The following is a 72,089-nucleotide window of genomic DNA, read 5'->3' as shown; positions in this document are numbered from 1 at the left end:
ACCCGAATACTGTACAAAATACAGCCCCCAATCCTGCCACCTATTCTAGTTTCCAGTGTTCATTATTCCACTTTCTAGGCCCATGTGTACACATTATTTAGCTCCCACATATACATGAGAACATTCAGTATTCTATTTTCTGATTTTTAGTAATTTCGCTTAAGATAATAGGCTCCAGTTCCATCTATGTTGCTGCAAAAGACATGATTTCATTCTTTTTTTATGACTGAGTAGTATTTCATTGTGATATATAAATATATATTATGTGATATATATATAACATGTTATCTGGTCCAGGGGATATTTAGGTTGATTCTATATCTTCACTACTGTGAATAATACTTCAATAAATATGAGAGTGCATGTATCTTTTTGATGCAATTATTTATTTTCCTTTGAGTGGATACCCAGTAGTGGGATTGCTGGCTGGAATGTTGGTTTTATTTTAGAAATCTCTTATGTTTTCCATAGGGGTTGAACTAGTTTACATTCTCACCAGCAGTGTATAAGCCTTCATTTTTTTCTGCATTCTTGCCAGCATCTGCTGTTTTTTGACTTTTTAATCATAGCCATTCTGACTGTTGTAAGATGGTGTCTCACTGTGTTTTTAATTTGCAAATATAATAATTTGTGTTAATCACAGATTCAAGCACACTCTCTTTTAGTTAGTTTTGTAAGTTTACACGTTAAACAAAAGCTGATATTCTGAACAGATCTTAAAGAAACAGGCTATCACAAAGAATCGTTTTAGTTCTGTTGAAGTCATGTCTATATTTGCCTTCCAAACATGCATAAACTTCAAGTGTCCTATGGGAGATCGATTTGAAAGCTTTTGATGACAGGAATGGTTTATATGATTTATTTCCTAAGTCACTATAATTTTATAATGCTGATAAAATCTGCCCAACAGAGAAAAAGAAAGTTCTGTGAATGTGCTTCTGCATGTTCAATCCAGAAATCAGTTTCCCTGTCCAAAGCAAAATAGGAATAATAGAAACAGAGAAATAAAATGCTCAGAAATTAAATTAGCTTACATATTTCTTGGTAAAATTGTGTCTAAAATATACACCAACAGGGAATCACTAGTTATTTCTCTGAGACATACTGCTCTGAAAGTTAGTGGCTAAAAAAACAACTACTCATTGTTTAGCACAAGAGTGTCTAGTTTTGTAATTTGGACTAGGCTCAGCTGGATGGCTCTTCTTGTCTTGCCTGGGCTCCCTCATGTATTTGTGGTCACTTCACAGGTTGGCTCATGGCTGGAGGGTCTAGGACAGATTCAAGCATGGTGACAACTCATTTCAGCTCCTAGTGGTTTGAATGAACTCTAGTAGTTTGGTTCAGATTTGTACATGTGGAACCTCCGTAGAGGAGGTCCAAGAGCAGAAACATGGTGACCTTGTGAAGCCCAGGTTTAAAATTGGCATGCTGTCCCTTCCACTGCATGCTGTTGGCAAAAGAAAGACAATGAAGATTCATGTAGAGGGCTAATGCACTTCTCTTATTAATGAGAAGAGGGACAAAGTTGTCTTGCAAAGGGTATGAATGGGGAGGGGCTATGGCAGGTGGCCAGTTTGCAATGAACCACAAATAGTAAAACGTACTATTGTTGAGTTCTCTATAAGTATATTATATTTCACCTCAAAATAATAAACTAAGACGAGTGTTGAAATCTCTCTAGAAAAACCATATAGCTAGATTTTTAGGCTTTATATTGATAATGATGATACAAAAAATTAAACTCTTACTGGAATAACTTGGAAATTAAACAAAGAACAGGACAGCTTTTTTAATGGCACTTTTTCATTTTATATATATACACACATTGTATGTATATATATTCAATATATATATTCTATATATATATATATAAAATAAAATTATTTAAATCCAGGAACAGATAGTAGGGATTGTCAAATGAAAGCATTTTTATTGAGAGCCATACAGATGTGTCACTAAAGTATCACTTAACTCTAGTCTTTTTAATAATGCACACTCACACTTTTAAGAGAAAAGAGTGAAATACAATGTAACACATAAATTTTTATTTTTAAATTACACTTTAAGTTCTGGGATACATGGGTAGATGTGCAGGTTTGTTACATAGGTATACACATTCCATGGTAGTTTTCTGCACTTATCAACCCGTCATCTACATTAGGTATTTCTCCTAATGCTATCCCTCCCCTAGCCCCTCCACCCACTAACCCAGGTATGGGATGTTCCACTCTCTTTGTCCATCTGCTCTAATTGTTCAACTCCAACTTATGAGTGAGAACATGTGGTGTTTAGTTTTCTGTTTCTGTGTTAGTTTACTAAGAATAATGGTTTCCAGTGTCATCCTTGTCCCTGCAAAAGACATGAACTCATCCCTCTTTATGGCTGCATACTATTCCATAGTGTATATGTGCCAAATTTTCTTTATTCAATCTATCATTAATTGACATTTGGGTTGGTTCCAAGTCTTTGCTATTGTGAACAGTGTCACAATAAACTTATGTGTGCATGTGCCTTTATAGTAGAATGATTTATAATCCTTTGGGTATATACCCAGTAATGGGATTGCTGGGTCACATGGTATTTCTGGTTCTAGATCCTTGAGGAATAGCCACATTTTCTTCCACAATGGAAAAACTAATTTACACTCCCAGCAACAGTGTAAAAGTGTCCCAATTTCTCCACATCCTCTCCAGCATTTGTTGTCTCCTGACTTTTTAATAATCACCATCCAACTGACATGAGATGATATCTCACTGTGGTTTTGATTTGTGTTGGGAACAGGCCCCCCAAAATCTGGCCATAAACTGGCCCCAAAACTGGCCATAAACAAAATCTCTGCAGCACTGTGACATGATCGCGATGGCCATGACACCCACGCTAGAAGGTTTTGCGTTTACCGGAATGAGGGCAAGGAACACCTGGCCCACTCAGAGTGGAAAACCACTTAAAGGTGTTCTTAAAGCACAGACAATAGCATGAGCAATCTGTGCCTTAAGGACATACTCCTGCTGCACATAACTAGACAAACCCAACCCTTTATTTTGGCCTTGCCTTTGTTTCCCATAAGGAATACTTTTAGTTAATCTATAATCTATAGAAACAATGCTTATCACTGGCTTGATGTCAGTAAATATGTGGGTAAATCTCTGTTCAAGGCTCTCAGCTCTGAGGGCTGTGAGACCCCTGATTTCCCACTCTACACCTCTATATTTCTGTGTGTGTGTCTTTAATTCCTCTAGTGACGCTGGGATAGGGTCTCCCCGACTGAGCTGGTCTTGGCAGATTTACATTTCTCTAATGACCAGTGATGATGAGTTTTTTTCATATGTTTGTTGGCTGCATAAATATCTTCTTTTGTGAAGTGTCTGTTTATATTCTTCCCCACTTTTTTATGGGGTTGTTTGTTTGTTTTATTGTAAATTGGTTTAAGTTGTTTGTAGATTCTGGGTATTAACCCTTTATCAGATGGATAGATTGAAAATATTTTCTCCCATGCTGTAGGTTGCCTGTTTACTCGGATGATAGCTTCTTTTGCTGTGCAGCTCTTTAGTTTAACTAGATCCTATTTGTCAATTTTGACTTCTGTTGCCATTGCTTTCAATGTTTTAGTCATGAAGTATTTGCCCATGCGTATGTTTGGTATGGTATTGCCTAGGTGTTTTTGTTTTTGTTTTCATTTTTGTTTTGAGACAGAATCTCATTCTGTCACCAGGACAGAGTGCAGTGGCACAATCTCGACTCACTGCAACCTCCACCTCCTGGGTTCAAGTGATTCTCCTGCCTTCAGGCACGCGCCACCATTCCCAGCTAATTTTTGTATTTTTAGTAGAGACGGGGTTTCACCATGTTGGCCAGATGGTCTTAATGTCTTGACCCTGTGATTAGCCAGCCTCAGCCTTCCAAAGTGCTGGGATTACAGGCATGAGCCACCACTCCCAGCCTGCCTAGATTTTCTTCTAGGACTTTCGTGGTTTTAGGTCTTATGTTTAAGTCTTTAAGTCACCTTGAGTTAATTATTGTATAAGGTATAAGGAAGGGGTCCAGTGTCAATTTGCTACATATGGCTAGCTATTTTCCCAACACCATTTATTATATTTGGAATCCTTTCCCCATTGCTTGTTTTTGTGAGGTTTGTCAAAGATCAGATGGTTGAGATGCGTGGTGTTATTTCTGAAGCCTTTATTCTGTTCCATTGGTCTACAAATCTGTTTTGGTACCAGTACCATGCTGTTTTAGTGACTGTAGCCTTGCAGTATAGTTTGAAGTCAGGTAATGTGATGCCTTTGTTCTTTTTGCTTAGGACTGTCTTGGGTATATGGCTCTTTTTTGGATCCATATGAAATTTAAAGTAGTTTTTTTTTTTTTTTTAATTCTATGAAAAAAGTCATTGTTAGCTTGATGAGGATAGCTTTGAATCTATAAATTACTTTGTGCAGAATGGCCATGTTTCATGATATTGATCCTTCCTATCCATGAGCATGAAATGTTTTTCCATTTGTTGATGTCTTCCCTTATTTCTTTGAGTGGTGGTTTGTAGTTCTCCTTGAAGAGGTTTTTCACATCTCTTGTAAGTTGTATTCTGAGCTGTTTTATTCTCTTTGTAGCAATTGTGAATGAGAGTTCACTCATGATTTGGCTCTCTGTTTGGCTACTATTGGTGTATAGGAATGCTTGTGAATTTTCCACATTGGTTTTGTATCCTGAGACTTTGCTGAAGTTGCTTATCAATTAAGGAGATTTGGGGCTCAGATGATGGGTTTTCCTTTTTTTGTCTTCTTCTGAGACAGAGGCTCACTGTGTCACCAGGCTGGAGTTCAGTGGCCCAATCTCGGCTCACTGCAGCCTCTGCCTCCTGGGTTCAAATAATTCTCCTGCCTCAGCATCCTGAGAAGCTGGGACTACAGGCATGCTCCACCACACCCAGCTATTTTTTTTTTTTTTTGTATTTTTAGTACAGACAGGCTTTCACCATGTTGGCCAGGATAGTCTTGATCCTTTGACCTTGTGATCAACTAGCCTTGGCCTCCCAAAGTGCTGGGATTACAGGCATGAGCCACTGATGGGGTTTTCTAAATACACATTCATGTTATCTGCAAACAGAGACAATTTTACTTCTTCTCTTCCTATTTGAACACTCTATTTCTTTATCTTGACTGATTGCCCTTGCCAGAACTTCCAATGCTATGTTGAACAGGAGTGGATCAAGAGGGCATCCTTGTCTCGTGCCAGTTTTCAAAGGGAATGCTTCCAGCTTTTGCCCATTCAGTATGATATTCACTGTGGGTTTAGCCTAAACAGCTCTTATTACTTTGTGATATGTTCCATCAGTACCTAGTTTTTTGAGTTTTTAGCATGAAGGGGTGTTGAATTTTATTGAAGGCCTTTTCTGCATCTATTGAGATAATCATGTGGGTTTTGTCATTGGTTCTGTTTATGTGATGGATTACGTTTATTGATTTGCCTGTGTTGAACCAGCCTTGCAGCTGACTTGATCCTGGTGGATGAGCTTTTGATGTGCTGCTGGATTCAGTTTGCCAGTATTTTATTGAGGATTTTTGCATTGATGTTCATCAGGGATATTTACCTGAAATTTTATTTTTTTCTTATGTCTCTGCCAGGTTTTGATATCAGGATGATGCTAGCCTCATAAAATGAGTTAAAGATGAGTCCCTCTTTTTTCACTGTTTGGAATAGTTTCAGAAGGAATGATACCAGCTCCTTTTTGTACGTCCAGTAGAATTCGGCTGTGAATGCCTCTGGTTTTGTGCTTTTATTGTTAGTAGGCTATTAATTCCTGCCTCAATTTCAGAACTTGTTGTTGGTCTATTCAGGCATTTGACTTCTGGTTTTGTCTTGGTAAGGTATATTTGTCCAGTAATTTATCTGCTTTTTTTCTAGATTTTCTAGTTTATTTGCATAGAGATGTTTATAGTATTCTCTGACGGTAGTTTGTATTTCTGTGGGATCAGTGGTGATATCCACTTTATCATTTTGTATTGTGTCTATTTGACTCTTCTCTTTTCTTCTTTATTAGTCTGGCTAGCAGTCTATCTATTTTGTGGATCTTTTCAAAACACCAGCTCCCGGATTCACTATTTTTTTTTTTTTTTTGAGGGGGTTTTTGTGTTTCTATCTCCTTCAGTTCTGCTCTTATCTTAGTTATTTCTTGGCTTCTGCTAGCTTTTGAATTTGTTTGCTCTTACCTCTCTAGTTCTTTTAATTGTCATGTTAGGGTGTTTATATCTTTCCTGCTTTATTTTGTGGGCATTTAGTGCTATTAATTTCCCCCTAAACACCGCTTTAGCTTTGTCCCAGAGATTCTGGTACATTGTGTCTTTGTTCTCATTGGTTTGAAAGAACGTATTTATTTCTGGCTTAATTTTACTATGTATCCATTATTCAGGAGCAGATTGTTCAGTTTCCATGTAGTTGTGTGATTTTGAATGAGTTTCTTATTTCTGAGTTGTAACTTGATTGCACTGTGGTCTGAGAGACTGTTCATTTTGATTTCCATTGTCTTGCATTGGTAAGGAGTGTTTTACTTCCAATTATGTGGTCAAACTTTACAGCTGGTTCTCCGGGGGTGACATCACATGTTGGCGGGTTCCGTGATGCCCCTGAGCCACAAAACCAGCACGTTTTTATTAGGGATTTGAAAAAGGGAGGGTTGCGTGAATAGGGAGAGGGTCACAGAGATCATAAGCTTCAAATGGCAATAAAAGATCACAAAGGCAGAAGGGCAGAGCAAGGTCACAAGGCCAGGGCAAAATTACAATTACTGATGAGGTTTCATGTCCCACTGTGCACACATTGTCATTGATAAACATCTTAACAGGAAACAGTGTTCAAGAGCAGACAACCTATTGGACTAAAATTCCCCAGGCTGGAATTTCCTAATCCTAGCAAGCCTGGGGGCACTGCAGGAGACTAGGGAGTATTTCATCCCTTATCTTCAACTGCATAAGGCAGACACCCACAGAGCGGCCATCCATAGGACCCCGTGGGAATGCATTCCCTTGCCAGGGTTATTCCTTGCTGGGAAAAGAATTCAGAGATATTTCTCCTACTCGTTTTCTGCAATAAGAAAAATATGAATTAGTCTTGCCGAGCCCCGCAGGCAGTCAGACATTATGGTTATCTCCTTTGTTCCCTGAATATTGCTGTTATCCTGTTCATTTTCAGGCTGCCCAGATTTCATATTGCTCAAACACACATGTTTTACAAACAATTTGTGCAGTTAATGCAGTCATCACAGGGATCTGAGGCAACATCCATCCTCAGCTTATGAAGATGATGGGGTTAAGAGATTAAAGACAGGCATAGGAAATTATAAGAGTATTGATTGGGGAAGTGATAAATGTCCATGGAATCTTTACCGTTTATGTTCCGAAAATGCAGTAAAGACAGGCATAAGAAATTATAAAAGTGGTAATTTGGGGAACTAACAAATGTCCATGAAATCTTCACAATTTATATTCTTCTGCCATGGCTTCAGCCGGTCCCTCCATTCAGGGTCCCTGACTTCTAGCAACAAAATACTCCTCCATCTTTTTTTTTTTTAAGCCCATGTGTGTCTTTGCACCTGAGATGGGGTTCCTGAATGCAGCACACTCATGGGTCTTGACTCCTTATCCAATTTGCCCATCTGTGTCTTTTAATTGGGGCATTTAGCCCATTTACATTTAAGGTTAATATTGTTATGTTTGAATTTCATCCTGTCATTTTGATGCTAACTGGTTATTTTGCCCATTATTTGATGCAGTTTCTTCATAGAAACTGCTTGTCTTGCTAATTTGGGGAAGTTCTCCTGGATAGTATCCTGAAGAGTGTTTTCCAACTTGGTTCCATTCTCCTTGTCACTTTCTTGTGTACCAGTCAAATGGAGGTTTGATGTTTTCACATAGTCTCATATTTCTTGAAGACGTTGTTCAGTCTTTTTCATTCTTTTTTCTCTAATCTTGATGATCTTTACAGTTTGGTATGTTTTTGCAGTGGCTGCTACCAGGTTTTCCTTTCCATATTTAGTACTTCCTTCAGGAGCTCTTGTTAAGACAGGGCTAGTGGTGGCAAAATCTCTCAGCATTTGCTTGTCTGTAAAGGATTTTATTTCTTCTCACTTATGAAGCTTAGTTTAGCTGGATGTGAAATTGTGGGTTGAAAATTTTTTTCATTAAGACTGATTAATATTGGCCCCCACTCTCTTCTGGCTTATAGTGTTTCTGCAGAGAGATCCATTGTTAGTCTGATGAGCTTCCCTTTGTGGGTAACTCATCCTTTCTCTGTGGCTGCCCTAAACATTTTTTTCTTCATTTCCACCTTGGTGAATCTGATGATTATGTTTCTTGGGGTTGTTTTTTCCAAGGAGTATCTTTGTGGGGTTCTCTGTATTTCCTGAATTTGAATGTTGGCTTGTCTTGCTAATTTGGGGAAGTTCTTCTGGATAATATCCTGAAGAGTGTTTTCCAACTTGGTTCCATTCTCCTTGTCACTTTCTGGTATACCAATCAAACGAAGGTTTGGTGTTTTCACATAGTCCCATATTACTTGGAGGCATTGTTATTCGGTCTTTTTCATTCTTTTTTCTCTATTCTTATCTTCACACTTTATTTCATTAAGCTGATCTTCAATCTCTGATATCCTTTCTTCTGCTTGATCAATTCAACTGTTGATATTTGTGTATGCGTCACAAACTTCTTGTGCTGTGTTTTTCAGGCACATCAAGTCATTCATGTTCTTCTTTAAACTGGTTATTCTAGTTAACAATTCCTCTAATATTTTTTCAAGGTTCTTAGCTTGCTTGCATTGGGTTTTAGCTCAGAGGAGTTTCTTATTGTCCACCTTCTGAAGCCTACTTCTGTTAATTCTGCATCCAGTTTTATTCCCTTGCTGGTGAGGAGTTGTGATCCTTTGGAGGAGAAGAGCAGTTCTGATTTTTGTTTTTTGGAATTTTTAGCCTTATTGTGCTAGCTTTTCCTCATCTTCATGGATTTATCTACTTTTGGTCTTTGATGTTGGTGTCCTTCAGATGGGATTCCTGTGTGGACTTTTTTTTTGTTGATGTTAATGCTACTTTTTTTTGTTAGTTTTCCTTCTAACCGTCAGGCCCCTCTGCTGCAGGTCTGCTGGAATTTGCTGGAGGTCCCCTCTAGACTATCTATATATTTTTTTGAGACAGGGTCTTGTTCTGTTGTCCATGCTGGAGTGCAGTGGTGCAATTATACCTGTCTGCAGCCTCTACTTCCCAGGTTCAAGTGATCCTCCTGCCCTAGCCTTCCAAGTAGCTGGAATTACAGATGCATCACCACGCCCAGGAATTTATTTATTTATTTATTTATTTTTATGGAGACAGTGTCTCACTATGTTGCCCAGCCTCACCTCCACCTCCTGGGCTCAAGTGATTCTCCTGCTTGGGGCTCCCAAAATGCTGGGATCAAAGGCATGTGCTGTCATGACTGGCCATATTAGCACTATAATTTATTTTTTTCCACAAATGTAAAACAGCATAATTAATGGTGACTGATTTGCCCACAATCACATATCTAGAAAGTGTGTAAGTCAGGACTAATTTGGATCTCCTGACATCTAAGTTGGTGTTATTTCCACTAGAAGTTTTCTCATTCTTAATATGAGGAGAAATTTAAGTATTTCTTAATCTGTCTAGGTCAGGGAAACCTTTCTCAAGGGATCATAGTTGAGCTAGAAAATAAAAAAACAGAGAGCAACAGCCACTGATGTTATCTCAGGTAGAAAGTATTCCCAGCAGTGTGGACAACAATAACAGTTTTATTTCTTTAATCCAAATACACAAGAGTCGTACATATTAATGAGATGTTTATGAAATTATGATACAAGCATACAATGTTTCATGATCAAGTCAAAATACTTGCCATACCCATCACGTCAAGTATTTATTATTTCTTTGTGTTGGAAACATCCTAATTCCACTCTTTTAGTTGTTTTGAAATAGACAATAATTTTTAGTTGTTTTGTTTTGTTTTGTTTTTTTCCAGGCTGGAGTGCAGTGGCTTGATCCCAGCTCACTGCACCCTCTGCCTCCCAGGTTCAAGCAATTCTCCTGTGTGAGCCTCCCAAATAGCTGTGATTACAGGCCTGCACCACCACTCCCAGCTAATTTTGTGTATTTAGTAGAGACAGGGTTTCACCATGTTAGCCAGACTGATCTCAGACTCCCTACCTCTGGTTATCTGACAGCCTTGGCCTCCCAAAGTGCTGGGAAATTATCATTAATCAGAGTTACCCTATTATACTGCCAGACGCTAGATCTTATTCCTTTTATCTAGCTGTAGTTTAGCAGGTGTGGTGTTCATGCTTGTAGTCCCAATGCTTTGCAAGACTGAGGTGGAAAGATTGCTTGAGGCCAAGAGTTTGAGACTAGCCTGGGCAGCAGAATAAGACCCAATCTAAATAAATTTAAAAATTAAAAAATTATCCAAGTGTGATGGTGTGCACTTGTAGTACCTCCTACCTCAAGAGATAAGGTGGGAGGATCACTTGAGCCCAGGAGTTTGAGGCTGCAGTGAGCTATCATCATGCCACTGCACTCCAGCCTGGGTGGCAGAGTGAGAACTTGTCACTAAAAAAAATAAAAATAAAAAACATTTAAAATAACTTTGTTGTATTTATTAACAGTAGCAGAGACAGGCTGCAAAACAGATGGAAAGGCGCAGAAGAGTGGCAAATGATCGCTGTATCTGGGGATCCATAGTCAGCAAAAGCCAGTGATGATAATAAAAAAGAATCACAAATTATAAGAATGATATTTCTTTTAATTTCACAAGAGAATATGAAAGGTTTGCACAACAGAGGTGGTGACATTGGGCAGGACAACTGTACAGGTGTCGGTGGGACTGGCTGCATCCATGAATCATATATATGTATGAGGAGATGCAGCTATAGGACCACTTGAAATATTTTTATTTTTTCTATTCTTTAGTAAAACTAGGTTCAGTTATCAACTAATAATAAAGAGCAAAAAAAAAACAATACTTGAAAAGAGAAGAAAGAGTGAGACTTCTCTCTAGAAGACTGTTAAAGGTCCTTGGGAAATATATTAGCTTTATTGGGTACTATTATATACATACTTGAGATTTGGGGTCATAGACTTAAAAAGAATGAATTGAAGTGGCTGTTTCTTCTTTTCCAGCCCCTCTAGCTGCCAGTGACAATCAGTTACTTACAACTGTGTACCAATAAAAATTAATTCATAAAAACCAAAGAGGACTAAACAATAGGCTGAAGTTTGCCAGCCCCTGGTATAGACCTTGAGGATAAGAAGCAGGTGTGGTGTGCACCATAAGATCCCAAGAGAGTTGAAGTCCACAACTGAGAAAAATGATGGTTATTCCCATGGCCAATTTCAATGAAGTAAGAAATGGGCTCACATATCCAGGTTCTATCTAAAGCAGAGATTATAGTAATGGACAGTTGTCTAGATTGTGTCCTGGTTAGCATGGAAATGCATGCTTGGAGTGAGGTTAAAGTTGTAAGAAAAGGTGGAATGAATATTGAAGGCAATGGTGGGGTTAAGCTATTATAGTCAAGGTAGAAATAGTAGCCAGAAAGACGGGAGTAGGGCCTTAGATGAGGAATGCCTGGGTGACAAAAGGAGATACTTTCTCTTAAAAAAAAAAAAAAGTCAATTAATTAAAAAGAAATAAAAATACCAATGAAAATGATTGGTGGTGTTAGTGGCACCACATTATAAATATATTTAACACCACTGAACTGTACACTCAAAAATGATTAAGATGATAAATTTTATGTTGTATGTATTTTACCATAATAATAGAGATTTCTTCTTTAAAGTAAGTTCAAGGCTGGGTGTGGTGGCTCAGGCCTGTAATCCTAGCACCTTGGGAGGCTGAGGAACAGGAGCTTGAGATCAGCCTGGGAAACATAGCAAGAACCCATCTCTGAAAGAAAAAAAAAATTAAAAAATTAGCCAGGCATTGTGCCATGCCCTTGCAGTCCAGCTACTTGGGAGGCGGAGGCTGAAGTGAGCTAGGATGGCACCACTGCACTGCAGCCTGGGTGACAGAGCAAGACCCTGTCTCTAAGAAAGGAGGAGCGGGAGAAACAAAGAAAGAAAGAAGGAAGAAAATGGTTCAGAGTACAAAGCAATTTATCCACTAAAATTGAAAAAGACCAAATCATTTGGTTTTCAATGGGTAGCAAATTTCTAGGTCTTAAAGTTCTACCAGGAATAGAAAATAAGAACTTGTGATGAAAATACATGCCTAATTTAACAGCAAATTTGTTGGGGGAAGGCGAAAGCACAAAAATTTTCAGTGTAAAAAATGAAATGGGTTTTTTTTTCTGCACTTTTTTTTTTATTATACTTTAAGTTCTGGGGTATGTGTGCAGAATGTGGAGGTTTGTTATATAGGTATACACCGGCCATGGTGGTTTGCTGCACCCATCAACCCTATCTACATTTGGTATTTGTCCTAATGCTATCCCTCCCATAGTCCCCTATCCCAAGACAGACCCTGGTGTGTGATATTCCCCTCCTTATGTCTATTAGTTCTCACTGTTCACCTCCCACTTGGGAATGAAAAAATGCAGTGTTTGGTTTTCTGTTCTTGGGTTTGCTGAGAATGATGGTTTCCAGCTTCATCCATGTCCCTGCAAATGACATAAACTCATCCTTTTTTATGGCTGCATATTATTCCATGGTATATATGTGCCACATTTTCTTTATCCAGTGTATCATTGATGGGCATTTGGGTTGGTTCCAAGTCTTTGTCATTGTGAATAGTGCTGAAATAAACACATGTGTGGATGATCCATATAGTGAAATGATTTATAATCCCTTAGGTATATACCCAGTAATGGGATTTCTGGGTCAAATAGTATTTCTAGTTCTAGGTCCTTGAGGAATTGTCACACTGTCTTCTGCAATGGCTGAACTAATTTACACTTCCAGTAACAGTGTAAAAGCGTTATTTCTCTACATCCGTTCCAGCATCTGTTGATACCTGACTTTTTTACACTTAACCATTCTAACTAGCATGAGATGGCATCTCATTGTGGTTTTGATCTGCATTTCTCTAATGACAAGGGATGATGAGCTTTTTCTCATATTTGATAGCAACACAAATGTCTTCTTTTAAGAAGTGTCTGTTCATAGCTTTTGCCCACTTTTTGATGGGGTTGTATGTTTGTTTCTTGTAAATTTGTTTTAACTTGTTTGTAGATTCTGGATATTGCCCTTTTTCACATGAATAGATTGCAAAAATTTTCTCCCATTTTGTAGGTTGCCTGTTCACACTGATGATAGTTTCTTTTGCTGTGCAGAATTTCTTTACTTTAATTAAATCCCATTTGTCAAATTGGCTTTTGTTGCCATTGCTTTTGGTGTTTTAGTCATGAGTCTTTGTCCATGCCTATGTCCTGAATGGTGTTGCCTAGGTTTTCTTCTTGGGTTTTTATGGACTTAGGTGATAGGTGTAAGTGTTTAATCTATCTTGAGTTAACTTTTGTATAAGGTATAAGGTAGGGGTCCAGTTTTAGTTTTCTGCCTATGGCTAGCCAGTATTCCCAACCCCATTTATTAAATAAGGAATGCTTTTCCCATTGTTTGTTTTTGTCAGCTTTGTCAAAGATCAGATAGTTTTAGATGTGTGGCATTATTTCTGAGGACTCTGCTCTGTTCCGTTGGTTTATATATCTGTTTTGGTACCAGAACAATGCTTTGCTTACTGTAGCCTTGTAGTATACTTTGAAGTCAGGTAGAGTGCTACCTCCAGCTTTGTTCTTTTTGATTAGAATTGTCTTAGCTAAACAGGATCTTTTTTGATTCCATATGAAATTTAAAGCAGTTTCTTTTTTTTTTTCTAATTCTGTGAAGAAGTCAGTGGCAGCTTGATGGGGATAGCATTGAATCTATAAATTACTTTAGGCATTATGGCCATTTTCTCAATATTGATTCTTCCTATCCAAGAGCATGAAATGTTTTTCCATTTGTTTGTGTCCTCCCTTATTTCTTTGAGCAGTGGTGTGTAGTTATCCTTGAAGAGGTTCTTTGTATCCCTTCTAAGTTGTAGTCATGGGTATCTTATTCTCTTTGTAGCAATTTTGAATGGGAGTTCACTTATGATTTGGCTCTCTGTTTGTGTATTATTGGTATATAGTAATGCTTGTGAATTGTGCACATTGATTTTCTGTCGTGAGATTTTGCTGAAGTTGCTTATCAACTTAAGGAGAATTTGGGCTGAGATGATGGGGTTTTCTAAATATGTAATCATGTCATCTGCAAACAGAGGCAATTTGTCTTCCTCTTTTCCTAACTAAACACCTTCTATTTCTTTCTCTTGCCTGATTGCCCTGGCCAGAACTTCCAATACTATGTTGAATAGGAGTGGTGATACAGGGCATCCTTGTCTTGTGCTGGTTTTCAGAGGAAATGCTTCTAGCTTTTGCCCATTCAGTATGATACTGTGTATAGGATTGTCATAAATAGCTTTTATTATTTTGAGGTACATTCTATCAATACCTACTTTGATGAGAATTTGTAGCATGAAGGGGTGTTGAATTTTATCAAAGGCCTTTTTTGCATCTATTAAGATAATCATGTAGTTGTTACCATTGATTCTGTTTATGTGACTCATTTAGTTTATTGATTTGTATATATTGAATGAGGCTTGCATCCCAGGGATGAAGACAACATGTTCATGGTAGATAAGATTTTGGTTTTGCTGCTGCACTCAGTTTGCCAGTATTTTACTGAGGATTTTCCCATCACTGTTCATCAGGGATATTGGCCTGAAATTTTCCTTTCTTCTTGTGTCTCTGCCAGGTTTTGGTATCAGGATGATACTGGCCTCATAAAATGAGTTAGGGAGGAGTCCCTCTTTGTACCTCTAGCAGAATTCATCTGTCAATCCATCTGGTGCTGGGCTTTTATGGTTGGTAGGCTAATAATTACTGCCTCAATTTTAGAACTTGTTATTGGTCTATTCTGGGATTCAACTTCTTCCTGTGTCAGTCTTGGGAGGGTGTATGTATCCAGGAATTTATCTATTTTTTCTAGATTCTCTAGTTTATTTGTGTAGAGGTGTTTATACTATTCTCTGATGGTAGTTCGTATTTTTGTGGGACCAGTGGTGATATGCCCTTTATCATTTTTTATTGTGCCTATTTGATTCTTTGCTCTTTTTTTTTTTTATTATTAGTATGCCTAGTGGTCTATTTTGTTGATCTTTAAAAAAAAAAAAAAAAAAAAAAAACAGCTCCTGGATTCATTATTACTGTTTTTTTTTTTTTTTTTTTTTTTTTTAATGGAGTCTCACTCTGCTACCCAGACTGGAGTGCAGTGGCATGATCTCGGCTCAGTGCAAACTCCACCTCCCAGGTTCATGACATTCTCCTGCCTCAGCCTCCAGAGTAGCCACAACTACAGGCAACCACCACCATGCCCGGCTAATTTTTTGTATTTCTATTAGAGACAAGGTTTCACCATGTTAGCTAGGATGGTTTTGATCTTCTGACCCCATGATCCACCTGCCTTGGCCTCCCAAAGTGCTGGGATTACAGGCATTAGCCACTGTGTCCAGCTGGATTCATTAATTTTTTGATGGCTTTTTCTTGTCTCTATTTCCTTCAGTTCTGTTCTGATCTTAGTTATTTCTTGTCTTCTGCTAGCATTTGCATTTGTTTGCTCTTGCTTCTCTAGTTCTTTCAATTGTGATGCTCAAGTGTCGATTTTAGATCTTTCCCACTTTCTCCTGTGGGTATTTAGTGCTGTAAATTAACCTCTAAATACTGCTTTAGCTGTATCCCAGAGATTCTGTTACATTGTGTCTTTGTTCTCATTGGTTTCAAATAACTAATTTTTGCCTTAATTTTGTTTTTTACCCAGTTATCATTCAGGAGCAGGTTGTTCAGTTTCCATGTAGTTGTGTGATTTTTAGTGAGTTTCTTAATCCTGAATTCTAATTTGTTTGCACTTTGTTCTGAGATATGTTTGTTATGATTTCCATTCTTTGCATTTAGTCAGAAATGTTTTACTTCCAATTATGTGGTCAATTTTATAATAAGTCTGATGTGGTGCCAAAAAGAATGCATATTCTGTTGATTTGGGGTGGAGAGTTCTGTAGATGTCTATTAGGTCCACTTGGTGTAGAGCTGAGTTCAAATCCTGAATATCCTTATTAATTTTCTGTCTCATTGATCTGTCTAATATTGACAATGAGGTTTTAAATTCACCCACTGTTATTGTGTGGGAGTCTGTCTCTTTGTAGGTCTCTAAAAAATTGCTTTATGAATCTGGGTGTTCCTGTATTGGGTACATATATATTTAGGATAGTTAGCTCTTGTTGCATTGATCCCTTTACCAATATGTAATGCTCTTCTTTGTCTCTTTTTGATTTTTGTTGGTTTAAAGTCTGTTTTATCAAAGATTAGGATTGCAAACACCACTTTTTTTTTTTTTTTTTTTGGCTTTCCATTTGCTTGCCAAATATTCTTCCGTCTCTTTATTTTGAGCCTATGTGTGTCTTTGCACATGAGATGTGTCTCCTGAATATAACACTCCAATGGGTCTTGGTTCTTCATCCTATTTGTCAGTTTGTGTCTTTTAATTGGGGCATTTAGCCCATTTATATTTAAGGTTAATATTGTTATGTGTGAATTTGTTCCCATAATTTTAATGCTAGCTGGTTATTTTGCCCATTAGTTGATATGTTTTCTTCATAGTGTCAATGATCTTTACAATTTGGTGTGTTTTTGCAGTGGCTTGTAATGGTTTCTCCTTTCCATGTTTAGTGCTTCCTTCAGGAACTCTTGCACAACAGGCTGCATGGTGACCAAATCTGTCAGCATTTTCTTGTCTGTAAAGAATTTTATTTCTCCTTTGCTTATGAAGCTTTGTTGGCTGGATATGAAATTCTGGGTTGAAAATTCTTTACATTAAGAATGTTGATATTGGCCATCACTGTCATCTGGCTTGTTGGGTTTTTGCAGAGTGATCCACTGTTAGTCTGATGGGCTCCCCTATGTGGGTTGCCCAGTCTTTCTCACTGGCTGCCCTTAACATTTTTTCTTCATTTTCACCTTGGTAAATATGAAGATTATATTTCTTGGGGTTCCTTTTCATGAGGAGTATCTTCATGAGGTTCTCTGTATTTTCTGAATTTGAATGCTGGTTTGTCTTGAGAGTTTGGGGAAGCTCTCTCGGATAATATACTGGTTTGTCTTGAGAGTTTGGGGAAGCTCTCTCGGATAATATACTGAAGAGTGTTTTCCAAATTGATTCCATTCTCCCCATCACTTTCAGATTCACCAATCAAATGTAGGTTTGGTCTTTTCTCATAGTCCTATATTCCTTGAAGGCTTTGTTTGTCCCTTTTCATGCTGTTTTTTCTAATCTTCTCTTTACACTTTATTTCATTAAGTTGATCTTCAATTTCTGCTATCCTTTTTCCTGATCCATTTAGCTAATGACACTTGTGTATGCTTCACAAACTTCTCATGTTGTGTTTTTCAGCTCAATCAGGTCATTTATGTTCTTCTCTAAACTGGTTATTCAGTTAGCAATTCCTCCAACCTTTTTTCAAGGTTCTTAGCTTCCTTGCATTGAGATAATGAGTTAGGAAAATAAAGAAAAAAATTAAAGAAAGAGAAACAAGCTTTCTATGTTAGGCTGACTCATCCCGAAGACAGTAACAGGCAAAACCGAGACCCAAGCAAAGTTTCAATAACATTATTAAGGATGACAGAGATCAAAGGATTGTGCTCTGGAAACTCTCAGCACTCCCTCAACATTGAAAGAAGAAAATAAATTTTCCTTTTCTCCATGAGTATACTTTTGAGTTTGTAGATTTCTCTTTTCTATAACTAGTAACTTCAAGTATTCTGTCTTTAATCTAAGCAGCACAGTGAACATCATAAGACATGCCTAAACATGACTGTACTCCAGCCATCTAGGTGCCATAGTGTAGGTTATAAAATAAGCCCATGCAAGGCACTTAAGTAAACCTAGATAATAGCCATCTGGACCACATAGCGAAAGTCATATGTAAGCCTGAATTATAAACCTGTCATAGTTATTTAACTTCCTTTGTTCTGCTTCTGTACGTTCACTTTCATGCCACTATGCTTCACACCACTGTAAGCTTGTTTCAAATTAGCTAACCCCCTTTTAGAAGTGTGTATGTAAGCCAAGCCCTGTCTTTGTTCAGGGCCCAGTTTTTGGATGTTAATCTGCTGGGTCTAAGTGGACTCAGTAAATCTTCCCATTCCACCCCATGTTCTCTCCAGTCCTCATTCTTTCCCACAGTATTTTGGTGAGCCAGCCAGGAGTGGAGACCACAGTTTGGCTGTGTTCTTTGTGTGTCTGGGGGATCTGGGCTGTGGGAGACCCTTGACCTCAGGCGCACCACTTGGGGAAGTTCAACCCAGAGGGGGGATGGGCTGTCCCACAACCTGATGTTTCTACCCAGCTGCACAACAGAACATGAGGGGCAACAGGACGATTGCAGGAATAGCCCATTACAGAACTGCGGTAAGGTTTTCAGGCCCAACACAGGACCAGTCTCACAAGGATGAAACGGAATCCTGATCACCTTCCTGGATGTAACTAGTAGTCCAACAAAGGACATGAGAGTGACCCCCAAAGCCAAGGGAACTTAAACCACAACTGACTGGAGTGAAGAGTGGCTTGCTAAAGTTGGTTAGGAAAAGGTACTGGGAAAAGGGAAGTGTGTGAAAGTGAGTGGGAGAGATGGTTCTGGGAGGAACCAATGCAGGGAGTGACATGTGGGGGCCACAGGTCTCTTAGTAGAGACTGTACTCTGTGCAAATTGTGGGGCCAACTGGAACTAGGGTTGATCTGCCTACAGCTGACATAGCTGTCTTACAGCTTAGGAGTTGTGGTAGGATCAAGGAACTCTCCAAAACTAAGTGGCATCTGAAATACTACCATGAGGGGGATGGTCTAATCGGTCCGGAATGAAAGAAAGAGTGAGTGTGCTGTGCCATGAAGGGAGAAGATGGGAGAAAAATTGTTGAAACCCACCCCATTAAAATGCTTGTTAAAGAATTTCAAGAAAGGCTATGCAGGGCATTATAAACTCAAGTTAACCCCTCAGATGTTAAAAACTCTCTGTGAAATAGAATGATCTTCTTTGGTGTTGGATGACTGGCTGAAGGCACTGTAGATAGGGAAACAATTGGCTGTGTGTTTAAGGTGGTGACCAGAGTCAGAAGACAGTCAGGGCATCCAGACCAATTCCCCTGTATTGATTCATGGCTAAATATAATTCAAATTTGACCAGCGTGGCTGCATCCGTGTTTGCCAGCATACTGTAAAAGGCTTGGGGCCTGAGCCAAATCCAATGTGAAAGTAAAATCAGCTGCATTGGCAGCTACGGAGACAAAGGAAAAGTCACAGGAAAGACCAGAAAAGCCAGTTTTGCAGGAACCTCTGGAGGAAACAGAATTCCCTCCTCCATATGTTCCAATCTACACCCCTTTACCAAGAGTAACTATCCCTGAGGAGTAAAGTTCAAATGGATACACACGCCCAGTCTCACCTGAGAGGGAGGAATCAGAACTCCACGAAGTTAAAGTGGAAGGTTTGGAAATTCAGGCCCATAGAAAGATGCCCTGACTGCGTGTATACTACTTGAATAGAAAACACGGTAGTTGACGCGGCACGGTGGCTCAAGCCTGTAATCCCAGCACTTTGGAGGCCGAGGTGGGCGGATCACGAGGTCAGGATATCGAGACCACGGTGAAACCCCGTCTCTACTAAAAATACAAAAAATTAGCCGGGTGCGGTGGCGGGCGCCTGTAGTCCCAGCTACTCAGGAGGCTGAGGCAGGAAAATGGCTTGAACCTGGGAGGCGGAGCTTGCAGTGAGCCGAGATTGAGCCACTGCACTCCAGCCTGGGTGACAGAGCAAGACTCCATCTCAAAAAAAAAAAAAAAAGAAAGAAAACACGGTAGTTAAGTGTTTATTGTACCATAGACGTCTTAGTGAACAAAACAACCACCACGTAACTAATAGTTCTAACTATTAATTTTGCCAAATATAAAAGATCTGTGTTGTCATAAAAAACTACATTGTAGTGATGCTTTCTATTAAATTCCATTTATAGGAAGCATCAAAGGGAAAAAATGAGTCAGGAAATTAAAGAAAAAAATAAAATTGAAAAAAGAGAAAGAAGCTTTCTGTATTAGGATGACTCATCCCAAAGGCAATAACAGGCAAAGCCCAGACCCAAGCCAAGTCTTGATAACATTATCAAAGAAGCCAGGGCTCAAAGAATGTGCTCTGGAAACTTTTCCAGCACTCCCTCAACATAGGAAGAAGAAAACAAGTTTTCCTTTCCCCTGTAATATGAGTAAACTTATGAGTTTATAGATTCCATTTTTTTTTTTGAGACAGTGTCTCCCTCTGTTGGCAGGCTGTAGTACCATGGCACAATCTTGGCTCACCGCAACCTCCAACTCCCTGGTTCAAGCAATTCTCCTGCCTCAGCCTCCCGAGTAGCTGCGATTAACAGACATGCGCCACCATGCCTAGCTAATTTTTGTATTTTTAGTAGAGATGGGATTTCATCATGTTAGCCACTGTGCCCAGCCAGATTCCTGTTTTCTGTAACTAGCAACTTAAGTATTCTGTCTTTAATCTAAACAGTACAGTGAAGGCCATAAGACTCGCCTGAATAGGCCTAGACTGAGCCATCTAGATGCCATAGTGAAATAAGCCCATGTAAGGCACTTAAGTAAACCTAGATAACAGCCATCTGGACCACATAGCAAAAGTCATATGTAAGCCTGATTTATGAACCAGTTGGTTAACTGCCTTTGTTCTGCTTCTGTACATTCACTTTCGTGCCACTAGGCTTCCTGCCACTATAAGCTTGTTTCAAACTAGCCAACGCCCTTTTAAAAGTGTATATATAAATCAAGCCCTGTCTTTGTTTAGGACCCAGTTTTTAGATGTTAATCCGCTGGGTCTAAGTGGACTCAGTAAATCCTCCTGTTCCTCCACCCCATAGTCTCTCCAGTCTTCCATCATTCCTGCAACATTAGAATATGCTCCTTTAGCTTGGAGGAGTTTCTTATTACCTACTTTCTGAAGCCCACTTCTGTCAGTTGGTCAAACTCATTCTCCATCCAGTTTTGCTTCCTTGCTGGCAAGGAGTTGTGATTCTTTTCAGGAGAAGAGGCCTTCTACTTTTTGGAATTTTTAGCCTTCTTGCACTAGATTTTCCTCATCTTCGTATTTATCTACCTTTCATCTTTGATGTTGGTGTCCATTGGATGGGGTTTCTGTGTGGACATCCTTTTTGTTGATGTTGATGCTATTCCTTTCTCTGTGCTGCTGTTTCTTCTAGCAGTCAGGCCCCTTTTCTACAGGTCTGCTGGAGTTTACTGGAAGTCTACTCCAGAGCCTGTTTGCCTGGGTATCACCGGCAGAGGCTGCAGAACAAAAAAGATTACTGCCTGTTCCTTCCTCTGGAAGCTTCATTCCAGAGGGGCACCCGCCAGGTATCAGCCTGACCTCTCCAGTATGAGATGTGTGTCAACTCTTGCTGGGATGTGTCTCCCAGTCAGGGGGCTCAGGGGTCAGAGACCCACTTGAGCATAGCAGAGCTTGAGCACTGTGCTGGGAGATCCACTGCTCTCTTGACAGCTGGCAGGCAGGAAGGTTTAAGTCTGCTGAAGCTGTGCCCACAGCTCCACCTTCCACCAGGTGCTCTGTCCCAGGGAGATGGGAGTTTTATCTATAAGCCCCTGACAAGGGCTGCTGCCTTTCTTTCAGAATGTCCAGCTCAGAGAAGAGCAATCTAGAGAGGCAGTCAGCTCCAATGGCTTTGCAGAGCCGCAGTGGGCTCTGCCCAGTTAAACTTCCCGGCACTTTGTTTACACTGTTAGGGGAAAACTGCCTACTCAAGCCTCAGTAATGGCAGACATTTCTCTCACCACCAAACTCAAGCATCCCGGGTCAACTTCAGACTGCTGTGCTGGTAGCGAGAATTTCAAGCCAGTGGATCTTAGTTTGCTGGGATAATGGGGGTGCAATCTGCTGAGCCAGACCACTTGGATCCCTGGCTTCAGCTCCCTTTCCGGGGGTGTGAACGGTTCCATCTCACTGGCAGTCCAGGTGCTCATGGGGTATGAAAAAAAACTCCTGGAGCTAGCTAGATGTTTTGCCCAAACAGCCTCCCAGTTTTGTACTTGAAACCCAGGGCCTGGGTGGAGTAGGATTCACTTGAGAGAATCTCCTTCTCTGCGGAGATTTACCTGAGGGAATCTCCTGTGTGCGGGCTGTGAAGATCATGGGAAAAGCATACTATCTCAGCCAAAAAGCACCGTTCCTTATGGCACAGTCCCTCATGGTTTCCCTCAGCTAGGTGAGGGAGTTCCCCAACCCCTTGTGCTTCCTAGGTGAGGCAACAACCCACACTGCTTCTGCCCACCCTCCATGGGCTGCACGCACTGTCTAACCAGTCCCAACAAGACAAGCCAGGTACCTCAGTGGGAAATGCAGAAATCACCCACCTTCCGTGTTTATCTCACTGAAAGCTGCAGACCAGAGCTGTTCCTATTCAGCCATCTTGGCAGCCACCCCAGAATGAAATCCGTTTTGTTTTCACATGAAGAATGGGAAATACAGTTAATTGAAATCCAAACTATCACATTATAAAGGAAAAACTTAATGAGCATATTCCGCATCTGCCACAGTGATAGAAAAAGCTGAACAACCAATAGTATATCTACTTTTTAAACAGCATATTTACTCCGTGTGGATTTCTGTAATTCTACCAGCATGTGATGGTTTGACATATGATGTGGAGTTGTTGGATGATATTTAACAACTTCACTGAGTGCTATTTATGTGAAAAAGCTGCTATATTATTCATGTCACAATTATTATTTGATCTAATAAATATATTAGTTGTTTTTTCTGATTTCTTTGTCTTTTCACATTTTCTGTGTTTCTAAGTTTCATATAAAATTGGTATGTGTAAAGTGAATTCAATGAAACTTTTCAAAATGTATTTTAACCAATTCTGTCCTCAGTTTTGTCTTCCTCTTTTTTAAAATATTTATTTATTTATTTATTTTATTTACTTTTGAGATGGAGTCTCGCTCTGTCACCCAGGCTGGAGTTCAGTGGTGTGATCTTGGCTCACTGAAACCTCTGCCTCTCAGGTTCACACCATTCTCCTGCTTCAGCCTCCTGAGTAGCTGGGACTATAGGCACCTGCCACCATGCCTGGCTAATTTTTTGTATTTTTGCTAGAGATGTGGTTTCACCATGTTAGCCAGGATAGTCTCGATCTCCTGACTTTGTGATCTACCCATCTCAGCCTCCTAAAGTACTGGGATTACAGGCGTGAGCCACCTTGCCTGGTCCTATTTTTGTATTGTTTTATAATGCCTGCTTTGACTTGACAGCTGATTTCTCTTCCTTGGACTTGACTCTGTCTAAGCAAACAGCTCCAATGATTTCCACGTCTCTCATCGTCTGACAATTGGCCCTTATCCCTGACTTTGTTGAAATTATTCATGCATGATTGAGTTTATCCACTCATATTCATGATCAGTCAATTGTCACACATTGGAGGGCTTCAGGGATGTGTGTCTGAAAGAGAAACTTTTCAGAAAAAGTGCCGAAGCCACCAGCAGACTAATGAACACTCTCTGATGTGGCTAAGTTCACAGAGAACTTAAGTCATAAACCTCTGGATTCTGCATTGTTAGGTAGGACTATAGAGCTATGAATTCACCCATTGTAATCTGATAAAACCGTAAATGTGAATCCAGGTGGAGACTCTATGTCTTGGTCTCTGCTACCTAGTCAAAGCAGAAATTTGTGAATATTACTTGGATCACTAGAGCAAAAAGAATGCTTTTTTTTTGTGAATTCTCTCCTTCTGGGCTTTAGCTGAAAATCAAGCCAGCAAGTTGTGTGGTACCAAACAAAAGAGTGAGGTTAACTTTTTTTTTTTTTTTTCGAGACAGAGTCTTGCTTTGTTGCCCAGGGTGGAGTACCGTGGTGCAATCTTGGTTCACTGCAGCCTTTAGATACCGGGCTCCGACAATCCTCCCACCTCAGCCTACAAAGTAGCTGGATCTACATGCATGCATCACCATATTTGGCTAATTTTTTTGTACTTTTTAGAGAGATGGGGTTTTGCCATGTTGCCCAGGCTAGTCTCAAACTCCTGGGCTCAAACGATCCTCACTCCTCAGCCTCCCAAAATGTTGGGTATTACATATGTGAGCCACCACACCCATCCTAAGCTGATTACTGGATTGGTTAGTTGGTTGGTTGCATACTATGACATCAAAATAAAAAGAAAAAAGAAACAAACAAGCAAACAAAAAAACTCCCTGGTTGGTTTTATTAAAAGAATCTTAGTATTACCTCTTTTGATATTCATGATTTTGTTTATAAATAAAGCCCACATCATGGAATTTGAATAAGAAGTAAACCTTGGTTATAAGACACTGCATTTGGGGAGTCACACAGTACTGCAGCTAACCTTAAGCTAAATTTAATTGCAGCCTAAGCTAACAGATGCAGCATTTACAAAGTAGCACTCATACACTTACCCAAAACATGCACTTAAAAACATGCACTTAAGCAATGTTACTTAAAGGAACACTTTGAAACCCTTCTTATTTCCAGGTATAAATAGAATTTGCTACCGGTTTAAAATTCCATTATTAAGAACTGCTGGAAAGACAACCCTCCCCCTAACTATATGCACACCACACACACACACACACACACAAAAGCTTTGCATCTTCCTGGCCACTATCCTTTCTGTTAAACTATATTTCCTATGATATCAGATTAAAAAGAAAAAAAGAAACAAACAAAAAAACTCCCCAGTTGGTTTTATTAAAAGAATTGACATATTGATGCTGAAGGCACATACAATTAAATGATCATTCATTTAGCAATCAATAATGTAGATAAACTCAATATTGAGCTTGTACTGGAAGCTGAAATCACAACAGTGAATAGCCATGTGGATTTACTGAATCTCAGCATAATAAAATTGTAGGAAGATTCTGATCTGTGATTTTAGGTCTTCGAGTTGAGGCATTATGAAGTACATCAAAGAAAGTAAATACATGCAATTTTTGCTAAAATGTCCATTATCCAAGTGAAACTGATAAATAAGAAGGTTGTAATTCAAAGAAAATATGAATAAGAGGAAATTATAAAAAGGAAACTCAGTGATTTTATTTTCTTTTATCTACTTGCCTCAACTCCCCACACATTATTTCAAGGGAAGTCCAAGACATCAAAAGGAAGAATGTATTCTTATTAGCATGAATGCATTTGATTTGCAAAATAGGGAAAAATGATACCAACTTCACTGGATCATTATGAAAATTGAATTTAAAAATTCATGAGAAATAACTTACATTATAATCCATTATCTTTAAAAATGCAGGCTGGGTGCAGTGGTTCATGCCTATAATCCCAGCACTTTGGGATGCCAGAGCAATGGGCCTTGGTCAGGAGGTCAGGAGATCAAGACCAGCTTGGCCAAAATGGTGAAACCCCATCTCTATTAAAAACTACAAAAATTAGCTGGGCACAGTGGTGGCTGCCTGTAATCCCAGCTACTCAGGAGGATGAGGCAGGAAAATCACATGAACCTGGGCAGCAGAGGTTGCAGCAAGCCAAGATCAGGCCACTGCACTCCAGCCTGAGCAACAGAGTGAGACTCAATCTAAAAAAAAAGCCAAATTCATTTGTAAATTTCAAACTTCAGAGAATTCAGACAATTTTGTCTTCATTTCTCCCAATAACTAATTTGAGTATGTATTTTGTGCACATGAATTGTTTACCCACACAAAAATATGCTTAAATGTACACATGAGAAAATGGGGCAAAGACCTTCTTACCTCTCCTTTGGTGTGTTGCTGTTGTTGTTTTGAGATGGAGTCTTGCTCTGTTGCTGAGGCTGGAGTGCAGTGGCATAATCTCAGCCAGGCTAGAGTACAGTGGCATGATCTCGGCTCACTGCAACTTCCATCTCTTGGGTTCAAGCAATTCTCCTGCTTCAGCCTCCCAAGTAGCTTGGACTACAGGTGTGCCACGCCACGTCCAGCTAATTTTTGTATCTTTAGTAGAGATGGGGTTTCACCATTTTGGCAAAGCTGGTTTTGAACTCCTGACCTCAAGTGATCCGCCCACCTTGGCCTCCCAAAGTGCTAGGATTACAGGCATCAACCATGGTACCCAGCCTCCTTTGGCATGTTCTAAGGGCCACATGAACCCTAAATATGCTATTTTTTTCTCTTTCATTCTTTTTATGTTGAATGAACACCCAATCTTAGAATAATGAATTTTGCACAGCAAAAATACATCCTGTGCTTACACAGAGTTTATCTTTGTCAGGCATCTAACAAATGTCTGATTTTGAAAGTAACTAGACAGAGAAGAGAATGTTTGTTGACAAGTTTAAATTATTTATTATGTGAATAAAAGATAACAGTGGTGGTCAGATGCAGTGACTCATGCCTGTAATTCCAGCACTTTGGGTGGCTGAGGCAGGTGGATCATGAGGTCAGGAGATTGAGTCCGTCCTGGCCAACACAGTGAAACCCTGTCTCTACTGAAAATGTAAAAATTAGCTGGGTGTGGTGACACGCACCGGTAATCCCAGCTATTCAGAAGGCTGAGACAGGATAACTGCTTGAACCTCGGAGGCGGAGATTGCAGTGAGCTGAGATCACACCACTGTACTCCAGCCTGGCAACAGGGAGAGACTCCCATCTCAAAAAACAAACAACCAAACAAACAAACAAAGATTAGAGTGGCACCCCTGAAGATATATATTGATGGTGGCAGCCTCACGTGCAACAGTAGGGCATGAGTGTTTTATCCCCTAGGAATAGAGGGGCATGCACTTTTTTATAAGGAATAAAGGCTTTCTTATATGTTAGAATGTTTCAGTGATAAGTGAAGCTGGATTCAAATCCAGCTGCCATGGGATAGAGAACTATAAATATGACAGTGGGCAAGACACTCTTCACACAGTAAAGCAGAGATAGATGAAATATCGAAGGGAGATGGATAGATAGATGATACATAGATGGTAGATTGATAGATGATATATAAATTAGAAGATAGATACATAGATAGATACATAAATACGTAGATATATAGATGAGATGGAGGAATCGATGATTGATAGGCTAGGTAGACATAAGATACTTGAGATAGCTAATATTAATAGATGGGTACATAGAGAGATGAATGCATGAGAGATGAATGCATAGATAGTAGAAGAGATAAATGATGATGACACATAGATAAATACATATATAGATGATAGAATAGATAGATAAAATACCTGATAGATACATGATTCATAGATAGAAATAGTAAATATAGAGGATTATGATGATGATGAAAATAGATATATGATAGCTAGATAATACAGATGACAAATAGATAAAATACCTGATAGATACATGAGTGATAGATAGAAATATTATACATAGAGGATTATGACGACAAGGAGGAGAGATAGATGATAGGTAGTAACACAGATGACAATGATAGATAGATAGATAGATAGATAGATGACTAGGAACATTTTAGAATACATACATGATGATGGTAGATACATAGATGACAAAATATATAGATGAGATTGATAAAATACATGATAGATAATTGATAGAAATAGAGAGATAGTATACATACAAGATTAGGGTAATGATAGATAATAGAGACAGATAAATTATAGATAGCTAGATAAGATACATGATGAAGATATAGATTGATGGATGAGATACAGACAGATAAAGTAAACATGATGATGAAGATAGATATAGATAAAGAGATAGATGACAGACTAGATAGATGATTGATGATAGAATAGATGATGAAGATAGATAAATGATGGTAGATAAAAGAGATAGATGATAGATTATATAGACAGACGATGATAGATGGTAGATAGATAGATAGATAGATAGATAGATAGATAGATAGATAGAAACAAAGAAAGAAATACTCTGCCTAGAATTCTATCATAGGTCACTTGAGGGAATATCAGTTCAAATGCAGTAGGGACATGCTTGGCACAAAGCCGTTATTGGAATTTTATGTATGTTTTGCCTTTGCTCCCCCAGCTTCTCATAAATCTATTAATTCAGTAAGTCCCACTGGTAATCTCATTTTTTGTTTTTGGTTTTTGGTTTCTTTTTTTGAGATGGAGTCTCACTTGGGCCCAGGTTGGAGGGCAGTAGCAGAATCTCAGCTCCCTGCAACTTCTGCCTCCTGAGTTCAAGCGATTCTTGTGCCTCAGCCTCCCAAGTATCTGTGCCAACCATCACGCATGGCTAATTTTTGTGTTTTTAGTAGACATGGTATTTCACCATGTTGGCTAGGCTGGTCTTGAACTCCTGACCTTAGGTGATTCACCAATGTCGGCCTCCCAATGGAGGGTTGGGATTACAGGTGTGAGCCACTGCATCTAGCCAGAGACCATTTTTAAGCCCTTAAACTCCTTAAAGATGATAAATGAGAGATGAGATCTATACACAGTGGCTTTTTATATCGAGGAATGTTATATAGAGTAATATCATCTTTATATCATGACTTGTAGTTTCTTTCTTTCCTGTAACGTCCTCAAGCTTGCATTTAAATGTTAATGTGCAAACTTCCACCCAACTTGCTAAATGACAAAAGTTTTTTCCTTAAAGGCTTCTCTTCTCCATTTGCTGTGATGAAAATTTGTATCTGTAGATAAGTTATTTTTATGCTAGAAAATGGCAATCTCCTTAGCAGCAATAATGAGTAAGTAGGCTACATTTTCATATTTATACAAATAAATATTTGATATCCATTGATATGAGTTTTTGTTTTGTTTTGTTTTCCTTTTCCTCTGGAAGATGCCATCATTTCATCTGGCTTTATCCACTTTTTTACAAATAAAACTTAGGTAATCTCTTTTTCTAACATCTTCCTGCTTTCCACATCATGAATCCTTCCACATTTTCTCAATAACTTTAATGTTTTATTTATTTTTTATAAGCCTCTCTAAAAGCATTATATATTGAAAGGAAAACTAATCCCCAAGCCTTCCATTCTCCTCCTGCGAAGCCATTTTTCAGCATTCTTCACTCATCCCTTAGTGTAAGTCTTAAATTGGGGACTTTGTGCATCAATCCACATTCCTAAGTTCTTCAAACAACTATATACATTGTTGGATTTGAAAACTCATTTTTAAAGGAGAAGAACTTTCTAGGACTAGATGGGTGACTGTTAGGAAGAACCAACAACCTCTTTAAAAATGAGAGGTGACAGATGGACTATTAGTTTTTTTGTCCTACAGGTATAGCATATACTTGTCTCATTTGCTTTCCAAACTGCCCCATAACAAGCACCTGCGAAGTGGTAAGGCTCAGGGTCATAGCCTGTGTCTGAACTCTTATGTGTCTGTCCCTGCAGAGGCTGAAGAACCCCCCCCAAAAAAGCATTAGCATGGATTGTTGACAATGGATCCACCAAGCCATAGTTTCAGAGTTAGTTTGGTCAGCCTGAGTTCTGGATGTTCTGAAGTACTTGGACAAATATTTCCAAAAGGAAAGCTGTCTACAGCCAGCCATGTTTTTGTTTTTCTAATGAATAATGAGTTCCATTTACCTGGCTTTCTTTTGATTATTAGACAGACAATGATGCCCTGAAGAGCAGCTACCAGCAACCTGCACATCTCAGCCAGCAAGAAATTATATGCAGACTATATCAATAGTCTGGACTGGACTCTGTGATTTTGCTAGAGTTCTGGGAAGCTATTTGAGATTGTTCGTGTCCTGGAATAAAGATTGCTATTACCCTGGATGGAACTTCCATCTCTCTACTCTGCCTTTCTCTTACAAAATGAATGAAAGAAAACTCACTGAGCTAGAGGCCACCTTAAGCATGAAAAATGTGGATGCAGCTTGAACCACAGCATTAGCGGTCTCAAATAATTTAACAATTTCTAACTCTTCATTACCTGAAATGTCAACTGTAACCCAGCAACCCTAATTTTGAGCACACATACCCACTGGAAACAAATTGCCTTGTTTTTGTTTTGTTTTGCTTTCATTGTTATGCATGGATTTCACACTTAAACAACAGTCTGTGCTTTTTGCTCTTTGGGTGGAGCAAACACTCTTTCCATTTGCTGCACAATGAAGTGTTTCAAAGATAAAGATTTATTAAAAACCAGAGAGGAGTTAGTGTGATAGAAATCGGGGGCATACTAAGAGGGAAGGTCTCAGGGACTCCAATACCTTCCCCTGTTTCTTCCCTTGTCATTAGAGTTGGAGTATCTATCGGGCCCTGAAATGCTGCCTGATTGTGTTTGCTTTATCTGATTGGATGCAAAACGAAAATCTTTCTCCACGGACCATCTGCTCTCTCCTCTAATCAACTGCATGCATTGAAACCCAGTTACAGGATAGGAGCCTGATGAATTGACTTCGAGAATATTAATTTTTGCTTGAAATGTCAGAAAATAGAGTAGAGGTATTATTCCAGGCCCAGCTTCTTGAAGTCTCCATTTTACAGATTGTTTTTAAGGCATCCTCTGGAATGGGAAGACCAACTCTGTAAGGCATCATGAAACCATCTAACAAAGCAAGTGTGGGTGCACCTGAACTTTGAAAGCTCAGCCTCTGCTAAGTGATTGCATGAGTTAGAATAACCAGGCAGGTCAGGTGCAGTGGCTCACGCCTATAATCCTAGCATTTTGGGAGGCTGAGCTGGGGTATCCCCTGAGGTCAGGAGTTCAAGACCAGTCTGGCCAACATGGTGAAACCCCATCTCTGCTAAAAATACAAAAATCAGCCGATGTGGAGGTGCATGCCTGTAATCCCAGCTACTCAAGAGGCTGAGGCAGAAGAATTGCTTGAACCCAGGAGGCAGAGGTTGCAGTGAGCAGAGATCATGCCACTGCCCTTCAGCCTGGGAGATGCAGCAAGACTCTGTTTCAAAAAAAAAAAAAAAAATACAGCTTCCCCTGTATCTTTAGGTCTTCATTCTAAAGATGCCTATGTATACATGCTAGTAAAATTCATATTCAATTAATCTACCTCTTGGAAGTTGAGTTTTTCAGTAAACCTTCAAAGAGTTAAGAGGAAAGCTCTCCTTTTTCCCATACAGCCTGACAATCGCTAATCATTTTTGAACATATATAGTTTCAACTTATTAGATTTGGGCATCCATGTGTAGCTTCATTACCTGGATATATTGCATGATGCTGAGATTTGGAGTGTGATTGACTCCATCATCCAGGTAGTGAGCATAGATAACACCTAATAGGTAGTTTTTCAGCCTATGATGCCCTCCCTCTTTTTCCACTCTAGTATTCCCCAGTGTCTGTTGTTCACATCTTTATGTCCATTAGTCCCCATTGTTTAGCTCCCACTTACAAGTAAGAAACATGCAATATATTACTTTCTGTTCCTGCATTAATTCACTTAGGATAATGGCCTCCGGCTGCATCCGTGTTGCTGCATAGGACATGATTTCATTCTTATTCATGTCTGCATAGTATTCCATGGTGTACTTTGTCACGTTTTCTTTATCCAATCCACTACTGTTGGGCACCTAGGTTGATTCCTTGTCTCTGCTATTGTGAATAGTGCTATGATGAATATACGACTACATGTGCCTTTTTGGCAGTACAATTTCTTTTCCTTTTGTTATATGCCCAGTGATGGGATTGCCTGGTCCAATGATAGTTCTGTTTTAAGTTCTTTGGTCCCAACAATCTCTACTCTTTAGCTTAGACCTTTACACATTGCAGTTTTGTCTTCTGGAAAAGTTCTTTTTCAGAAACTTCCTTTCTTCTTTGCTAACTTAGATCCTGAGAATTCTCATTTTATAATCCCCTTTCAGGTATACTTGCCCTGAAAATATGTCTCTTATGGGCTATAGGTCAACTTGCTAATGCCCCACAACAAATCATACAACATGAAGAGACTATACAACCTATTTGCTCACAGCTGAACTCCAATTCTGACACCTGTATGTGCTGCAAACATTTGCATGAAATATAGGTGCACATGTAGCAATGATATAGACACACATGCACTTGTGCCAGAGGCTGACTTTTGTCTGCTGAGGGCTCTCCTGGTTCATTCTCTCTGATGTAAAATAATGTTCTGCTTTCTAGGTATGTGAATCATCTGCATGCTTCAGCTTCATTTCATCTGTCTCAATTTGCTTCTTTTTCTGCCCCAGGAAAGACACAATGCTATGGTACTGTTCAAATGATTTTGTATGTATTAATATTGTCCAAAAGACTGTTCTTGCTGCTTATTAATAAATGAAAATAGGCTGGGTGCAGTGACTCTAGCCTGTAATCCCAGCACTTTGGGAGGCCAAGGTAGGGGGGTTTGCTTCAGCTTACGAGTATGAAACCAGCCTGGGCACCCATCTCTAAACAAACAAACAAACAAACAAAAAACCAATTAGCTGGGTTTAGTGGCAAGTGCCTGTGGTCCCAGCTACTCAGGAGGCTGAGATGAAAGGATCACTGGAGCTGAAGAGGTCAAGGCTGCAGTGAACTATGATTACAGCACTGCATTTTAGCCTTTGTGACAGAACAAGACCCTGTCAAGAAAGAAAGAAAGAGAGAGAGTGAGAGAAAGAAAGAGAGAAAGAAGGAGAGAAAGGAAAAGAAAGGAAAAGAAAAGAAAAGAAGGAAGGAAGGAAAGAAAAATAAAGAAAGAACAGAGGGAGAGAGGGAGGGAAGGAGGGAGGGAGGAAGAAAAGAAAGAAAAAGGGGAGGAAGGGAGAGAGGGAAGGTGGAAACTAAGGGAGGGAGGGAGAGAAGGAAGGAGAGAGAGAGAAAGAAAGAAAAATGAAAATAGAAGTATGAACAAAACAGCACATTGTATTTTCTTTAACTTATGTTTGGTCACCCTAGATATGCCCCCATAATGTGAACTTCTTCATGGCATGATGTGTCTGAGGTCCCCAAGACCATCCTCCCATTTCACAATTTGCTAGGAAGTCTCAAAGAAATCAGAGAAACTGTGATCCTCATGTGGTGGTGACTTCTTATGGAGAAAGAGTGCAAACTAAATTCTTCAGAAATATCTCCCCACTCAAGTCCATAATGATTGTACCACCCTAGTTTTCTCCACATCTTTGTTACATCTTGTATTCTTTTTAATAGCCTTCCTAACAGGTGTGAGTTGGTGTCTTTGTGTTTTAGGTTTTCATTGCCCTAATGGTTAGTGATTTCAGCACTTTTTCATGTATTTGTTAGAATATATCAGATCATCACATGGCACACCTTAACTGTATACAACTTGGGAAGCTGAAGCAGGTGGATTCTTTGAGCCTTAGAGTATGAAGTTAACCTGGGTAACATGGCAAAACCTCATCTCAACAAAAAATATAAAAATTACCTAGTCAGGTGTGTCTGTAGTCCCAGTTACTTGAGAGGCTAAGGTGGGAGGATCACTTGAGTCCAGGAGGCAGAGGTTGCAATGAGCCAAGACTGCACTCCAGCCTGGGTGACAGAGCCAGACCCTGTCTCAAAAATAAAATAAAATTAAATAAATACACAACTTTATCAATTATACCTCAAATGAGCTGGAAATTTTTTTTTCAAAAATAACTGAATATTGAATTTGATGATAGTATTTCAAAATAAATAAATATAATTAAATGTTACACAAATTTGCAAAGGTAAATATACATATGGCAAAGTTCAGATGAGCCCCGACATGAGTTTCCAGTCCTCGTATTCCAGCAGAGCCAGAAGGATAGCACTGAATTCTTCCAGCAACACTGTGAGACAACACAAATAGAATGATGTCAAGGAGGAAGGCTCAGTGGAGACTTGGTGTCTACAGTTTTTACTAGGGAGACAGACTCACAGGCATGAACCACTTGCAAGCCTTACCTTGGTTATTAATACGCCAGTTTGCTAGCACAGAGGTCAAACTAATGGCCCACAGTCTCAGGAAAACAAAAATATATGGATTCACCTTAAATCATGTTGTTAGAATAGACTAACCTGACATGGTCTCAGACACTCATCATAAAGGGTATACCTTGGCTGATAGGTTATCACATAGATGCTGTTGAAGTCCTTTCTTTGGCACATGGTGGGTTAGACCACCTGAAATCTCCTGCATTCACTCTACTATACACATGCCTACTTGCAAGCAAGAACTATCCAAGAGTGTGGAATCTACAGCTGCCACAGACATCCACTTAAAACTATTTAGATTTTTAAAAGCTGTTCATTGATTCTAAGACTGAACAGTTGAAAGGCATGAGTCACCCCAAGACCATTCAAACTCATCTGGGTTTTTTTTTGCCATTAAGTTCTTTGCTGTTAAATCCTAGTTGCAAAGTAATGTCTGTACTTAAAAGTCAATGAGCCCTCAAAAGTACTTCAAAATTACCCTTAAAAGTTATCTATGCCAACCTTTGAGGATAACTTTGTATTGCAACTGATGGAAAAATTGGAAGTCTCTATTTACATGCCCCAGGGGATGCAATTGAGGTAACTTTGAGTTAATCCAGCCCTTTGAAGAGTACCCTGGGCAAGAACCTCAATTTTATCTTATTCCAAATAGCTGTTGGCAAAACACAATCAAAACCACCTGGTTTGCAAGAGTGTGTTATGTAAACTTATCAGCTTCTAAGATTTCCTTTTTTTTGTTGAGATGAAGTCTCACTCTGTCACCCAGGCCAGAGTGCAGAGGCAAAATTTCGGCTCACTGTTACCTCTGCCTCCAAGGTTCAAGTGATTCTCCTTCCTCTGCCTCCTGAGTAACTGGGACTATAGGCACCTACCACCATACCTAGCTAATTTTTGTACTTTTAGTAGGGACAGGGTTTCACCATGTTGGCCAGGCTGACCTTAAATGCCTGACCTTGTGATCTGACTGCTTCAGTCTCCCAAAGTGTTGGGATTACAGGTGTGTAATTTATAAAGGAAATAAGTTTATTTGGCTCCCACTTCTGTAGGCTATACAAGAAGCATGGCACCAGTGTCTGCTTCTGGTGAGAGTCTCAGGAAGTGTCCATGCATGGCAGAAGGGGAGGGAAGCCAACAGTGCACAGCGCATGGTGAGAGAGGAAATAAGAAAGAGAGGAGGCAGTTGCCAGGTCCTTTTAACAACCAGCTCTTGCAGGAACTAATAGAATGAGAACTCAGTATTATGACAGCATCAAGCCAGTTTTGAGGGACCTACTCCTGTGACCCAAACACCTTGCACCATAACCCTCCTCCAACATTAAGGAACAATTTCAACATGAGGTTTGGAGGGTCAGATGTCCAAGCTATAGCAGGTAGGTATGAATCTGTTAACCAAATCCTCTCAATGGGCTCTGTACCAAATACCATAACAATATCTCCTCTTCTTCCACCGTGAATGGATACAGCCTGAAACCCTCATCCAATGCAGATGCTGGTGCCATGCTTCTTCTGCAGCTGAAGAAATGTGAGCTAAATCAGCCTCTTTTTAAAAATGAATTAGTCAGCCTCAGGTATTCCTTTATAGGAACACAAATGAACTAAGATGCTACCTCATGTTCATGGAAGTTGCTGTGAGTCTCAAAGAATCTGGAAAAGCATTTTGCAATCTTTAAAATTCCTGTGTTTCTCATAACAAAGTACCACCTATTTCATGCCTTGAGACAATAGAAATCAATTCTCTCACAGTTGTAGAGGTCAGTGCAAAGTTGAGGTGTCAGCAGGACAATTATTCCTCTCAAGGCTCAAGAAAAGATCCTTGATATTCCTTGGCTTGCACATGCATTACTCCAATCTCTGTCTCTGCCATGAAATGGCCTTCTCTGTGTGCCTGTGTTCACATAATTTTCTCTGTGAGATTTTCTCCCTGGGTATCTTCTCTTCTGACTGGATTAAAGCCCAATCTAATGAGTTCGTGTTAACTTAATGACGTTTATAAAGACATGATTTCCAAATAAGGTCACTAAGAGGCATTCTTAATTACTATGGGGTTAGAAGTTCAACATATCTTTTTCAAGAACACAATTCAACCATCAATAGATTTACACTTATTTTCTCCTCAACTCACTTCCTAACTATTATTCACACTCCCATCTGTATGTATTTCCATGTTTCACAGGTCAAATTCCATGATGTACATTTCAGTCAAACCTTGCTTGCCATCTCAACCCACTGGCTTTTCTCATTCTTCTGTGCACATGCTGCAAATCCAAATATTAACTCTCACATTTTATTCATCAGCAGGTAAGTGGCCAGACATTGCAAAAATAAAATGATCCAACCAATATAATAAGTGTCTCCAGAATTTTTTGCAACAATTACATGGGTGTTACAAGGGTGGAGTCAGAAATTCAAAGATCCTTTTCCCATGTTATGGATTGAATTATGTTTCTCAACATTCATATATTGAGGTCCTAATCTCTGTCTGAGTCAGCTTGGGCTTCTATAATAAATTACCATGATCTGGGGGGGTCTGGGAGTCTTAGACAACAACACTTATTTTATTTATTTATTCATTTTGAGATGAAGTCTCGCTCTGTCACCTAGACTGGAGTGCAGTGGCATGATCTTGGCTCACTGCAAGCTCTGCCTTCTGGGTTCAGGCCATTCTCCTGCCTCAGCCTCCTAAGTAGCTGGGATTACTGGCACCCGACACCATGCCTGACTGATTTTTTTTTTTTTTTTGTATTTTTACTAGAGACAGTGTTTCACCATGTTAGCCAGGATGATCTCAATCTCCTGACCTCATGATTCACCCTCATTGACCTCCTAAGATGCTGGGATTATAGGCGTGGCCCACTGCACCCAGCCAACAAACACTTATTCCTTACAGTTCTAGTGCTGGAAATTCAATGTCATAGCATGACAGATCTGGTTCTTGATGAGGACTTGCTTTCTGGTTTATAGATGGTGCCTTCTCAGATGGTAGAGATTGGAGAGCTCTGGTTTCTCTTCCTCTTTTTTTTTTTTTTAATTCAACTTTTATTTTAGATACAGGATGTACATGGGCAGGTTTGTTACAGGACATATTGCAGTAAGGTAGTGAGCATAACACCCAATAGGTAGTTTTTCAACTCTTGCGCCTCTAATTCGCTTCTCCTCAGTAGTCCCCAGTGTCTATTTTCTTCTCTGTGTCCATGAGTACACAATGCTCAACTTCCACTTATCAGAGAGAAAAGGTTGTACTTGCCTTCCTGTTTCTGTGTTAATTTGCTTAGAGCAATGGCTTACAAAAGCATCCATGTTGCTTGCAAAGCACATGGTTTTATTCTTTTTATAGCTGCAGAGTATTCCATGGTGTACATGTATCACACTTTCTTTATCCAGTCTACTTTTGACGAATACCTTAATTGATTCCATGTCTTTGCTATTGTGAGTAGTGCTGTGATTAACATGTGAGTGCAAGTGTCTTTTTGGTCTAACAGTATATCTTCCTTTGTGTACATTTCCAAAAAATAGGATTGCTGGGTCAAGTGGTGTACACTACTGACACTCTGAGGACTCTATTCTTACGATCTCATCTAACCCTAATTACCTCCTAAAAGCCAACACAATGATGACTGTAGATTTAATATATGAAATTTGAGTGGGTATAGTCTATGGCAAACCCCTAGTATCTCAGAATGTAGCCTTATTTGAAATTAGTGTCATTAGAGATATAATTCATTAGGTTAGTCATGGTTTCTTTTCCTTTTCAGAAAAGGACACTACTCCCATCTTGAGGACCCTATGGTCACAACCTCATCTAACCTAATTGCCAATTTGATGGTGTTTGAAATTAGTATCACTAAAGATATATGTTAGGGTAAGATGAGATCATTAGGGTAGGCCCTAATCTAATATAATTATTATTGTTATTAAAATGAAATTTGGACACATATATGTAAGCTTGTATTTTCTTTACTTCTATCCTCTCCATCTTCATAAATGTCAGCTGTCATCCACCCAATTCATCATGCCACACAGAAAGAAGCCATGAGAAGTAAAGGCAGAAATTGAGATGATGTATAAGTTGCAAGACCACCAGGTTTGCATGCCCACTGCACAGTAACAGACCAATATACTGAGACAGCATGGTTTGCAGCAGAGGAAGAGCTTAATAGTTGCAGGGAAGCCAAGCAAGGAGGACCTCTGGGTTGGGATTGTTTTTTGGGAGGATGGAGTCTTGTTCTGCTGCCCAGGCTGGAGTGCAGTGGTGTAATCTCGGCTCATTGCAAACTCCACCTACTGGTTTCAAGTGATTCTTCTGCCTTAGCCTCCCAAGTAGCTGGGATTGCCAGAACCCAGCACCACGCCCAGCATTTTTTTTTTTTTTGTATTTTTAGTAGAGATGGGGTTTCCCCAAGTAGGCCAGGATGGTTTCAAACTCCTGACCTCAGGTGATCCACCCACCTCAGCCTCCCAAAGTGCTGGGGTACAGATGTGGGCCACCACACCTGGACTGAGTTGGGATTTTTAAGAGGATCATGGAGGGTAAAGGAATTGAGAATTTGAGTTGTTAATTGGTCAGAATAAGGGAGATTAGACCATCAGCACATGAACCCTGCATGCTAGGGTGAGGCAACTCCTTGTAGGATCTTTCAGACCTGCTGGTGTCAGTCATTTCACTGGTATGTTAGACCTGAAGGAATATTTCAAAGAAAAAGCTTAACATTTTATAACGTTCACATAGTTATATTTAGCACAGTTAAGGGGAACTATAATCTTTTGACAGGTTGTATATGATAATAGGCAAAAAACTATGAGGAAGAGAGTCAACAAGCAAGCTGTTTGGTTTTTTTTTTTTTTTAATCCCCTCCTTCCTAAAAAGTTGTTTTGCTTATTTTGTTTATTTTCCTCTGGTGCTGAGCATATGTCAAGCACATAGTGGATGTCAGAAAAATGAAATGGGGAAGGAGGAGTAGGAATGAGAAGGAAAGAGGGATGGAAGGAAGGAAGGAGGGAGGGAGGGAGAAAGAGAGGGAAGGAGGGAGGAAAAGGGGGAGGGAGGGAGGAACGAGAGGGAGTGGTGGGAATAAAAGAAGGAAGGAAAGGGTGGACAAAAATGAAAAGAAATATCATCTGTTGCCTATGTTTGTTATTAGCCATTTTTTCATAGATTTCCCGTTAATTCTTGTCCTCTCATAGTGGTAAAATTTACCACTACAACTCAAATATATTTTGTTGTTGGATGCTTAAATGAGTTAAGGTCAATATCTGCATGACATAATAATTTCCTGTCTTTGCATTGCTCATGAAAAATCTAAACATAGAGGACAGTGGTAAAATGTGATACCCTCCATCATTCCACTTGGCAAAAAATATTTCAAGAACTAAAATAAGATTAACATAACCTCCTGCAAATTTGTTTATGATAGTACGTCATGGGTAGCAGGATATTTGCAATCCTGATGGAATGTTAATATATAAAGAAACATGTAGGTGCCATGATAATATTACATTCAGAAGAAATCACTGCTCTGGTTCCATTTGAGACCTCCGTCTGGCCCACAGAGTTTCACAATAATGGATTACTAATTACAGTGATTTCTGCATATTAATTGCCACAATTAAAATATTTCCATTACAAATGGCTTTTTTGTAAAAACCTGCAGCATCTTAACTGTGTGGCTACCTTCAACAAGAAAGAGAATTTTCCTTATCTTATATGATAATGAGTAAAGATAAACGTCTGCTCAAGGAAGACAGAATTGAAGATATCCCTAAGAGATACCACAAAACTCTTGAAGATGCAGGGATATCAAGAGTAACTGTCATTGCAGTATGTTCCAACAATGTTGTCATGGTCTATTAGTAAACACAGACAAACATTTCCTCCATGTGTGTCCTATCCAGTGTGGATGTGATGGATAATTTTATGTCAACTTGACTGGGATCAGAGATTCCCAGATAGCTGGTAAACACTATTTCAAGGTGTTTCTGTGAGAAATTTCCAGGAGAGACTAGAAGCTGAACCTATAGAGTGAAGAAAGAAGATACCTTCACCTATGTAGTTGGGCATAATTCAATCCATTGGGGCTCAAATGGAAACAAAAAAGTGGAACAAAGAAAAATTCACTCTCTTCTGAACTGGGACATCCATCTTCTCTTGCCCTTGGACTCAGAGCTCTTGGTTGTCAGGTTCTCAGATTCCAGTGCTTTACACAAGCAGCCATGCCTGGTTCTCAGGCCTTTAAACATGGACTGAAGTATGCCACCAGTTCCCTAGGTCTCCAGCTTGCAGGTGGCAGGTCATGGGACATCTCAGCTAATTCCCATAATAAATTTCCATTCTCCTTTTCTCTCTCTCTCTCTCTCCCCACCCCCACCCCATATACCATCTAGCTAAATATTCAATCTATCTATTGTCTATCTGCCTATCATCTAGCTAACTGGTTATTTTATCTATCATCTATCTATCCATTTATATATCATCGAGCTAGCTATTGTATCTATAATCTGTGAGCTATTCCATCTGTCTATCATGTATCTATCTATCTATCTATCTATATCTTCTATCTATTGTCCATCCACCCACCATCCATCTGTCTGTCTGTTTATCTATCTGTCTATCTATCTATCTATCTATCTATCTATCTATCTATCTATCTCTATCTATTCTTCCATCATTTTGATTCTGTTTCTTTGGGGAACCTTGACTAATAGGGAGTAACGTAAGTTTAACCTGTGGGCTTTCTACCCTCAACAAGCTTTTCATTGAGTTGAGGAGAGGAAACAATGAATGCTAAAGTAAACCATAAAAACTTGTCAGTACCATAAAGAACACTGCCTGACTGGTAAATTATACCTTTGGTATGAAAGACACATTAATCACTTTTTCATGTTTTTAAAATATTTAATCTAATTCCCTTTGCAATACCTACCCCCTCATTCCAAGACAGTGTACTCTGCAGAAAACACCAGATTGACATGGAACCCAAGCATCATTTAATCTAAGTATCTTTCTTTAAAATTTTGTCTTCTAGCATGAGTTTTCAAACACTAAAGTGAATACTGGTATTGTATATTTCTAGTAGTTTTTGAATGAGAGAAAGTGGTTTCTTACCAGAATTATAATAAGAGGGCTTCTACAACAATATTTTAGGATTTCTTGGATTTGTGGTACTAAGACCATCCTCCTGTAGAACTTTAGGAGCCAGGAAAAAGGGCCCTTTAAGAAACAAGAGAATTTATTTTCAAAATCTGAGCTCTGTCAGTGCTGGAGGAAATGATAATATTTTAGATTTCTTTCAGTTCTAAGGAGGGCTATGAGTGTCATCAGAAGAGGTATTTTTCTGGAGACTAATCTTTGTTTGAATATCCTGAAGGACTGATATTCTTTGACTTGGTGCCATATTGATGTAGTATTTTTAGTGTACATTATTCTGGAGTGAGGGCAATGGATGTTGCAAATGACATATTTTGGATGAATTCCAAGTTTTGTGGTTTTTATACAGAGCGGTGGCTCTAAAAATGGATAATTCTACCCACTGAGGGACATTTTGCAATATCTGAAGAAATATCTGGTTGTTACAGTTGAAGAATTGGAAATGACATCTACAGGTATTAGATCAAGGACACTGCTCAACCTCCTACCATGTACTCCCAGCCTGTGGGGCACTTCAGAGCCCCCAGAGGAGAGAATTGCCTGGAGTCTAGAGTCCAGGGGTATCCAAGGGAGGTAATATAGTAATGAGTTTGTAGTTTCTGTTTCTTGTTGGGCCAGTAAAGCCGCTTCCTCATCTCTCTTTTCCACTTATCACTAGAGACAGAAACTAAAAACCATGGCTTCAGGGTGCTAAAAGCCTAAAACAGAACAGAACAACCACAAAATAAATTGGGTTGGACAAGCTTGGTCTAGATCAAAATACCAACAATCATGTCAAGGTTAAGAAACCCTGAAGCAGAACTGACATAACCATTGAAGAATGGTAATTTCTCTTCTTTTGTTACTATTTCAGTGCCATTCTAGTCAGTGTCTGGTTTAGGGGCTCAAATCTATCTGGAGTGCTATTTCTTCCTTTGTAAAATGAGAATAATTTTATTTCTGTTACTGACTGGAATTGCGTTAATAACTCAGGATACTGTGCATGGGGCAAGCTGCTGGTGTACAATTAGTGTGTTTGAAATGGTAGCTATGTATTACAATAAGCCATAAGTTATGGTATGGAGCCCTTTTATGCATTTAAATCTGTTTTTTTCTAATAGCATAAAAATGAGCCTCGCTAAGCAAGGTTTTAGTTCCAAATGATATCAGGTACAAAATAACTGTCTTAGAATAGGTGAAAGAAGACAAAGGACATCAGCTGGCCATTAGTTATTTTTAAAAGATTGGCATCATTTATAAATAGAATTACTATAAATAAAATGAAAATAAATTATAGCTTTATAATAATTCTTTAAAATATATTAATTAAATATTTATTAATGGAAAAAGATACCTATGTTCCCTCTATAAACAATTCCTTGTGGTCACAGAATTGTTTTGTAAAATTGAACCAATTGATGTGGAGAGGGGCACAGAGCTATCACCTGGGGCATGTTTTTATTATTTTTTTATTTAAGACTTTTGTTCTCTCCTGAGTTTCATAAATAGACCAGGAGTGGTTAAGCATCATATGGAATGAGCTTCCAAGAACCCCACATTTCAGCCAGAGCACATGCAAAGCTGATCATCACAGTGGCAGCTGGAAAAGAGATAGGTGGGGCCATTTGTCATGAATGAATTCATGTGTTGGGCATACTGGCTAAAAGCAAAATATTGTTGTATGCCTGTCTACCCAATGACCTCATGAGTTGTAATGACCAGCTGCTAGCCTAAGCTCCAAATTCAGCAGGACTGTTAATCTCTTGGTGCTGGAATTCCTTTATCGAGTGTTAAGTTTTCTGTATAATGGGGGACATAAAGCAAAAATTGTAGAAGGAGGTATCTGTAAGATACTTCATCTTCAATTCTATTACTTAGTTCCCTGACTCATACATTCTGGCTAAAGAAAAAAACTGCATCATATATTGAGCTGGTTCAAAGAATATTCTTTTTTTTTTTTTTTTTTTTTTGAGACGGACTCTGGCTCTGTCGCCATGCTGTAGTGCAATGGCACGATCTCGGCTCAGTGCAAGCTCTGCCTCCCGGGTTCACGCCATTATCCTGCCTCAGCCTCCCGCATAGCTGGGATTACAGGTGCCCGCCACCATGCCTGGCTAATTTTTTGTATTTTGTTTAGTAGAGACGGAGTTTCACCGTATTAGCCAGGATGGTCTCCATCTCCTGACCTCGTGATCCGTCCGCCTCACCCTTCCAAAGTGCTGGGATTACAGGCGTGAGCCACCGCGCCTGGCCTCAAAAGAATATTCTTAATATTACAGCAGCACTTTATATTGAAAGCACTTATTTACCTGGAGGCACAAGTTAAGTATACTAGATCATTCTGCTATTCTATAAGGCCATCTGCTTCTGAGTCTTTGGTATCACATGATAAGATCAGTGATTCTCATCTGCGATAACTCATTATCTAAGATGGGTTCCTTGGTTAGAAGCAATGTTGTACAAGATGCCACGACGATTTATGAGGCTTCCAGTAAGGCCCCAGATGTTAGCTCCGGCAGCGCCTAAAAAAAAAAAAAAAAAAAAAAAGAACCACACATTATAGTAGCAAGAATAAATTCTTTCAGTGATGCACACATACCCATTACCTAAACTCTACAAAGTCTCCCAAGAAGGACCCTGAGTGCTGACTGTGAATAGTGTGGACCAATGCGAATCTGAGTATCAGCTGCATCTTCCAGCTATATCCCAGTAACATCCTGCAGATATGACCGCACAGCCATCCTTCGTTAGGAGCCTGTCTGAAGCTTTGGGCTTAAATATAATAGAAACCCAGTATTGCTTTATTTATTTGAAATATAAACTCTTCCGTGTTCATCCCAGAGTATCAGGTTTTTCAGTGGCTCCTGAGTGTTTGTTTTTCCAGAAGAATATTAATATTTTTTCCTACACTCAATTCAGTTGCAACTTTTTCTTCAGTGGGAACGTCAGCAACATTAGCTGCAGGCGGTGGCAGATTTTCTCCAATTTTGCTTTCAATTAATATTTTTGAAACAACAGAAACAAACTCTTGAATAAGTAAGTCATTAGGTTCTTGGGCAATTCGAGCTGGCAAGTCCCAATAAAATAATGCCAGGTGTGGTAAGAAGGATTGAAAAACAGTTCCTGAGATTCCTACCTGCTGTCATGCACACAGATTCTCCAATCAAACACTAATGTAGGTGCTGCAGTGAAGAGATTTTGCAGATGTAATTAGACACCCAAATTCATTAACCTAGAGACACTATGCAGTTGAGCCATGAGTCTTTGAAATCAGTTTTCTCTGGCCAATGGCAAAATAGAAACTTGAAGATGTGAAGTAAGACCAGGATATAATGTGTTGTTGGCTTAGAGATTGAGGAGACTATCTAATAAAGAATGTGGTCAGTGAGCCAGCAAAAACACAGGGACCCCAGTCCTGCAACTGCAAGGAACAGAGATTTTTTCAATAGTTAGACTTAGTGTGGAGGTGTGTATTTCCCCAAAGCTTCTGGGTAAAAATTCAACTGAGTTAAAACCTTGATTTCAGCTTTGTGATACCATGAGCAGAGAACCTATCCACACCTTGCTGGTGTTCTGACCTGCAAAACTGTAAGCTAATAAATGAGTATTTATTAATAAATGAATGTTTTAAGCAGCTGCATCTGTGATCATTGATTACATAGCTAGAAAATTGATATATATTTGATGCGAATATCATTTATAGCCCTCAATATATACTTTCCAAATGATACGACATTTGTTCAGAAATTGCTCATTAAGTAAAAGGAGCAAAAACCACCAAAAATTCCAGGAAGAACCTATGTCAGTGGTTGACTATGGAAATTCTATCGGTAATAACTGGCTGCTGATGGTACCAATGCAAGCAAAAATTACTTCTTCTAGTGGAAATTCATTAAAATTGTTAGTTTTGCCTTGAGTCCAGTCTGATAATCACAATGTATGCAGCTGAACCAACTAGAGAAAGCTGCATGAGTAGTTATTGTTTCAAGGAAAAGTTCCTATGATACAGTGTTCACTAGATGGAGGCTGAATTCCAATAGACAGTACTTCTACAAATAAAAGAAATCCCATGAGTTGGTGATGCAGTAATAGAGAAACCAATGTGAATTAATGCTTAACAGGAATATTCAATCCTTAAATGAATGGCACACTCTCATTTTTAATGGGAGCCAGCAGTAGCCAGCCATAATAAAAATAACTGAAATGAGGGTTTGGATTCATTAATCTACTGAAAGTTGCCTTAAAGAGTAAGTGAGGCAGAAAAACAGCCAAATATGGATGACAAACCCCTGATAGATGTCATTTGTGCCAATTGATCTCCATGGCTGTCAATAATAGAGTGAATGGTGTGGATAATGGCACATAGAAATTTAAGACAAATTATTCCGTGAAAGAAAGACCTAATGGAAACTAGAAAGAGTGATGAATGGAGTAAATGTGTCTTCTCATTGCTTCACTGGAAAAAAAAAAAAAAAGTGAATCATTATATCCATATAATACATACAATTAACGAAGTCACAGGAGTCCAGTTGAATGAACAAAACTCACTTTTTGCCCCTCTCTCTGTGACATAATGTCTAAATCATTCTTGCAAGAAACATCTGTGATTGCCACAGGTTTTTTCCAAGTCCTTTTCCTGGGGTCTGAAAATATGTGTCCTTCCATCATGTATTAGTCTGTTCTTGCATTGTTATAAAGAAATACCCAGACTGGGCATGGTGGCTCATGCCTATAATCCCAGCACTTTCAGAGGCCAAAGAGGGCAGATTATGAGGTCACGAGATTGAGACCATCCTGGCCAATATGGTGAAACCTTGTTTCTATTAAAAATACAAAAATTAGCTGGGAGTGGTGGCACATGACTGTAGTCTCAGCTACTCTGGAGGCTGAGGCAGGAGAGTCGCTTAAATCAGGAGGTGGAGATTGTAGTAAGCCGAGATCGCACCACTGCACTCCAGCCTGGTGACAGAGCAAGACTCTGTTAAAAAAAATATATATATACACATATATATATGTATATATATGTATATATATTATATACGTATATATATTATATATAACATATAACAACATATATATGTTATATACATATATTATATACATATATAATATGTATATATATTTTATATACATATATATAATAAAAATAAATAAAAAGAAAGAAAAAAGAAAAGAAAGACCTGAGACTAGGTAATTTATGAAGGAAAGAGGTTTAATTGGCTTAGGGTTCCACAGACTGTACAGGAAACACGGCTGGAAAGGTCCTGGGAAACTTACAATCATGGTGGAAAGAAAAGAGGAGATATGCACAACTTACATGGCTGGAGCAGGAGGAAGAAGAAATAGGGGAGGTGCTACACACTTTTACACAATCAGATCTCATGAGAACTCACTCACTATCATGAGAAAAGCCAGAGGAAAATCCACCCCCATGATCGAATCACCTCCCACAACGCCCCTTCTTGACCATTGGGGATTGCAATTCGAAATGAGATTTGGGTGGGGACACAGAGTCAAACCATATCATGCCACAGTTACAGGTTCCACAGGCTGCCAGAAAAAGGCATAGGGAGTTTGCCTTCTTTTTTTTTTTTAATTTTATTTATTATTGTTATACTTTAGGTTTTAGGGTACATGTGCTCAATGTGCAGGTTAGTTACATATGTATACATGTGCCATGCTGGTGTGCTGCACCCACTAACTCGTCATCTAGCATTATGTATATCTCCCAATGCTATCCCTCCCCCCTCCCCCCACCCCACAACAGTCCCCAGGGAGTTTGCCTTCTTACAAGTTCCAGGTGGGTAATGTGAAAAGAAGGAAGGCGTGTATTTTTCCATGCTTCAGGAGCTGGATTTGACAACCAGCAGCCCCTGTTGGACGACTGGAGAGGGTCACAATCTCTTGGATTGACCCAAATCTCACAATTTTTGATTCCCAGGTTAACTCAGCATGATATATAATAAGCTGTTGATATTGGGAAGGTGATAACATTTACATGACAAAATGATTATTTAATGCAGTTTGCCATCATCATTGGGCAGAGATGTGTGTAAATATTCAGTTACATTTTCCTTGATTATTCATAGAAAGCATACATTTAGGCCATCCTATGACAGTTCTCAGGAAATAAGTTGTCACCAGCACTGTTTTGCAAAATATAATTCAGGCTCCAATCCCCCAAATATAGCTTCAAGCAAATAAATCTCAGTATGTGTGAAAAGATGTGCCTAGTACAGAGACAACAGGTCTCAAGTTGCCAAGAGCCTACCCTAGATAATTTGGACTTACCAAGAGGGGAATGAAGTAGGGAATCACAAGTATGGGAACAATCACATTATTCTTTATTTTATGAATTAGATTTAAATTTGATTTCTCAGAATGTACTAATAGGTTTGAGAATTTCTGAAAAAAGAAAACATTCTTTCTCTCATTCCATCAATTATTCATGTTTCTTCTTCAGAAAATGCGTAGAAATGGTTGGGCCACTTTCTGAGTGCTGGTGGCATTATTTCATCAAATTATAAAACTCATTGAGAGTTTATGAGCCAAAGACTCTATGAACATGAGTTATATAAATTCTTGTACAGGAGACAGAATGTAAACTCACTATATTATCATATACTATAACATATATATAGATCATCATGATATATACTTCACAATATACCATGCATAATAACATAAAATATTCAAAGTTGTGGTGTCAGTCTGTCTCAGCTGCTATAATAAATATCTTAGACAAAATACCTTATATATAAATAATAACAATTTATTTCTCAGAGTTATAGGGGCTGGGAAATCCAAGCTCAAGTTGCAAGCAGATTCAGTGTTTGATGAGATCTCACCCTCTGCTTCCAAGATGGTGCCTTCTTGCTGCATTCTCACATCAAGGAAGAGAGGAACACTGTGTTATTAAATAGAAGGGCCAAAAGGGCCAAGAAGACTCCCATAAGCCCACTTATAAGGGCACTAATCTCATTTGCAAGGGCAGAGCCTTCATGACCTTATTGCTTAAATGCCCTGCCTCTTAATATTATTGTATTGTGGATTAACTTTCAGTATGAATTTTGGAGGACACAAAAACAATCAAACCATAGTAGTTGAAAAAGATAAGTTCCTCCTTTCAAGAAACACACCATCTAAAAGCAGTAGAAGACACACAGGTCAAATATTAGTCTAAAATGGATAAAGGGTAAAATACATTTGTGCAACAGCTGTGATAGGAGCCACTAAACTTCTCCATTTTATTGATGAAAATGTGGGAAAAGGCATTCAAACTAGTGAAGTCCCAGTTAGTTAAGTATGACTTGTTGGAGAAAACACAAGGATTTTAATTATTGAAGCAAAATGATTAAGTAAAGGAAGTCAGAAAGTAAGCTGAAAGTCTGGGTGGCAAGACTAAGGAATTTGACCCTCACTCTCACATTCACAGAAGACATTGCAGGCTTCCCAACAAAACAGTGACTTACTTATCTTGGTTTTCCTGGGACTCTCTAATTTTAGACTGCCCACATCCTCAGAACACCTTAGACCTGGGCAACTGAAGATGACTAGTCACTCTAGATATGAGAAGATGGTGTCTCTCAATCTGAGGGATGTGTTCTAATGACAACTGAGTATAGAATTGTGTTTTATCCCTGGGATTCTACAGTAGCAATTATGGCACTGTAATGTTTGCATGGACATAACTTAATGGTTGTGTAAACATACAGAATGGAATGAACTCAAGAGAGATCAAGACAAAGCCAACAGAAGTTGGAGGTTAAATCAGGTGCTTTGAGACGTGAGAGAGAAAGAGAAATGTCAATTACGGCTCTTTGTTTCTGGTTTGAGGAAAATGGTGAGCATTTACTGAGTGTACCCAGATACAGATTATAAATATATACCTCTGCTGCTCCCCAGACAGCAGCAGCTAAGGCGGTAGACGTACATATATAAATCCATTATTACAGGTTCAAACTGAGAGATAGGAATAAGTAGAAAGAAGAGTGAGGCAAAAATTTGGGAGAGTCTATGAACTGATAGACTCTAGTAGGGTGCTGCTAGTTGGCCAACCTGCAGGAATCCACCACTGAGATGCACACAACATGCCTCGGCACTGCACATTTGGCATGTAAGAAAGCAGGAAAAAATTATTCACCTGCTTCTTCTCTTGTTAATTAAAGTAGGGCTCATAAGACATTAACTTCTTGGACTTCCTGGTAGCACATACCTGGACAAGGACAGTCAACCAGGCCTTCTGTTCAATCACTTGGGCATAGTGTCTTTCAATATCAGAACAGCAATATATATTGAAACACAAATGACTCCCATTGACCAAAAAAGAGAACAAACAACAATTACAATGCATGTCAATACATGCTTCTCATTCACTGGACCATGAATCTATCTCACCAATGACCAAGTAATTAGTTGTATGAATTGATTATGTGTTTTTCTCAGTGCTGGATTCTCTGCTGATTATAAATCGTCAGTTAATCAACATTGATGCTGTATATGGGGATCTGCTCTGCAAGAATTTTCACTGGTCCATGGATCAGGGCTCTGCAAATTAAGGATAGTTAAAGCTCCCAATGCATCCTCCAAGGTAGGACAGTTGTACAATGAGGAAATTAGGTGAGTCACAGGTTATGTTGTGTTATTATGGACAGCTGGAGAAGCAACTCATAGCTTAGGGATCCTTTCTTAAACTTAGGAAAACACTTGAGAGAGACATTTTTACATTCAGGGTTAAATGGCACCCTTAAATGCAAATGAGCTTCAATGTAAATTACTTTCATCCATTATGTTCATTGAGGCAATCAGTCAAAACCGACTCTAGCTTACTGAAGCTGAAAGGAATGAATGAAATAATGAATAACAAGGTTTCTGAACTTCAATACTATTGATATTAAGCTACACAATTATTTATTGTACGAGGCTGTCCTATGCAGTGTAGGATATTTATCCAACACCTTTTCTTCACACCCAACCAGCTGTGACAGACAAAAATGTCTTTTGATATTGTCAAAATCCCCTCAGGGACAAAATAATCTCCAGTGAAAGAAATACTGATAGCTCAAAAAATTGCCATGAAAAAGGAGAGGAATTAAGATAAATAAATGGCTGAACCACACCAAAAATAATGCTAGGACCATCTGGTCAGGACAGTAAATTAGTTGCCAGGACTTATTGACAAATACCATGAACTACAGCATTGCTAATGCCCCAGCGTCTTGCCATTGCCTCCTTTTCACTTAGTCTCTGCATCTGTAGCTACCCTTGGTCACCTGCACCATGGTCTCTCAAGATTCTCCATCATCCCTTCATCTTAGAGTCATCCTGTGACAGAACACAATGTTGATGAAAAGATGGTAGTCTAATGCTTCAGGGGTAAAGAGTTGGGGCATATAAGTTAATGTCTATAGGGCGTGTGTGTGTGTGTTTCAGATAGAAAGATAGGTGAGGAATCAAGGATGACTAGGAAGAAGAAAACGCTAACAGAAGAAAGTCTGGAAGCCTACTTGGATTTTTTTTTTTATTCTAGAGCCATAAAATCTGAGGTTTAAGTTCAGAAGACTCCAGTATGCATTCACATGCAGGAATACTGTCCCCTGATAGTTACTCATTAGTGGACATTAATGCATGATAGAAAGATCCGTATATGTTGTGTTATTCCCACATGTTCATACATGTCTCTACTCTAGATATCCAGGAGTCTTTGAAGCATGAATAAAGTTTCCAATAAAACTTTCAATCTTTTTCCTTCCAAACTTCTCATGAGTCAGCCAGGTTATTCTCAACTACCTACAATTCCATATATATTCCAACTTCAGTACTTCTCTCTGCACCAAATGGATGACCAGTTGATCCACTTAAAAACTTGCCAATTTGGAGAATCTTTTTGTTTTTCTCTGTTGTTTTTAAAGGCCATTCTTGGGTAAGGATATAGTGCAGCCATTGTACATTCATACTTTGCACAAAAACCATCCGTCTAAAAAATGAACTTGGGTTTCTTCATCCTTCTCCAGTTGGTTCCAGAGTACTGCTACCCCAAACAGCCTTTGCTGATTGGGGAGATAGGAATTTATTCATTCGTTGGGAAAATCACATGGGGTCTGGGCTACTTTCTCATGCAGCTTTTGTATGAAATCTGGCCCTGATCATGTCCAAACTCAGAGATGCAACTTCCAACTTCAAACGGATAGTTGCTGAATCATTCTGACCTTGGGCATCAGTGCATCTGACAGGACACAGCTCTGGTTTGGTGGTCTGGACTCATGGTGACTTGACCCTCCACAGTGAAGTGTCTGGTATCTACCAAAGCCCACTAACACATCAGGAGATGAACCCCAAATTGTGTGCTGGACTGAATCGTGTCTTACACCAAATTCATACATTGAAGTCTCGTAATACCCAGGACTTCAGAATGTGACTATATTTGGAGATGGGGTCTTTAAAGAGATGATTAAGGCAAAATGAAGTCATATGGGTAAACCATAATCCAATGTGACTGTTATCCTTATAAGACAAGGTGATTAGGATACAAACACACATGTATGACCATGAGAAGGCACAGAGAGAAAGGTCTATGTTTTAGTGTACCCATAACCTAAATGGTGTACATTGTATCCAATAGGGTCATATTTCAACCATCATCTCCATCTCATCTCACCATTCCAAGTCTCCAATGTCTATTATTATTGCACTCTAAGTGATGTATTTAGGAGTGCAAGTCTTGTTTTGTTACATGGCTATATCACATAGTGGTGATATCTGAGATTTTCATGTACCCATTACCCAAACAGTAGTGTACCTCCCACCTAGTAGGGATTTCATCCCTCACCCATGTCCCATCCTCCCCACCCTCCTTATCATCCCTCTCACCTTTTGAAGTCTTTCATGTCTATTTATTGCATTACTGCAGTCTCTATGTGTATGTGTGCAATTTTTTTTTTTTTTTTTTTTTGAGATGGAGTCTCAATCCATCGCCCAGGCTAAAGTGCAGTGGCACAATCTTGGCTCACTGCAATCTCTGCCTCCCAGGTTCAAGCGATTCTCCTGCCTCAGCCTCCAGGGTAGCTTGGACTAAAGGTGCATGCCTCCACATCTGACTAATTTTTGTATTTTTAGTGGAGACGGGGTTTCACCGTGTTGGCCAGGATGGCTTCAATCTCCTGACCTCGTGATCTGCCTGCCTCGGCCTCCCAAAGTGCTGGGTTTACAGGCATGAGCCACCATGTCCAGTTCATTGTACACATTGTTTAGCTCCTGCTTGTAAGTGAGGACATGCAGTTTTTGGCTTTCTTTGTCTGGGTCATTTCATTAAGAATAATCTGCAGTTTCACCGCATTTCTGCAAGCCACATGATTTCATTCTTTTTTTTTTTTTTTTGAGACAGTCTTGCTCTGTCACAAGGTGGCAGTGTAGTGGCACAGTCTCAGCTCACTGCAACCTTTGCCTGTTTGGTTCAAGCAATTCTCCTGCCTCAGCCTCCTGAGTAGCTGGGATTACAGGTGCATACCACCACACCTAGCTAATATTTGTATGTTTAGTAAAGACGGGTTTCTCCATATTGGCCAGGCTGGTGTCAAACTCTGGACCTCATGTGATCTGCCTGCCTCAGCCACCCAAAATGCTGGGTATTTCTTTTGTTAAATGGCAAAGTACTATTTCACAGTGTGTGTGAATTACAGTATGTATGTATCATCACATTTTTAATCCAATCATCTGTGATCACACAACATTTTCTACCATCCTAAATGCAAAGACTAGTGTTCCCATGTCCTGTTGTAACTTAGAAACTGATGGAGGATAAATGACCTAAATTTCTAGGTAACACATCATTACTGAAAGCATATTGAAAGAAATATGGCTTAATAAAATTAGGATGAAGTAAGAATAAAGATGTCCTTCCTGTGCCACTTAATGACTCAGGATTCAATGCTACAGAAGTGGTTAGGGGGATTTCTCAGTTTTATTTCCCAGAGGACTTTTGTGTAGAGACAATGAAGAACATTATCTTGCCACTGACTTCCCCCAATGTGCTACACAATGGGCAAGTTCTAGGATAAAAAAAAGGTGGATTGAAAACACAGACTGAAACTTCATAGTGTGGAGAGCAAAAACAGAACTCTTTATGTAATTTCTCATCCTCACAGAAGCACATCCTAAGACAAGAATTCTGGAACAATTTATTAGTTGAGAAGAAATCCTACAGCTCTCTCCTCTTCTTATAAATACACCACCTGTCTTTGGATTTAGGGCCCACCTTAAATCCAAGATAATTTCATTTTGAGATCCTGTTGACACTAGGCATCCCTGGGTTTGTGGTCACATCACTCTGGTCTTTGCCTCTGTCTGCATGTGGCCTTCTACTCTGTGTCTGTGTGTCCTCTTCTGTCCCTTAGAAAGACACTGACCATTGAGACTGGACCCTCCTCAATCTGTTAGGACCTCATGTTAACCAATTTACATCTGCAAAGACTCTATTCCCGAATAAGGTCTCATTCTGATGTTCTGGGTGAGCACAGATTTTAAAAGACACAATTCGGCCTACGGAACAGAGTAATGGATGAAGTAGGAGAAGAGAAGTCAACCAGTACAGGAAACTTTATGAAGTGAGTGCCCAATGTGGGAGTCAGTGCCTGATTCCATTGAAGAACTGTAGAAACTCATGTCCAACAAACACCTCAGAATTCCTACACAGGGCAGGGCAGTTAGGATATGGACACGCCAATTCTTACATATTATTAGTTGAGTATTGCTCTAAGCATACATCAATTTATTGTCATACAAACAGTAAAACAAGCTCCATCAGCACAGATAGCACTCTAAAATTTAGAGGCTGTGTGTGATTTTTTATATTAGTTGTGGTTATGTTGGTGATGTTAAGACACAAGCACAGCTGCTATAATCATGCATCCTCTGGCCCTTGGTTACCTCTCTAGCACTGTTTCCCATGACTCCCAAAACCGACTTGCAAATTCTGTAACTCATTATGCCGTGTGTACTCTGGGTATGTATTAGTCTTCCATGCCATGTAACCAATTATGCAAAATAGTGGCTTAAAACACAGGAGGGTGTTGGAGGTTTGTTATCAAAGGGCAACATGAGGGACTCTTGTAGTACAACTTCTCTGTTTCTTGAAAGACACAGAAACACATAAAAATTACTACCAGCAAAACTGATGGGATATGAATAAGATTGTATCAGTGTCCGTTTTCTGGTTGTGACACTGTACAACAGTTATGCAAAATGTTTCCATTGGGGAATTAGGATGGAAGGTACAGGCAATCTCTATGTATCATTTACTATAACTGAATGTAATTGTATAGGTATCTTGAAATTAAAAATATATTTAGTTCTTTTAAAAAGCAATCCTTAAAACTGAAAATAAATGAAACTAATGAATCTTTTTTTTTTTTTTACATGGAGTCTCGCTCTGTCACCTAGGCTAGAGAGCAAGGGCACCCGTGGCTCAATGCAATCTCTGTCTTCTAGGTACAAGCAATTCCTTTTCATCAGCCTCCTGAGTAGCTGGGATTACAGGCACCAGACACTACGCCAGGCTAATTTTTTATATTTTTAGTAGAGATGGGGTTTCACCATGTTAGCCAGGCTGGTCTCAAACTCCTGACCTCAGGTGATCCACCCACCTCAGCCTCCAAAAGTGCAGGAAATACAGGGATGAGCCACCATGCCTGGCCACGAATGAACCTAATTTTTCATGCAGTTGTTAATCACCCAGACATAAAAAAATCCATATTACATTAACACATCATCATTGGACTGTACAACCCTAATGAGATATACCTAATGATCAAAACAACTTAAAAGGTCAAAACAAGGCTGGGCCCGGTGGCTCATGCCTGTTATCCCAGAACTTTGGGAGGCCTGTTATCCCAGCACTGTGGGAGGCCAAAGCAGGCAAATTACCTGTGGTCAGTAGTTTGAGGCCAGCATAACCAAGATGGAGAAACTCCGTCTCTACAAAAAATACAAAATTAGCTGGGAATGGTGGTGCATGCCTGTAATCCCAGCTACTCTGGAGGCTGAGACAGGACAATCATTTGAACCTGGGAGGCAGAGGTTGCAGTGAGCTGAAATCATGCCATTGCACTCCAGCCTGGGCAACAAGAGTGAATCTCCCTCTCAAAAAAAAAAAAGTCAAAACAAGAAAGTAAATCAGTCCTTACATACAAGGGGAACTTAATGTCATTATCTCCATTGTGCATAATTGGTAATGTAGTTATGATCTATAAATTATTTTCTAATATGTGTATATTATATTACCTATTAACATGGATTTTCTTTTTAGAGACAGAGTCTCACTCTGTTGCCCAGGATGCCTGCAGTGCTGCAATCCTAGCTCACTGCAGCCTTGGACTTCTGGGCTCAAGTGATCCTCTCATTTCAGCATCCAAAATAGCTGAGATTACATTCAGATTGTTCACCTTCCTTTGAAAGTCTATCCACAAGCCTTTATCTTAGAGAATGTTGGGTTTTCAGGTTGCTTCCTTGTGATGAGATTTGCTTATGCAATCTGGACTGGAAAACACACAGGTAGGCTGAATTCTTGCCCAAGTATCATTCACATATGGAGGCACTTGTTGTCCATCTTCTCTACATCAGAAACTTTAGTCACTTGGTTAAAGTGTCATCGATGTCTCCCTGCATACTTACAAATTTCATTATATAATTAATAACTTCTACAAAATACTTTGAGCTTACATAACTGTTCCTCATTGAACTCCACTCATTGCCAGATTTCAGTATCTGTCAGTGAACCTTGCCACAATCAACCTTTACAGTGATAAATGCAATATGGTGATTTTCAATTGTAACTCATTTTTTCTGTATTTTTCTACAAGGAAGAGCCTTCACATTTACTTTTGTCTTTGTGTAGGGATTCATTAATATATGATCAATGTGAACTCAGAGGTTCTTATTTTATTCAATAGATATAGCTGTCCTTAGTCATTCTATTTATCAACTTGACCCATATTCAGGGTTTGAAAGCCCTTTCAAGGTGGCCCAGGTGTCTTTTCAATGTCTTGATCATGTGTTTGAGTGGGTTCTTAATTTCTGGCATGAAAAGATGTCCAGACTCATCTTGGGCCTTCTGTGCCTCACTCCTTTCTATATAGTTATTTATTAAATAGAAAATATGATTATCTATAATATTAGGCATTACTCAAAGAAGTCATGGTTCCTTTCAGTGGGAAATAATAATTAGAAATGAAGACCTGGCCAGCAGGTGAATTCATCAGTATTGAGGTGTCATTGCTTCTAGTCCCTAAGAAACAAAACAGATAAAAACTGTCAATCACTTCAAAGTAGCAAAAATGGTACTATTCTACATATTCACTTTAAGTTCATTTCGGAATTGTAGTTGTAAACTGAAGTACATTTAACTTATCAACACACATTTATTGAAGTCAAACTCCAGTGTAGGCAGTGGTTAGTACTATGGGTATAAAAAAATACATATTACTCTTATTCTGAAAAGAAAGCCAGAGAGGAGGAAAAAAAAAAAAAGTTTTGTACCAGAGATGGAGAGGATGTAGTGATCTGGAGAGTGACCACACAAAAATTCATGTCCACACTGAATTTGGGAATGTGATTTCATTTGGAAATACGGTTTTTGCAGATGTAGTTAGTTAAGGATCTTGAAATTAGATCATCTTGGATTTAAGGTGACTGCTATACTTATAAAAAGAGAATAGGGGCCAGGCGTGGTGGCTCACACTTGTAATTCCAGCATTTTGGGAGGCTGAGTGGGCAAATCACCTGAGGTCAGGATTTTGAGACCAGCTAGCTGCACAAACTCTTTCTCTACTAAAAATACAAAAAAAAAAAAAAATAGCTGGATATTGTGGTGGGCTACTGTAATCTGAGCTACTCTGCAGGCTGCAGTAGGAGAATCGCTTGAACCCAGGAACTGGAGGTTGCAGTGAGCCGAGATCATGCCACTACACTCTGAGCTGGATGACAGAGCAAAACTGCATCTCAAAAAAAAAAAAAAAGAGAGAGAGACAGTAGGACACAGATACAGAGGATACCAAATGGAGATGGAGGCAGAGACTGTAGTGATGCGGCCAAAAGCCCAGGGATGCCTGGAGCCCCCAGGAGCTGGGAGAGGCAGGAAAGATCCTTCCTTAGAGCCTCTGGAGGAAACTGGATACAATTGTAGTGGATTGAACTACAGTCCCCTCCAAAGATATATTTATGTCGTAACCTTCAGAACCTGGTCATGGGATCATATTTAGAAATAGGGTCTTTGCAGATGTCATTAAGGGAAGGATCATGAGACGAGGTCATCCTGGAGTAGGGTGTATCCTAAATCCAATGACAGCTGTCCTTCTAAAAGACAGAAGAGGAGACACAGGCACAAGCAGAAGGCCATGTGGAGATGGTGGCAGAGACTAGTGTGGCCACAAGCCAGGGGATGCCTGGAGTCCCCAGGAGCTGAGAGGCAGTAAAGATCCTCTCCTAGAACCTCCAGAGGGAGCATAGCTCTGCTGACACCTTCATTTCAGACTCCTGGTCTCCCTAATGGTGAGATAATATATTTCTAAGAGTTAAAGCCATCTAGTTTATGGCCCTTTGATATGGCAGCCCTAGCCAATGCATAAAGGCAATCCTGTAAGAACAGGAGTGAATGCCTCACTTTCCAGGGGTGGACAAGAGTGACATGGATTCAGGAAAGAGTTTCTTGGTTTCCATTGAGAGTAGACCTTGCTGATTCCTAATTTAAATACATGAATAACAGTCAAAGAAAGGATTGCCCAGAGGGTTAAGAGAGACAGAAAAAGCATGAGAGACAGGAAAAAATATTAAGCGATCTGGACGCCTTAAGAAGGATAGAGAAACTATGAAATAAAGTGGGACAAACTGGAAAAGAGTCAGAAAGGCAGCAAGAGCCAGACATGATGGTTTGTGATGGCAAGCCCAGCACTTCAAGGGGCTTAGGCAGGAGGATCACTTGAGTCCAGGAGTTGGAGACCAGCCCTGGCAGCATAACAAGACCCCATCTGTACAAAAATTCTAAAAATTAGCCAGGTGTGGTGGTGCACACCTGTAATAATAGCTATTTGAGAGGCTGAGGTGGGAGGATAACTTGATCCTGGGAGTTCAAAGCTGCAGTGAGCTATGATTATGCTCCTGCACTCCAGCCTGCCTGACAGAGTAAGACGCTGTCAAAAGAAAGAAAGATGGAGAGATGGAAAAGATAGAAAGGAACAAAGAAAGAGGAAATAAGGAAATAAAAGAAAGGAAAGAAAGAGAAATGAAGGGAGGGAGGGAGGGAAGGAGGGAGAGAGGAAGGAAGGAAGGAAGGGGAGGGGAGGAAGAAGGGAGGAAAGAATAGGAAGAAGGAAGGGAGAAAGGAAGGGGAGGAAGAAGGAAGGAAGGAGGAAAGGAAAGAGAAAGAAAGAAAAGGAAAGAAAGAAAGGAAGAGAAAGAAAGAAAGAAAAGGAAGAAAGAGAGAAAAGAAGGAAGAAAGGAAGCAAGAAAGAAAAAGAAGGAAGGAAGGGAGGCAGGAAAGGATGGAAGAAAAGAAAGAGAAAGAAAAAAGGAAAGAAAGAAATATATATATATATAGAAGGAAGTGGTGACAGGTGAAACCGAAAGAGAGGAAAGAGAAGAAAGAAAAAGAAAGGAAAGAAGGAGAGAAGGAGGGAGGAAGGAGGGAAAGAAAGAGAGGGAAGAAAGAAAGAGAAAGAAAGAAAGAAAGAAGAAAGGAAGGAAGGAAGGGAAGGAAAGGAAAGAGAGAAAGAAGAAGAAAGAAAAAAAAGGAGGGAAGAAAGGAAAGGGGGAAGGGAGGGAGGGAAGAGAGGCACAGAGGGAGGGAGACAGAAAGGAAAGAAGAAAAGAGGGAGGAAAGGAAGAGTTTTTGGAGACCCTCATGGGTCATAGAATGCATCACTTGAGTAATCAGTCATTGAGAAGAACCAGGATATGTGAGGAATAGCCCTAATCCTGGAAGTTTAACAAGTACAGCCACCTTGGCTTCTAAATCACACACTTGGGAATCTCTGTCAGATTGAAGATATTTTGTTTAAAAAAAATTGTGTGGGGAGGGGAGGTTATGACCTACAAATTCCATACATTCCTTTGAACTTAACATGCATTGTCAGACTGGGTGCGGTGGCTCATGCCTGTGTTCCCAGCACTTTGGGAGGCCAAGGTGAGCAGATCATTCGAGGTCAGGAGTTCAAGACCAGCCTGGCCAACATGGTGAAACCCTATTTCTATTAAAAATACAAAAAAAAAATGAGCAAGATGTGGTGGTGTGCACCTGTAATCCCAGCTACTGGGGAGGCTGAGGCACAAGAATCAGTTGAATCAAGGAGGCAGAGATTGCAGTGAGCTGAGATCATGCCACTGCATTCCAGCCCAGGTGACAGGGTGAGACCCTATCTCAAAAAAAAAAAAAAAAAAAAAAGCACTGTCTTAGAGGGAAAAAAAAAAAATACGTTGCACGTGGTGATTGCCTACTCATGAAAGCAAGCCTAATTTAACTCACACTGAACTCAAGGATGGGACCAAAAATGGATCCAAGTAGTGATTTTAAAAGTTAAAGTTGGGGCCAGGTACAGTGGCTCACGCTTGCAATCCCAGCACTTCGGCAGGCCAAGGCCAGCAGATCATGAGGTCAAGAGATCGAGACCATCTTGACTAGCACAGTGAAACCCCTTCTCTACTAAAAATACAAAAAATTAGCCTGGCATGGTGGCACCCACATGTAGTCCCAGCTACTCGGGAGGCAGAGGCAGGAGAATTGCTTAAACCTGGGAGGCGGAGGTTGCAATGAGCCAAGATCCTGCAACTGCATTCCATCCTGGGTGACAGAGTGAACTCCATATCAAAGAAAAAAAAAAAAAAAAACACAAAGTTAAAATCGTATTTTACCTACATCCTATCAAATCTTCCTAGAAAGGGACAAGCAGTACACGTGTATTTTCATGAAACACTAGGTTCATGTCAACCCTATTGGAGCCAGGGGAATAAGGAAAAATCAATAACACAAATCCTGTCTTTATTTTTATTTTACTTTAATTTCATTTTAGAGATGGAGTCTTGCTCTGTCACCAGGCTGGAGTTCAGTGGCACGATCTCAGTTCACTGCCACCTCTGCCTACTGGGTTCAAGGGATTCTCCTGCCTCAGCCTCCTGAGTAGCTGGGACTACAGTTGTGTGCCATGACACCCGGCTAATTTTTGTATTTTTATTAGAGATGGGGTTTCACCATGTTGGCCAAGAGTGTCATGATCTCTTGACTTTGTGACCCGCCCGCCTCAGCCTCTCAAAGTGCTGGGATTACCGGCATGAGCCACCGCGCCAGGCTATGTCTTTATTTTTAAATTAAACAATTTGTGTACCTGGGAAAGGGAAATTTTTGCATGATTTTTATCATTTTAAACACTGCATCAAAATACCATTAACCTTACTTTTTGAGTTTTTTTGTGTTCCTGTTCTATTTTGTACCAGAAGTGTTCTATTTTGTACCAGAAGCTATACATCCTAGCATCCTAGTCCGACCTCTGCATAGAACCTCCTACTTTTGCTAAAGTATCTCTTACATCATTGTGCTCTGATGTTGCTATTATGTGTGTTTCTCCTTAGTATATTTAAACACCATGAAGTAAAAGATTGAGTCTATGTAGGGGCCAGATTCACTGCTCATTTCTGTAATCCCAACACTCTGGGAAGCCAAGGTGGAAGGATTGCTTGAAGCCAGGAGTTTCAGACTAGCCTAGCCAACATAGTGAGACCCTATCCGTACCATTTTTGTTTGTTTGTTTGTTTAATTAGCCGAGCATCTCTAATCCCAACTACTCAGGAGGGTGAGTTGGGAGGGTTGCTGGAAGCCAGGTCAAGGCAGTAGGGAGCTGTGATTCCACCACTACATTCCAGCTGCAGTGAGCTATGATTGCACCACTGCCCTCCAGTCTGGATGACAGACTTACATCCTGTATCATAACAAAAAAAGAAAAAGACTTTTGGTTAATTTCTATACTGTTTCTTAGGCTCGGTAATTAGCACAGAGAACACAGTTGATAGATATTTGTTGGGTCAATAGAGAGATGAGTGAATAAATAATACTTTGTGACTGTATAATTTCCCAGGCCACATAGATACTAATCAAAGACTAGTTTTTGGACTCAAGACTTTCTAATTCCATAACTAGAAACAGTTCCATGGAAAGAGTATTCTAATCCAAACATCTCATGAACTTGAACTGTGGAGTTTTCTAGCAATTGAAGAAATGGAAGGAAAGATGGACAGTCATGCTAGTGTTTTCTGCAGACTGATAAGTAATTGAAGACTAGTTTGTAAATTCTAAGCATACCCACTGGATCCAAATTCTCCGAACTTCTTCCACCTCAAATTCTAAGCCCATTAGAAATCTGATTTTCCCATGCAATGTTTTCACTTATATTAAAGAAGAAATGACATTCCTGCCTTCCTTCCTCCAGCTAATATTTATTGGGCACAAACAAGACAAGGAGAGCAATGTGTAGGAGGGGCATCGAGAGTTCACCACACTTTGGTACAGTACTCACAGCTAGAGCTTCTGCAGTGAGTACAGGACAAACATTCTGAGCCTAAGTGGGGTGCTGCCACTTCTATTCTAAACAACGTTGCCATTTGCTCCTGAAAACCATGGCTCCTGCAGTTACTTGAATGTTGCAATATCTTGCCAGTGGTACCAGTTTCTAAAACCAGTGTAAAATGGAAAGTGCTCATGTTATATGAGAGAGATGATGGATGTTCAATTAACACAAGGATAGAACACATTGGACAGTCATGAGGCTCAGCCAGATGTTCACTGAGTTTGAGCCTGCTTTCTCAGCTGTGACCGGAAACAGTAGAATAAAATGAAGAACCATGCTAATAGTGCTGGAAATGCACCACTCAAAAGATGAACTGTCATTATGAGATAGATAGCTAGATAGATATATAAAATACACACATACACACACATATACACATATATATGTGGGTATATATACGTATATACACTCATGCATAATTATATTAATATAAATACACAATATATTTTATAAATATAATTTACATGAATTATGTTATGTATTATATGTTACATATTATATATATATGTAATGTGCATATGTAATATACATATATGTACATTATAGAAGGATGGCTATACTGTATATCACATATAGTATATTATAATTAAAAATTATATTTTAGGCCGGGCAAAGTGGCTCCCACTTATAATCTCAAAACTGTGGGAGGCCAAGGTAGGAGGATAACTTGAGGCCAGGAGTTCACGACCAGTCTGGGAAACAATGAGTCTCCATCTCTAAAAATAATAATACATAAGTAAACAGGCCAGATGTGGTGTCTCACACCTGTAATCCCAGCACTTTGGAAGGCCAAGGCAGGTGGATTGCTTGAGGTCAGGGGTTCAAGAACAACCTTGCCAACATGGTGAAACCCCTGTCTCTACTAAAAATACAAAGAAAAATTAGCTGGGTACACACCTGTATATCCAAATACTCAGGAGGCTGAAGAAGGAGGATCACTTGAACCTGGGAGGCAGAGGTTGCAGTGAGCGGAGATCGTACCATTGTAATCTAGCCTGGGCAGCACAGAGAGACTCCATCTCAAAAAAAAAAAAGAAAAGTAAACAAATAAGTAAAGGAAGAAATGAATAAATTTATTGTTCTATTATACGATTATACTATATATGTATGAATAATTTATAATACATAATATATGTTATTATTATAAACTTTTGTTTCTTCCTTTTTTTTTTGGGATGGAGTTTCACTCTTGTTGCCCAGGATGGAGCACAATGGTGCAATCTCGGCTCACTGCAACCTTAGCCTCCCAGTTCAAATGATTCTCCTGCCTCAGCCTCCCAAGTAGCTGGGATTACAGGCATGTGCCAACATGCCCTGCTAATTTTGTATTTTTAGTAGAGACAGGGTTTCTCCATGTTGGTCACGTTGACCTCGAATTCCTGACCTCAGGTGATCCTCCTGCCTTGGCATCCCAAAACGCTGGGATTAGAGGCATGAGTCACCAAATATTTTCATATGATATATTAAATAATTACATAACTATAACATATTTACATAATATGTTATATAAAATTTATATAAATAAAATAGAATTTATAAAGCCACCATGGCATATATATACCTATGTAACAAACCTGCATGTTCTGCACATGTATCCCAGAATTTAAAGTAAAATAATAATAAAAATAAAAAATTAATATATATTGAGATATATTAATTATAACATATATTATATCTTATTATATATAACATATATATAAGACATGTTATATATGTTACAGTAACATAATTATCTAACATACAATATGTAATTATGTTGTAATTAATATATCTCATATGATATAAATATTATATATTACATTAGTTATACTGTTATACTCTGATTATATGCTATGCATTATTATAGTATATAGTATTACATATTATAATAGTACATAATGAAACATTTTATGTTACATAATTATATTAATATGTTATATAATTATTATATTATTATGAGTAAATTATATTGCAATGGTTATATTACATATAGTATATATTACATATTTTGGTCATGATGCCAAAACATACAAAGAGTAAATATGTTATTAATATAAAAGTATCATGTTTGAATATGTTTGTAATATAGTTAATACATACTGGAGTGACATAAATCTATGAGATGCATATGTTGAAACAGTTGAACCTATATTACCTACAGGGATGCATATCTGCAAGCAACAAAACCCTCTTCCCAGGTCTTAATGCCTCTTCTTTTGTACCCATTCGACCTCGTGGCACCATCAGGACCTCCTTCCCTAAGGAAAGGGAGGCTGCTTCCGAGATCTGAGTCCCCTTGGGAAGGTAGTCTTTGGAAATAGAGGCCCAACAAGAACTTCTATGATCCTTATGTAATTATGAGAGTCACAGCTAAGCTTTATCCCCTAGAATGTAAAGTCAGTTGAAATAAAGGCAAAGAATCTGGGCTAGGGAAGCATCCCATGGAGACATAGCCCAGTAGCTACAGAATGCTCCTCCCCTGGGCTTCCTGTGTCTTGCACATCCTCAAATCCACAGAGGCCCACAGCATTTTCACAGGGGAGGTCCCACATTGTTTTTGGTCTTTCTAATACCATCCTTCTCAATGTCATGGCCATCAGACCAAATGAAATATGGCACACACACCTTAAATCTTTTCCTGCTTGAAATCTAAAACTTTAAACTTTGAAATGCTGCCTCTAAGAAATATCTCCCCAACAGATGCTTGTTGTAAATTCAGCTACCAATGCTCCTTTTCAAATAAAATGAATAATATTGAGATGGAATCTCATTCTGTTGCCAGGCTGGAGTGCAGTGGCGTGATCATGGCTCACTGCAATCTCTGCCTCCTGGGTTCTACTCTAAAAGAGTGAGCCAACCAATTAGCTCACAGGTGATTAACACTATTTCGTAAGTTGGCCTGATCACCAAATATCATGAATTTATGTCATGAATTTATTCTCACTCCTCACAGATGTGTCTTTATCAGATGGTTTTTGATTCTTTGCAATTCCATAGAGTAGGAATGTTGCCTCTTTGTTTGACTCGCAATCCTGTGATACGTCATGAGTCTGAACATTTAACATTAAGAACATAATCACTTTGTTTTTGAATCTGTGAGCCCACTCATATGTGACTTCTTTGATGCCTTTGAAGTGCTTTGAAGCCAACAGAATTGTCTTTTTGTGGTAAGGGGAACCAGGAACAGCTGAGTAAAAACCACAGATAACCTTAAGCATCTTTTCTATTTGACTTCCTATTTATTTTAAGAACTTTCTTAGTTTTCTATATTTTGGGGAACAAATGCAGGTTTCTTATGTGCATGTATTTTATGGTGGTGAAGTCTGGGCTTTTAGTGAACCCATCAAACAAAGAGTGAGCGTTGTTCCCAATAGGTAATTTCTCAACCCCTACCCACTTCCACACTTCCAGGGAAGATTCATATTTCTCCTTAGGCACTGATGAGTTCAAAAGTAAAGCTGGTTTCATGAACCTTCCATCAAGTCCTCCTGACAACAGCCCAAAGGCCTTGTGCAGAGCAAGCAGAAACTTGCCCACCATGTCAACTTCAAAGTGAATAATCATCACATTATTAATGAGCTTCTGACCACTACTCATTGATTATGGAATCATAAAACATTAGAAAGTAAAGGCTGGAAGAGACTTCCAATACATCACTTTTGCTTATTTTCCTTTATTTTAAGAACTTTTTTAGTTTTCTATATTTAGGGGTAGAAGTGCAGGTTTCTAACATACACAATTTTGTAGTGGTGAAATCTGGGCTTTTAGTGAACCCATCAACCAAACAGTGAGCATTGTGACCAACAGGTAATTTCTCAGCTCCCACCCACTTCCACACTCCTGAGTCTCCAGTGTCCATTATTTTACTCTCTATGTCCCTACCTACACATTGTTTAGCTCCCACTTATAAGTGAGAACATGGGGTATTTTTATTTCTGTTTTTGAGTTATTTCACTTAGGATAATGGCCTCCAACTCCTTCCAGGTTATTACAAGACAATATTTTACTCTTCTATTATGGCTGGATAATATCCTATGGTGTACCTATACCACATTTTCTTTGTCCGGTCCTCTACCGATGGACACTTAGGTTGATTCTATATTTTGGCTGTTGTGAATAGTGCTGTGATAAACATAAGAGTGCAAGTGTCTTCTTTAGATGATTTTTCTTTACTTATGGGTAAATACCCAGAAGTTGGAACTTCTTACAGATCAAGATACTTCCCCAAACTTCAAAATAAAAAATTCGTAGTATATATTCCACCATTTAGGGTACTCAAAGACACATTCTACACACTGTCTTCAACATGTAAGTTCTACCTTGGTGCTGACCAGCTGAAATTCTCTATCTTGACTTTTTTTTTTTTGAGATGGAGTCTCACTATGATGCCAGGCTGGAGTGTAGTGGTGCGATCTCAGCTTACTGCAATGTCTGCCTCCCGGATTCCAGCGATTTTCCTGTCTCAGCCTCCTGAGTAGCTGGGATTACAGGCACGTGCCACCATGCCCAGCTAATTTTTATATTTTTACTAGAGATGAGGTTTCACCATGTTGGCCAGGATGGTCTTGGTCTCCTGACCTTGTGATCTGTCCATCTCAGCCTCCCAAAGTGCTGAAATTACAGGTGTGAGCAACCGTGCCCGACCTCCCTATCTTGGTTTTCAAAACGAGGAAGAAAGAAGGAAAGATGAGAAGAGATACCTTATAACCACAATGAACAATGTGCTATCAACAATGTTGGATAGGTAGATCATATTTTTAGAGTGATAAAAATTTGCAAAACAATTTTTTTTTTTTTGTAAATAATACATGCCTACGCTCTTAACCCTTCATCACAAGAAGAAAGAATTTGTTTCTCTCTGAACAACTGCTCACACCTCACACTCATACTCACAAAAATATTCTCCCAAATAAATCTTTCTGACTGGCTTATTGGCTGACACCTGCAATCCCAGCATTTTGGGAGGGCAAGTAGTGCAGATCACAAGGTCAGTAGATCAAAAACATCCTGGCCAATATGGTTAAACCTTGTCTCTACTAAAATACAAAAAATTATCTGGGCATGGTGTTGCACACCTGTAGTCCCATCTACTTGGGAGGCTGAGGCAGAGGAATCACTTGAAACCAGGAGGCAGAGAGTGCGGTGAGCCATGATCATGCCACTGCACTCCAGACTGACAACAGAGTGAGATTCCATCTCAAAAAAGAAAACAAAAGAAATCTATCTGTATAATGTGACTACAGGTGCTGAACCATCTTCCTTTATGCGACTGATTAGATAAATTTGGCACAAACTGTTCAATTACCTGGCCAGAGTTTTCCAGAGAAAGAGAACCAGTAGGGAAAATAATAGAGGCTAAGTGTGGTGGCTCACTCCTGTAATCCTAGTACTTTGGGAGACTGAGGCAGGGGGATCACTAGGGACTAGGAGTTTAAGACCAGCCTGGCCAACATGGCAAAACCCCATCTGTACTAAAAATGCAAAAATTAGCTGGCCATGGTGGCACATACCTGCAATCCCAGCTACTTGGGGGGCTGAGATAGGAGGATTGCTTGAACCTGGGAGTTGAAGGCTATAGTGTGCCAAGATTGCAACACTGCAATCTAGCCTGGGCAAGAGAAGGAGATATTCTCTTTCTCTCTCAAGAGAGAAAGAAAGAAAGAAAAAGAAAAATAATAGATGATTGATAGAAGATCACATGTGACAGATGATAGATATGATAGATGATGATGATCAATATAGATAGATTTAGATACATGATGGAGATAGATAATAAACAGATAACAGATACATAGAGAGATAATAAGATGGATAGATGGATATGATAGATAGATGATAGATAGATAGATAGATAGATAGATAGATAGATAGATAGATAGATAGATACCTAAAGATTTATTATGGGAATTGAAGTTATTATGGAGGCTGAGAGGTCCTAAGCCTTACTACATGCAAGTTGGAGAAAGAGGAAAGCTGGTGTTGTAATTCCAGCTGTTTCCAAAAGCTGTGAACCAGAGAGTCTGCAGTGTAACTATCAGTCCAAGATCAAGGTCCTGAGAATATGGGACATCACTAGTGTCAGTTCCAGATATGAAGGTTCTGTCTTCTGAGAACCTAAAGTTATGGTGACAGAGAGCAGGAGAAGATGACTGTGCAGCTCCAGAGAGAGCAAATTCACCTTTCCTCTGTCATTTTTTTCTAACTCTAGCGCTGTACAGTCTGAATCATCATGCCCACTCACATTGCTGAGGGTGGGTCTGCCATCATCAGTCCACCAGTTCAAAGGCCAGTCTCTTCCAGAAACCTGCTCACAGGCACACACCTGGTATCCCTCAGATAGCTAAAGTTGCTGCCTAAAATTAATCATCACAATAGTGTTGCCTGAAATCAAATAGACGGGGTCCAGCACGTGTTTGGGTGTGCAGCAAATATATCATCCATACCAAGCCACATGGTGGTAACGGCCAGGCATTGGCTTCAAGGAAGGGCCTGATAGAGTAAATGGAAACTGCTCCACCAAAGCAGGGGTTCTTCAGGCATAGACTCTCTTGAGACCTATATGACTGTCTACTAGTTTGAGTGTTCTAACATTATGTATTCCCTATATCAAACCTCATAAAAGAGTTGATATGGCTGATAGCCTATCATCACAGATTAAAAATAAGTCAAGGCCAGGAACAGTGGCTCGTGTGTGTAATCCCAGCACTTTGGCAGGCTGAGGCAGGTAAGTGGGTTGAGTTCAGGCATTCAAGACCAGCTGGGGCAACATGGTGAGACCTCTAACTTTGGAAAAACTCAAACATTAGTTGGGCATGATAGTGTGCACATGTAGTACCAGCTATTTAGAAGGCTGAGATGAGAGGATCATCTGAGCTTGGGGAGGTGAAGGCTGCAGTGAGCTGTGATGGCACCACTGCACTGCAGCCTGGGTGACAGAGTTACACACTGTCTCAAACAATTACAATAATAAGAAGTCAAGCAGCATTTTGGTTCATATTTTAAATACTTCAAAAATATCAAGGAAAGTTAAGAAGCAGCCAGTGTCAGACGTGGAAGCTCTTCCTTTTAAACTGGAAATGGAATCACATGTTCTAACATTGGACTTCTGCTGCTGCATTTAAGTATCATAAAGGGAACATACTTTGGGGTTGCAAATTCAGAAAGAAAACAGGCTGTGATTGACTTTACCCTACCACTGGAAGTCTGGTTCCAAATAGCCCTTTGTCTCATACCCATTGTTCAAATCAAGAAACTGTTCATCGCTAAACCAAACCCTGGGATCAGCATTGATTCCCACACTTCAGGTTTCACAGGCATGAAAAGACCAGGCTTAGATAGACAGTTCAATAGAAAGTAATAGATTTTTTGCCTATTTAGCTTGAAAATGGGGAGTTTAAAGATGATTGGCTAAATTATCTTCAAAATATTGTATTGTATACAGAAGATATTCATTCATTATCCTAAGTGTAAAATGAATAAACAGGCAGCTAAAACATATCCAGAGAGTATTTGGGTGTTTTTTTTTTTAATTAAGGAACTACTTAATAACTCTTAAGTCAACCTAATTACAAGTTGATTATACATTAGTCAAGACTAATAAGAATCATTGATTTCACAATTTTCAGGTGTAAGTGTAAGTTTTTTTTTTCCCACCATCTTCAGGTGTAAGAATAAGGTTTTTTTCATTTTAGGTTTTGTTTTCTTCTGTTTTTGAGACAGAGCCTCACTCTATTATCCAGGCTGGGGTGTAGTGGTATGATTGTGGCTCATTGCAGCCTCCAACTCCCAGGCTCAAGCCATACTCCCATTTCAGCCTCTTGAGTAGCTGGGGCTAAGAGAGAACACCACCACACCTGGATACTTTTTATATTTTTTGTACAGACAGGTTCTCCTTATGTTTTCCAGGCTGGTCTCAAACTCTTGACCTCAACCAATTCTCCAGCCTCAGCTTCCCAAAGTGCTGAGATTACAGGTGTGAACCACCATATCCTGCAGGGAATAAGGTGTTTTTGTTTTGTTTTTTTAAGGGAGAAAATGTTATTTGTCCTAAAAAACTTAGATATCTAGTCATCTTTAAAAAAATGAATTAAACTAGATCATTTATTTAGGTTTTATTCGTGTATGTGTGAGCATTCATAAATATATGTTACTGCTAACAGATATCTGAGTTCCTAAACAGAATATGGCTTAATACTATGAAACGCAATGAGTTTCACAACATTTTTTTCATAAAATAGTTGACTCTTTATCTAGAGGATCTTCTTTTCTGTATTTTTTCTTGGTCTTCCAAAAATGGCATAGAAGAAAACAGAGAGCCATAACTGAGAGTATTAAGTGTCAGACCCAGCCTCCACACCTATATGGGTGAACTATGGCAGTCAGGCAAAGGTGATACACACCTGTCTTTGGAAGAAGAACTTAGTTGACCTTTGAACAACACTTGTTTGAACTGCATTGGAGGTCCTGAGACAACAGGACCAACCCCTCCTCTTCCTTCTCCTCCTCAGCCTCTTCAATGTGAAGATGACATGAGGAAGACCTTTACAATGATCCACTTCTACTTGATAAACAGTAACTATATTTCATTTTTTTAGGATTTTCTTAATAACATTTCCTTTTCTCTACCTTATTTTATTGTAACAACACAGTATATAGTATATATAATGCACAAAATATGTGTTAGTTAACTGTTCATGTTATTGTAAGGCTTCTGGTCTTCAGCAGTTTATTAACAGTTAAGTCTTGGAGGGGTTAAGTAATACATGGATTTTTGACTGAATGGAAGAGTCAATGACCCAATCTCTACACTGTTCAAGCGTCATCTGTATATTGAAAATATAGTCTTTTTACCAAAGAAAATAACTTTCACGTACTAATGCAAAATGAATGCTGCATATACTCAGCTATGTTTTACTCCTTAGACCAAGACATATATATACTTGGAAATTGTCACTATATGGTATTGTAATATCTAACTCAGGATATACTGGCTTTTATAAAAAGTTCCTCCTGCCTGGTATCGTGGGCTTTTGCCCATAATTCCAACAGTTTGGGAGGCCCAGGTGGGAGGATCCCTTGAAGCCAGAAGTTTGAGACCAGCCTGGGCCACACAGGGAGATGCCATCTCTATAAAAAAATTTTAAAAGTAGCCAGGCTTAGTGATGCACACCTCTAGTCACAACTACTTGGGAGGCTGAGGTGGGAGGATCTCTTCAGCCAGAAGTTCAAGGCTGCAGTGAGCTATGATCACACCACTGCACTCCAGCTTGGGTGACAGAGTAAGATGAAAGAGAGACAGAGGGAGAGGCAGGGAGAGAGAGAGAGAGAGGGAGAGGGAAGTTTCTCCTGAATAATTATTTTTAATATGAGAAAAAGAGACCGACAGAGGGAGAGAGGGAGGAGGGGAGAGAGACAGAGAGAGGAAGGAAGGAAGGAAAGAAGGAAGGAGGGAAGGAAGGAAAGAAGGAAGGGAGGAAGGAAGGGAGGAAGGGAGGAAGGGAGGAAGGAAGGAATGAAAGAAGGAAGGAAGGAAGGAGAGAGAGAGAGAAAGTTTCTCCTAAATAGTTTTGTTTTTTGTTTTGAGATGGAGTCTCACTCTGTAGCCCAGGCTTGAGTGCAGTGGTGCAATCTCAGCTAACAGCAGCCTTCATCTCCCAGGTTTAAGTGATTATTCTGTCTCAGCCTCTGGAGTAGATGGGACTACAGGAACATGCCACTTTCATGCGCATCCACGTGACCACCAAACCGGCTTTGTGTGAGCAATAAAGCTGTTTATTTCACCTGGGTGCAGGTGGGCTGAGTCTGAAAAGAGAGTCAGTGAAGGGAGATGGAGTGGGGCCATTTTATAAGCTTTGGGCAGGTAAAGGAAAATTACAGTCAAAGGGGTTTTGTTCTCTGGTGGGTAGGAGTGGGAGTCACAAGGTGCTCATTGTGGGAGCTTCTTGAGCCAGGATGAGCTAGGAAAAGGACTTTCACAAGGTAATGTCATCACTTAAGGCAAGGACCAGCCATTTTCACTTCTTTTGTGGTGGAATATCACAAGTTAAGGCAAGGATGGGCCATTTACACTTCTTGTGTTGTGGAATGTCATCAGTTAAGGTGGGACAGGGCATATTCACTTCTTTTGTGATTCTTCAGTTACTTCAGGCCATCTGGGGGTATATGTGCAAGTCACAGGGGATGCAATGGCTTGGCTTGGGCTCAGAGGCCTGACACCCACCATGCTGGGGTAATTTTTGTATTTTTTTTTTTTTTTAGTAGAGACGGAGTTGCACCATATTGTCCAGGCTGGTCTTGAACCCTTGACCTCATGATCCACCCACCTTGGCCTCCCAAAGTGCTGCAATTAAAGGCATAAGCCACTGTGACTGGCCAATTATTTTTAATATAACTGAAATAGTGAGATCAACTATAAAGAGAAGACAGAAAATAGTG

The 72,089-nt window shown here is 39.4% G+C and overlaps 1 protein-coding gene across 1 annotated transcript; it reads left to right on the top strand.

Annotated features, from left to right (window-relative positions):
* Positions 1–39,660: 39,660 nt before the first annotated feature.
* Positions 39,661–54,671, top strand: LOC129053509 (putative uncharacterized protein CCDC28A-AS1). The gene is made up of 3 exons (XM_054545539.1): positions 39,661–39,768; positions 52,050–52,149; positions 54,607–54,671. The coding sequence occupies exons 1-3, from the start codon at positions 39,661–39,663 to the stop codon at positions 54,669–54,671; spliced, it is 273 nt and encodes a 90-aa protein (XP_054401514.1).
* The last annotated feature ends 17,418 nt before the right edge of the window (positions 54,672–72,089 follow it).

The sequence above is a fragment of the Pongo abelii genome, chromosome Y (genome assembly GCF_028885655.2).
Source record: "Pongo abelii isolate AG06213 chromosome Y, NHGRI_mPonAbe1-v2.0_pri, whole genome shotgun sequence".
NCBI lineage: Eukaryota > Metazoa > Chordata > Mammalia > Primates > Hominidae > Pongo > Pongo abelii.
Note: the sequence above shows the minus strand (reverse complement) of the source record. Positions and strands in the feature narration are given on the sequence as shown.

Excerpts from the sequence above, each read along its gene's own strand:
- LOC129053509 (XM_054545539.1), top strand. The coding sequence starts at position 39,661 with ATGAGTAAAGATAAACGTCTGCTCAAGGAAGACAGAATTGAAGATATC. Across the intron at positions 39,769-52,049 it reads CAAGAGTAACTGTCATTGCA|AGGCTAAAGTGCAGTGGCAC; the intron begins GTATGTTCCAAC and ends AATCCATCGCCC. Across the intron at positions 52,150-54,606 it reads CAGGGTAGCTTGGACTAAAG|GCACCAGACACTACGCCAGG; the intron begins GTGCATGCCTCC and ends CTGGGATTACAG.